General features: G+C 35.3%; 8 protein-coding genes and 2 long non-coding RNA genes across 13 annotated transcripts; 5 read left to right on the top strand and 5 right to left on the bottom strand.

The window, feature by feature from the left end:
• Positions 1-2,378: 2,378 nt before the first annotated feature.
• LOC104096598 (uncharacterized) lies at positions 2,379-7,084 on the top strand. Its single transcript, XM_009602983.4, has 7 exons — positions 2,379-2,865; positions 3,552-3,698; positions 3,835-3,969; positions 5,193-5,312; positions 5,437-5,523; positions 5,933-6,381; positions 6,721-7,084. Coding segments are annotated over exons 1-7 (1,323 nt in total). The 5' UTR covers positions 2,379-2,481; the 3' UTR covers positions 6,722-7,084.
• A 2,211-nt stretch (positions 7,085-9,295) lies between these two features.
• Positions 9,296-14,936, top strand: LOC104096599 (uncharacterized). Its single transcript, XM_070188600.1, has 5 exons — positions 9,296-10,032; positions 10,115-10,235; positions 12,816-13,099; positions 13,646-13,873; positions 14,247-14,936. Exons 1-5 carry the CDS (start codon positions 9,715-9,717, stop codon positions 14,760-14,762), a joined length of 1,467 nt encoding a protein of 488 aa, XP_070044701.1. The 5' UTR covers positions 9,296-9,714; the 3' UTR covers positions 14,763-14,936.
• A 251-nt stretch (positions 14,937-15,187) lies between these two features.
• Positions 15,188-19,401, bottom strand: LOC104096603 (protein NLP7-like). Its single transcript, XM_070188601.1, has 6 exons — positions 18,567-19,401; positions 18,145-18,457; positions 17,428-17,568; positions 17,194-17,319; positions 16,980-17,092; positions 15,188-15,563 (listed from the first exon to the last, which is right to left on the bottom strand). Exons 1-2 carry the CDS (start codon positions 19,261-19,263, stop codon positions 18,219-18,221), a joined length of 936 nt encoding a protein of 311 aa, XP_070044702.1. The 5' UTR covers positions 19,264-19,401; the 3' UTR covers positions 15,188-15,563; positions 16,980-17,092; positions 17,194-17,319; positions 17,428-17,568; positions 18,145-18,218.
• On the bottom strand, positions 19,325-22,896 carry LOC138891423 (protein NLP7-like). Its single transcript, XM_070188602.1, has 4 exons — positions 22,615-22,896; positions 20,812-21,314; positions 19,566-19,613; positions 19,325-19,460 (listed from the first exon to the last, which is right to left on the bottom strand). The coding sequence occupies exons 1-4, from the start codon at positions 22,772-22,774 to the stop codon at positions 19,377-19,379; spliced, it is 795 nt and encodes a 264-aa protein (XP_070044703.1). The 5' UTR covers positions 22,775-22,896; the 3' UTR covers positions 19,325-19,376.
• Positions 22,897-23,151: 255 nt separating this feature from the next.
• LOC104096600 (protein NLP6-like) lies at positions 23,152-27,860 on the top strand. Of its 3 annotated transcripts, none has more exons than XM_033656233.2 (5): positions 23,152-23,561; positions 24,581-25,080; positions 25,292-25,339; positions 25,477-26,491; positions 27,342-27,860. In XM_033656233.2, exons 1-5 carry the CDS (start codon positions 23,453-23,455, stop codon positions 27,833-27,835), a joined length of 2,166 nt encoding a protein of 721 aa, XP_033512124.1. In that variant the 5' UTR covers positions 23,152-23,452; the 3' UTR covers positions 27,836-27,860. The 3 variants fall into 3 exon arrangements, with proteins under 3 accessions (XP_033512124.1, XP_033512123.1, XP_018626476.1); XM_033656232.2 differs by having other exon boundaries at positions 23,157-23,561; positions 24,575-25,080; XM_018770960.3 differs by lacking the exon at positions 25,292-25,339 and having other exon boundaries at positions 23,157-23,561; positions 24,575-25,080.
• Positions 24,803-26,130, bottom strand: LOC138900938 (uncharacterized). Its single transcript, XR_011412300.1, has 2 exons — positions 26,006-26,130; positions 24,803-25,911 (listed from the first exon to the last, which is right to left on the bottom strand). It is a non-coding gene; the product is annotated as an uncharacterized lncRNA (long non-coding RNA).
• Positions 27,861-29,056: 1,196 nt separating the features above from the next.
• LOC104098197 (protein NLP7-like) lies at positions 29,057-40,525 on the bottom strand. Of its 2 annotated transcripts, none has more exons than XM_070188599.1 (6): positions 40,192-40,525; positions 37,576-38,078; positions 37,216-37,263; positions 36,190-37,087; positions 35,767-36,080; positions 29,057-29,755 (listed from the first exon to the last, which is right to left on the bottom strand). In XM_070188599.1, the coding sequence occupies exons 1-6, from the start codon at positions 40,349-40,351 to the stop codon at positions 29,516-29,518; spliced, it is 2,163 nt and encodes a 720-aa protein (XP_070044700.1). In that variant the 5' UTR covers positions 40,352-40,525; the 3' UTR covers positions 29,057-29,515. The 2 variants fall into 2 exon arrangements, with proteins under 2 accessions (XP_070044700.1, XP_070044699.1); XM_070188598.1 differs by having other exon boundaries at positions 36,190-37,090.
• Positions 30,937-35,246, top strand: LOC138900939 (uncharacterized). Its single transcript, XR_011412301.1, has 2 exons — positions 30,937-31,129; positions 35,106-35,246. It is a non-coding gene; the product is annotated as an uncharacterized lncRNA (long non-coding RNA).
• On the top strand, positions 31,399-34,792 carry LOC104098196 (uncharacterized). The gene is made up of 3 exons (XM_033656627.2): positions 31,399-34,024; positions 34,114-34,232; positions 34,331-34,792. The coding sequence occupies exons 1-3, from the start codon at positions 32,302-32,304 to the stop codon at positions 34,790-34,792; spliced, it is 2,304 nt and encodes a 767-aa protein (XP_033512518.2). The 5' UTR covers positions 31,399-32,301.
• A 3,593-nt stretch (positions 40,526-44,118) lies between the features above and the next one.
• Positions 44,119-47,828, bottom strand: LOC104098198 (LOB domain-containing protein 4-like). The gene is made up of 2 exons (XM_009604870.4): positions 47,459-47,828; positions 44,119-44,872 (listed from the first exon to the last, which is right to left on the bottom strand). The coding sequence occupies exons 1-2, from the start codon at positions 47,633-47,635 to the stop codon at positions 44,531-44,533; spliced, it is 519 nt and encodes a 172-aa protein (XP_009603165.1). The 5' UTR covers positions 47,636-47,828; the 3' UTR covers positions 44,119-44,530.
• Positions 47,829-70,254: the final 22,426 nt, after the last annotated feature.

Raw genomic sequence — 70,254 nt, forward strand, 5'->3', positions numbered from 1 at the left:
TTTTTGAGTTCTTACAAGTTGTATTTTATAGTTTCATTTTATGTAACTTTTGAATATGTATGTACTCTCATAATATCATTTATTTGTTATTATATTTTTTGTCAATCAAATTTTATTTGGGGAAGAGAGGAGCTTTATATTTTACTTACATCGCAAGATGTATTACAAGATAGTTCTAAAAATAAAACATAGAATATCAGATAAAAATGGTAGAGAAAACTAAGGCTAATAATAGTTTTAAAAATCTTAATAATGCAATAATTTACAATGCTAAATGTAAAGTAAAAGTTCTATATTTTACTAAATATATAATGAAGTTTGTAAGCAAATTTTTGTTTTAATATTTTTTGAAGTGTGTAACTATTTTTTCTTTTAATTTCTTATTTGATTTAGAAATAGGAAAAAAGAGAATATTAACTATTATAACCAAGTCACTAAAAATATTCTACACCATAAATTAATTACATAAAGCTAATCCTTAAATGTTACTTAGAGTATCCTCATCAAGTACCAACATGTATTACTGGATTCTATGGTCCTACAAGCAAGGATATGAGATTACAACAATAACATATTCAGTTTAATCTCACAAGTGAAATCTACGAAGGATAATGTATACGCGGATTGAAAATGATAAATTCGCTGAATTTTTGCATAACTAGAGGAAGTTAGGTCCCTTCGGGGAAGAACTAGGGACATATTTTACATCAACAACAAGAGATAATAAAGTGATGGGATTTCATGGGAGGAGTGGAATGTATTTGGCTGCAATTGAAGTGCATCTAAAATAATGGCTAGGTAATCAGAAAACCTACAAGCATTCTCTTATGAAGATGTTCCATTAGACACTAAATGCAAGTTAGTGCAATAAAAGTTGGTAACTTTAATTTTAAAAACTCTTTATATGAATATCATACCATATTCTTTTTAATAAAAGCCACTATGTGTTGGCGGGGTATTGAATATTGTACCATATGTTTAGTAAAATTCTTATATAATATTTTGTGAAATAGTTAATATAAGTGACTGTTTTCTTTTATAAAAGTAAATTTAACATCTCACGAACAACAGGGAAAAATACAATACATGCAATATAGTGCTTGGTCCAGTTTTCATATGTTCTATCGACAGTGGCGGAATTAGGATTCTGTATAATTTTTTGACGAAGGGGGTTTAATTGCACCCTTGGTTCTGCCCCAGTCTATCAGTGTCTTATCCAGGTAAATTTTGCACACTATTTATATTTTTTCGAATCCACTTTACTCAAAGCGAATTCCCCATTTAGCTTGTTTGACATGCTGTGGAATATGTCGTGATATTGTTGCATATCCTGTACTTGACAAAAGCAATGAAATAAATTTTTACACTATGATGCACTCTACATTTAGCTTTGTTCACCTTGGGCCCAGACGAAGCCCGGGCTATCTCTACTAGTTCCTTTTAGATATCAACTAGGGGTGGACATTCGGTACTTTGATTCGGTATGTAAGAATTTCGGTTCGGTATTTCGGTATTCGATTTATCAATTGTGTATACCAAATACCGTACTAAAGTATTTCGGTACGGTTCGATATTTCTTATTTTTGTTTCGGTACGATTTCGATTTAAACCATTTTCTGCTTCATGGACCACAACAAAGGTATAGGTTTTGTCTGGTGTAGCTACAGTAGTGTTCAGTAAGTAGAACGTTTAGTTTGTGTTGTAATGCTTTTGGTAACTGTTAGAACCTTTGCTGATATGGTTGATCCACTTTTTGCTTGATCTTTTGCCTTTAAACTAGTGAAAATGAAAGTTTAAGCATGTATTTTTATTTTTTAAATTTTTCAAGGACGATTTTTTCCTACTTGTATTTCGCAATTAATATATTAGTTTTACTGCTCTTATTATTACTCAATCAATACATTATTTAAATTTTGGTACTTGTTAAAAGATGAGTAATATTGTGTACTAGTCCTATTAAGGAAGACCAAACAAAATGAGTACAAAGAAAAGATCATAATATTTTCAAATAAACATAACTGTAGCAAGCATCAATTACTGTTTCAATTTATAAACTATTTCGATATTTCGGTATACCGAAATATCAAAAACCCAATACCGTATACCGTATCGAATTACCGAATTATCGAAATTTCTGTACCGAAATACTAAATTAATTCGATTCAATTCGGAATTCAATTTTTCGAATTTTATGCCCACCCCTAATATCAACCCACAAAAGGACTTTAACAAAATGCCAAAATATTCAAAATTCAAAAAAGAAAATTCAAAATCCCCAACGGCTATCCAGCTTGGCAATCAAAGTGCCACGTGTACCACTCTCCAAACATTAAAACAACACTTTCTTACTATTCCCTCCCAAATATATATATATATATATATTCAAATAAACAAAAAAATATAGATTTTAAAAAAAATTACACTATCAGCTTCAATCTCGCCCCCTTCTTCTTCCTTTTTTCCCCTGTATCTTCGCCTCCAATGGAATCATCACCCACAGAAGAAGATTTTATACCAGCATCGGCTTTTTTTACTCAACCGCCGAATTTAGTGTCGTTATCACCATTCACGCCGTCAGTTCCGCCGTCACCTCGGCGGCTTTCGAGCTGTTATTCTCAGCCAAACCAACCCATAAAAGTGAAGAGACAACTAGCGTGGGTGTCTTTACAAGGAAGGCTTGTCGGCGCTGAAGAAGCTAGCTCAGCGAAAAAAATCGGCGGCGGGTTAAATCCTAAAGAAGCTGTTGTATGGGAACTGTTTAGTCCCATTCATAGGATTCTTATTGTTGCTGTTGTTTCTGTTGCTGCGGCGAATTCGAAGAAGAATAAGGAGATTTTGAGGCTGAAGAAATCTGTTGAACTTAGGGTAAAGTTTTGTTATTTTTGGTAAATGGGTTTTGTTTGTGTACTTCTTTTATTGCGTAAAGTATAAGTTTAGTTTAGTTCAATTTATTGTTGATAGTGTTAACTTTTTAATGCTGCAGTTACGTTACGTTACGACTTGGAGTACTTAATTAATAGTAATTTGATTTGATTTGTGGGATTTTTATTCTGATTAGGTATTTAGTAGGGATTTTGGGTTTTATTTAAGCATTTTTTTTTCGAATTTTATTTAAGCATTTCTACTGTGAAAAATCCTGCTTTTCCCCATTTCCTTTTGAGTTAGGCTTTTATTTGTACCAATTTTATTGTTTTTGTTTTGCTTCCTAAAATTAGTTTAAAAAATGTAAGTTGTTTAGTGAAACAAAATGCTCCTTTTGTCGAAGATTAGATCATATTGTGTTAATTGGATATGGAGTTTAAGGTGTTGATTGACTTATATTATGTAGTAGTTGGTAATTTTGTTTCATAAGAGTAAATATCATATCCTATTTTACATTTAAATATTTAAAATTTGCATTTTTTGAAAGTTTGTTTTAAATGAAGTATTATTAATTGAGAAACATATTTGTGATACAAGTACATGTTTTTTGTTTTCCTTTATGTCAGTAACTGTATTTGCATGAGTTTAGTCTTTTTGAGGTTATTAATTTCTTCTTCTATTATGTCCAGGATCAAGTGCTCTTAGGCATGCAACAAAAGCTAGACACTTTATGTGAACAAGTTAACTATTTCAAGGATCAGCCAGAAATTGCAGCTGATACAAATGGCTGTTTTCTTTGTGACCAACACATGAATCAGTCTAACAATTTTTATGAGGTATCCTATCCTGACATTCTCAGTTAGGTCCTTGTGTTATGCCACTGCAAGTCAATTCTCTCTTTTTAGCTAATTTAGTCGTTGGTACTCCTATGGAACATGAATCCCGGGCTTACCAATTTATTATCTTACTCAGAGGAATATGATGAAGGGTGTGGAGGTGTTTAAGTATGAAACGCCTCCAGCAGCAAATCAGGCTGAACAAGAAGAACGTCGTATGTCTGATTTGTCCGATTGGGCTGGTAGTGTCACTTCCTCTGTAGACATTCAGGTAAACACAACGTCTAAATTCAACTTTCAAAACTTTGACTAATATTAGAGTTCTCCTTTTATTTTCCAACAGTGACCCCAAGTCCACATTTTTTCTCTATGCATTCTCATGTCTAAGAAATTAGAGGAGCATGCTTTCCAAGGGGAAAAGAAAATTTGGTTGTAAAGGGATAAGTATGCACTTCATGGGATTGTAGGGATGTATTGACATTTCAGTAGTTTATGTACACAAAACTTAGAGACACAGCTTCTTTGTGCAGATGGATTTCAGATTTGGCAGCTTGTAGTTTAGTTGATGTAGCGGACAAAATTTGCAAGCTGTAGTTCCAAAATTAATTCGTTAGTTAGTTTGTTCCTTGTTCCCACTTCCCTCCTAGAAGTCAAAGTTAAATAGCTAATCACTGATGTAACCACCATTTAGATGCCATGATAACTCTTTCTTTTAGATCTTTACTGATATGAGACATAGAAGTTATATAACTGTTTCTTGAGGAACATGATATGGACATGTATTTGTTGCTCTTGTTTAATCATTCAATAGTGAGCATGAAAACTCAAGAGTAAGGTCTTGGTACCCTCCATCAAATATTATTTATGTTTTTTTTTGCTTTTATGTTTTGATGGTATTTGCTTCTACCACATTGAAAAGGCCTAAATTGCTTTTATGATTTGGCAGCTTGTAGTTTAGTTGATGTAGCGGACAAAATTTGCAAGCTGTAGTTCCAAAATTAATTCGTTAGTTAGTTTGGTCCTTGTTCCCACTTCCCTCCTAGAAGTCAAAGTTAAATAGCTAATCACTGATGTAACCACCATTTAGATGCCATGATAACTCTTTCTTTTAGATCTTTACTGATATGAGACATAGAAGTTATATAACTGTTTCTTGAGGAACATGATATGGACATGTATTTGTTGCTCTTGTTTAATCATTCAATAGTGAGCATGAAAACTCAAGAGTAAGGTCTTGGTACCCTCCATCAAATATTATTTATGTTGTTTTTTGCTTTTATGTTTTGATGGTATTTGCTTCTACCACATTGAAGAGGCCTAAATTGCTATAATGCATTATTAATCGATTGCCTTATGCACGAATTGTGGTGTTTCAACAAATAGATTCTGAGAGATTTTACCTAAAAAAGTTAACGCATTGAACTTATTTAGAGAAACACGAAATATTTCCCTGAGCATTGTGGTCTAATTTGCAACATATGTTATTCCTTTCAGCTGAATACTTTAGCAGTTGAACAAGATTTTCATAATCTCCGAAAGGAATGTGAAGAGAAAGATGCCGCAATCAAGGAGTTATCCACTTTTCTTCAGTCATCAGAAGCTTTTGGTGCAAAGGTACTGTATTGTTCTTTGTACATTATTAAAGAAGAGAAACTTGTGGTGTTCTTTGTAAACAAAAATTGGTAAAAACCATCCTTATTATTACTTATAATTTTGTTCCATCTGTTTGGTCTAACAGAGGATTGGTGAGCTGGAAGATATCATCCGCAGAAAGAATACGATTATAACTAAGCTCAAGAAAGATATTTTGATCTTAGAACAGAAGGTAATGATGCCTCGTAACAGATGCTAGCATTTGTGTGATGTTCCGTATATGTCATTGGAATTGTTGCAGCAAGATGTTGTCAAGCTAATATACAAAATAGTAGTAACTGTTTGTTCCCAAGATTTAAAGAACTATTTTTTGTAAATCTACATTGATACTAATTACCTTTTGATTACTGAAAAAATGTCTTCCTGTAAACTGGATTATGGAAGCAAATGCCTAACAGTATATTTGCTTGAGCACAGTTGAATTTCTTGAAACAGAATGTCCAAACCTTATGTTTCCACTACACGTTATTTCTACTTAGTCTAGTAACATGATTTATTAGGTCAAAGCAAAGGTTGGCCTATATATGGCGTCAGCTTAGTATCAAATTTCATGCATTGTGATGGAAATTGGCTTTTAACAGGTCGTGAATCTAACAAGACTTAGAAGACCATCTTTCTCTTCAACAAGCTCAAAGGTGGTGCAGCTTCCTCCATTGACAGATAACATTCTTTATGGCATGGACAGTACTACGAGCCCTTCGTCTTCAGATTCAGATAGCTCCCCGAGGAGAATGGCTCAAGCTATTACTGCCAAAAGTCAAGACATCCTCATTGAGCAGTGTGAGAGTGCTTTAAGGGAAAACCAGAAAGAGCAGCAGGTAGAAAGCATACCTGTATTGGTGAAACCAACAGATAGACATCCAAAGTCACGACCAGTAAGCCCATTGAAGGAGAAATCCTTGAATCAGACTCATGATTCAGTCTCCAAATTGAAACCAAAGCAGGTATCATCTGTTAGCGCAGAATCTAGGAGGAGGCGACCCCCTGTTGCTAAGTCGAAGTATGCTGTTACAGAAAAACGTTGGCTTTAGTAAGTATTTCTCTTTCTAACTCAAGAGAATACAGTTACTAGATTTACTTTCAAACCCTTGGTTTACATTCTAGTGGATATAGCATTACCAAAAGCTTTACCGAATCATGACAGAAGAAAACCTTGTATCGTTGTCTGTTTGTTCCGTTACATTGAATCTCTCTTCACCATAAGTTCATATAAATCTTGAACGAGTGAGGACAGAAACCTATGTAGCTAGAAATATGAGTTAGTATGTAAAGAACATAGACGCACAACAACACAGTTTAAACACAGAACACCTAACATTAGCCTTTTATTGTTTTTCTTATTGTGGTTAACTTTTGTTCCATTCTTCAGGCTATCGAACGAGCATTTGACAAGTAGTATAGGTATTCTGAAGTAAAAGAAGTTCCTGGCCTGGTGTGGACCTGAAAGCGCTTCAATGCTGCTTCATCCAACTCTATCGCTGCTTCTGCCACCTCCATTGTTTCCTTCAACGAAGATGTCAACTTGACAGCATTATATGTAGGTAGTAATAGTAAGAGTACATGAATTTGGACATAAAAAGTGATGTAACTAGTCTTACATTTAGTTAAACTTGTTACTATATATTGTAGAAAGAAGAACTGTTTCATGAATTGGCTATTATGCTATCTATGTACTGTCCCAGTGGTTGTTTCAGGACAATCTCACAAGTCTGTTATGAGATGCATTTTGCTTCTTCCCAAGTCTTTATATGGCAATTTTTTACAACACAATGTTGATTTGGTTTCTTAGAACATTGCTTGTACTTATACATGGACATCAACATACATCATTTGGTTTTCAATACAAAACTCTGCATTACCAATTTAATTTTTGCATAACTAATACATGTTTAATTTCTGCTATTAAATTCTGCATAATTAATTCAATATTTAGTTTCCGGTATTAAACTGAGTAAATTACCTATTATTTACACGGAACATAATAAGGAATAAAAATACGTGAATTAGTAGTATTCACGCGTGTCAAATACTATTATTCAGTGTATAAAATTTTTTACATTATTATTTATGGCATGCTATTAATCGCGCACGTCAATTAGAAAATCTTTACCATATTCCAAAAAGAAATTGTTTGTTGTAAGTAGGACACTTGGATACATCTTGTTGGCTATATTGATTAAATAAAAAAAACTTTGTCATTTGATGGGAACACCTATACCTATGACACATTATATTGTCTAGTACTCCACTAAGTGCCAATTAAATTACTTAGGTATTTCCTGTTTTCGTAAATTTTATTATCCACTAGTTTTCTATATAGTGTAGCAGACTATACATATTGATAGGAATTGTTCCTCCTTGTGTTATGGAAATTTAGACTGAAATTAGCTTAGAGTATTTGTTTTTTGTTCATACGATATTGTCAGCTCGTTGTATCGGAGCAATAAGTTAAAAATGTCATATCGACCATCAATAAATTTGACACTAATGAAATTGAATCTTTTTAAAAGAGGACTAGATATCCGCGCTCTATCCTAAAAAATTTCTTTATAATATGTAGGTATAAATTGAATTTTCATGGTTTCACCAACATATTATATCAATATATACAATTAGTATTCCTTACTGCATGCTAATTATGGTAGAGACCGCTTCCACTTTATAGGTCTTACCCAATTGAATTCGAATTAATCAATGCTCCAATGTGGATAACGGACATCAATGAAAAACCAAAAAACAAAAGATAAAGTTCAGGGCCGTTGAGTTTTTTCTTAATTTCCATGTATTCTTAAGCTTCACCTCAAAACCAAAAAGATGTGCAGACCTAATCACTATTCAAGAATAGTTAAAAGAAAATCACTATTCAAGATTCAAGAATTTTTTTGAATAAGACACTTGAATTCTTCAATTAAGTATATTCTTCCCTCGTCGTAGGTTATTAATTCCTCCCGTCCACAATAAGTGACCATTTTACTTTTTTATTTTGGTCTAAAATTAGTGTCCATTTACATAATCAAGAAGAAATTAATTTTATTTTTTCAAAATTTGCCCTTATTTACATATTCCAATGTGTCAAAGTAATAATTAATTAATGTTAATTTAGTAAATACATCTTTTTTTTTTCTCTAAGAATTCGTATTTCCTTAATGAGTGTGCCAAAGATAAAATGATCACTTATTGTCGACCGGAGAGAGTATATTATATTCTTCCGTCATCGTAGGCATTTTTGTAAACCAATGGCAACCAACTTGCACCTAATTAATAGAATTATTGTTCTTGAAATTTGAAACTTCCACAACAATGATAAAATACGACTGTTCTAAGCTTCTCGAAAACCTTTCTTAGAAAAAATAAGTTTATTATTCTGCAAGATCTTAAAAATATTAAAAAAACTTTTCAAAAGTGAAAGTTCTACATTTTTTAAATTTTATTAAAATAAATTTCCAGAGAAATGATTTAAATGACTAAGATAATAGTATAGATTATAATTTTTAAGCCTAATGTTCTTTTTTTCAGCATTTGTAACCTTAATGTCTGCTATTGACTTATAGAAATTATGAAGTCTTTGCTAGCATCAGAACGACAAAGATGAAGTCAAGGGCTATTTAATAATCTAGTGAATTGAAGTATTAAAACCAGCAAAATTAATGAGTTCTCACTTCAAATAATTCAATGTAATGATGTAAAAACAAAATACAACTTCCATGAAATGAGGGAGTACTTCCCGCCCGGTGACTGGTACTTACATTGGGGTTCGACAAAATCTGAATTCGCCATGGGAAGTCCCATATTAGGGGTAAAACGCTTCATAACAAAGACAATTTCATACTCAGGGCTCAAACCCGTAACCTTTAGTTAAAGATGAAGTAGTACTTACCACTCTTTTATTGGTATTAGATATCTTTGCGTATTTAAATTTCCCAACTCCTCCATATTTGACTTCCATTCTTCATCTTCCTATTTTTTCTTCTCTCTTTTTCCCATTAATATTCTCTTCTCTTTCTGTTTTCCCCCTAAACATCTCCAAGAAACCCTCAACACAACATCCTCTTTTTCTTTAAAATACCCCGTTTAAAAAAAGCCACTTTGATCTATTAAGTTTTCACAAGAAAAACACCCCCTTTTTAATGTGTTTTTTCAAGAAATGAAGTGATTTAGGTTTCCAATAAAAAACCCAACTTCGATCTTCATAACCTTATTCTCCCCTCTCCTTTCTTTATTATTTTTCCCCCTAAACTTCTCCAAGAAAACCTCAACATAACCAACCCCTATATGTCTTTTTACTCAAAACCCCATTTTTGATCTATAAAGTTTTCACAACAAAAAACACAACTATATATATATTGTCCAATTTACAAAAGAAATGCCCATGGAACGTTCAAACTCATCAAGAAGCACAAACTCTTCTTTCTCAACAACATCAAGAGTAAGTTCTTCCTCTTCAGTTTTATCTATACAATGCTTAAAAGGAAGCTCAAAATCCGATGAATGGACTGAAAACATGCTACAAACGGGCGATATTGTGGAGTCGCTTCGGTTAGGCAACATGTTCCTCAAATCACCATTCAAGAATGGCAAAAATGGGATTCAAAAGATCATGCATACTTCTTATAAAGCTAAGGAGACTTCAATATGTGTTCGAGTTAGACGTGGATCTGATGAGTCATTCACCGAGTTACAGGTACTGAAAATTCGCAGTATTTCTGTCTGCTTTGATACCATATTAGAGAAAATACAATTTTATTTATATTATGTCTCGACAGGCATGTATCGTTCCGAACGAGTTTGCCGGAAGGAAACAATATATGCTTAGAGCTATTGATGATCCAAACTATGCCGTTGGTTTTGTTGATCGGACGGAAATGGAGTGTTTGGAATTACAAGGTATGTTTTTGTGGTTGACTTTTCTTTGTCTTTGACTTTCTGGTTCTTTCTACAGTAGTAGTTTGCTTACTATTCCTTTGTTTGCTGGTACAAGTTGCTTGGTTTCACACGTTTTAGTGGACTTTGTCTCCCTATTTTGCATTTATTTTGAAATGTTTCTAATCTTTTTTTAAAGAAAAGCTTAAAATAGCATTAGATTAGTGACCATTATCTTTGTATTCAAGATTCGATTTAACTCGTATTTTTCTAGTTGTGTTGTGTAATAAGACACATTTTCTTATCATTTTTCTAAGTTTTGGTTCCAGAGCCGAGTTAATCTCTCTGTCCTCACAAGGTAGGAGTAAGGTCTGCGTACACACTACTCTCCCCAGATCCAACTATGTAGGATAATACTGAGTATGTTGGTGTTGTTTTTTAAGTTTTTGTGAATAGAGTTATTCGATATTTCTCGATATTTACTTGATAGATTAGTCGTGATGATCATATATATAATATTTGAGATGAGAACTAAGCAAATTAAGTTGATTCTTGAGAAATTCGGAATTATCGAATTTTAACAAAATCATAGGAGTAACAACTTAGCATAAAACATCGTATTATTGAACTGAATTATTACATACTATTACGTGTTCCTAAGATATAGGAGTTGTTGATTTTAATTTGACGAACTATCAGAAGTTGAGAAATTTTATTTCAGCAAAAGAAAGAACTTATTTGTCCTTATTATGTTCTTTTATTGAACAATATACCATTTCTCAAGAAACTTAATTTCGTCTTACTTAGGTCAAATGTTCATATTATGCCGAAACTTGGAATTCAAATAGAAAGACAATGTAAAACACATTACTTAATGATTCAATTTAGTTATATTCATCGATAGTGTAAAGAAATTTTTAGACTATTAATGAAATTAAGCTGTTGTAAATAGTCAATCGTGTAATTTTTCTGATTACTAATAATTCCACTTGTTATGTGTAGTTGTAATTGCTTTTTAAAAACTATCCGTATATAAAAGTTAAACTCTCCATTTAATTGCTGAATATATTTGAAGCATTTATCTTTCTGAACAAATATCCAAGAATATGAAGTATGCAATGATATATCTTGCACTTAATTATCTTATCTTCTAATACATGCTTTATATCTTCAATCTTAGAAATAGTCATTGAATGGTTTCCTATAATACAAGCTACTAATATCTTGTCTACCATTTCGAAAATTGCAAATGAACAAACTTGTTAGAATACACAAAGTTTTCAAATGTTTGACAAAATAATTTAAAAATCCAAGTTGGAATTATTTAATCCTATATCACTTTCGAGGCCTTTTTCTTTTTATTGGTAAGTTATATTTTTCAGAAAATATTATTAAGGTTGTTGTCATGCATGCCTTTTGACTAGGTATTTTCTAACCTCTCAATGATATATTTTTTAATTGGTAATTGGTACCTTGTCACACTGACAAAGGTTTATGCATTAAACTAACTTAATTTGTCTACATGGCCTGACCTAGTTTCTTTGTCCAAATTTGATAGCTAACTAATAGCTTCAAAATCAGATTAAATAATGGAAAATAAAGGATCTCAGGGTTTAAAAAATCAATAAGTGATCATTACAACGAATTATATTAACTTATCGCGATTAAATAATACAATGAGATGAGAATATATCGAGTTTGACCATGTCTACATGATAAAAATATATGTATATATACATATCATATGCATTTATAATTAAATACAAGTGCGAGTAAATTTCTCCTATCAAAAAGTTTCCTTTGAGTTAAGGTTAATGGGACGTGGGAGAGGAGGGGCTATGATGTGTCCATAGAACTCAATACACCAATTTATATGATACGATTCGCAAATAGTTCGTAGAAAATTACAAGTCTATTCTAGTGCCATTATTAAATGAACAGCTTAAGGGGGCCAGATTAATAATTTTAAAGGGTTATTTTACAAACTTTAATCGAATATTTCTAAGATTAGGATATTAAAATTCTCAAATGGATTCATCAGTGAGAATTTATATTTTTTATTTGGAAGCAAAAGTTGTTGCTAAAGTCATAATCAAGTACAAGTTAATCAAAGGAAAAAAATGGAGAAAAGGTTATAATCCAAAACAATTATTTGTGAATATCGCACACATTATTATTCACATCTAAAAAAAGGGGCAGCTCGATGTACACAATATTCTGCATTCATACAGGGTTCGAGGAAGGGACGCACTTCAAGGGGTGTGATGTAGACAACTTACCCTAATGCAAGCATTAGTGGTTGTTTCCACAGCTCGAACCCGTGACCTGTAGGCCATACAGACTGAGACGTATGTAGTATATACGTAACGGATTGAACTGAATCCATAACTTTTGATGCAGAACATAAGTTTATGTGCAAAATCTATTATAATTGTAACAAATAATAGATATGAGCCCATAACTTTAACAATATAATAATTTCAATGCTAAAAATCTTAGAGGCTAAACCCTTATAGTTTAAATCCTAGATCCGCATCTGCATACGAAGACAACTTTATCGTTGCAACTCTAACTAATATAACAAATCTTATTGTATAAATGCAGCTTCAAGGAAATCAAGAATGGTGACAGCATTAACAAGGACTCCACTTCAAGAAGGATATGTTAGTTATCCATGGGAGAAGAGAATGAATGAATTGCTAGCAGTTCCAAATTCAAGTAGTTTTTACTCTTTGCTTCTCTTGCCAAAAGCCTCAGACAAAGTTTCTATTCATTATAATGATTTAGAAGACACCCTTTCTAGAGCTAATGCTTGGCTCAATGCTTCTCAAGCCTCTGGTGTTCCCATTGTGTTCATGAATATCCAGACTGAGTCTCTACTTACCAAGGTAAATATGATGTGTTTTTGTTTTACTATCATTTTTTATAAAATTTTTAACACTCTGTCAGGTCATCTAAATGATAATTATAGATAACTGTCTATAAAAAGCGAGATTAGTAACTTTTAAAGTAAGTCAAGTTTCCTGAACGACAGGTCAAAATTAATTTTTTTTAAACGTAGTCGATGTATTCTTGAACTTACATGCACTGATAGCGTAAAACTCTTTTACACTATCAGTGCATTGTAACTTGTCATAGTAGGCAATCCACCTTATATGCACCGATAATATAGAATTATTTTTTGTACTATCGGTATATTTTAACCTATCGAAGCAAGAACCCGTCTTATTTTTCACGTTACTGATCTCATTATTTGTGCATAATTTATATGTAGTTATCTTTTAAATGCACAACCCTACTGAATACATACTGGTAGTGGAGTCCAGTTCTCATAACTTGATGTTTAATACTTTGCTAAAAATGTGAAATACAATGATTTTCTATGTAAAATCAACTAATGACAATTAACTTTCTTCTTCTCTGTTTTCTCTTAGATATCTGGGGAAACAGCTTCTTGCACAGTAAATGCAGGATCACTGTCTGATTTAACAAACCTTGCAAATGCAAGTTTGTATGGCTTTGAAGATTACCATGGAGTTGATATTGGTGTTGTCCGAGCCGTTCGTCTTTGGTTTTCCCCTCTTGGTGGAGAGATTCCTATTGAGATCAAAATCAAAGAAACTGATGTCAAACTTGGCTTTGCCATCAGCAGAACTGAAGAGGTAAATTTACTTATTTTTTCCATCACTTATACAAGCTTCTTAGTTTTGAGTCGTTGCGTTAGGGCAATACAACTACGAGAACTGGTCGTCCTAATGCTACAGTCAAACCTACTGTAGTTGTCCTTATTACCACTCGTCGCGTGGTTGTTTCGTAACATCACTAGTCATTATAGCACTAGTCTGTAATTCTCAAAAAACGGAGTCTTGACAGTTCAAGTGAAAGTCTTTTAATTCTGATATAAATAATAGAACATATGCATAGATTCACATGACATTTACTTTGTGTGAAAACTTCACTGAACCATATTAAGTTTCTACTTTTTGCTCTTCATATTATTCTACCTCTTATCTATTGACTAATTTTTTTCTATAGGGGTTCATTCACATATCATCAGTCATTGAAGGTGATGAGGATGCACCATCCTCAAGATCAGGCCTTAGCAATCTATACAAAGAAGCAACCAAAGAGTGCAAACTTTTAGTTGTATCAAGAATTTCCAACCAAAAGGTCCTTCCATGGATTGTTTCTCCAACCGGGGCGGTCCGATGCTTCGACACTGTCTCTCTCAGCCAAAAACTCTCGTTGCATCGCCACGCAAAGGTTCCCATTCTCATGCACGTCTTTCTTTGGGACCGATCAGTCCCTGTGCCAAACGGTGGCAGCATTATTCGGTCGAGGACTATTTCCCCGACCATGCTGCCACCATTGCCACCTGAAGTTCGGTTGGCACGCCAACCGAACGAGAATCAGGTGATGCCATTGCCTCCGGAAGTTGAGGATGAGAGAGGAAACAATAGTGATGGATCGGAACTTAGGCTTGATAGGGACACTGCAGGGGAATCTTCTTTTCGTTTCCATGATTTCTCTCTACCAAATAATTGGGTGTAGTAATATTCTATTAATGTTATTTGATGTACATAGGGAAGTTCTGTAAGTTTTGATGTAACAGTGAGATGGCAATGCTTGAGTCAAGGATGTTGTACTTAATTGAAAGCTAACATTTTACACAAAACAAATAGATGTAAATGTTTTATGAGTTATTGAGGCTTTGTTGGTATAGTAGACCAGTTATTGCAAGTCCAAAACAATCATGTTTTCCTTTGATATTATTACTCAAAAAGCGTCTCGACAGTTGAATTCCTGATCCCGTCTTATATGAACTTTCCCTTCCATTATAATCACCCCCTTAAGGACTTGACATCCTCGCTGAAATTTTTCCCACCACCTTATTAGGAAAGTTACGATTCTGATACTGATATGGAACGATTTTCTAGTGCTTTCTGGTGATTTATCACTACCTTCATGTATAAATAGGAGCACACAATAAAGTGTCTTGAGAAATATTAGAGTTAGTACTAAGATAGTAAAGTCACATACCCGTCATGTTAGGACTTAATTAAAAGCTAACACATCTGAGAGAAAGCAGATAAATGTAAATGTTCTTTGAGTTACTGCACATAATTTTGGGGCTAACTTTTTAGTCAAAGTCATCGAAATTTCTTCTGATTATGATCTTGATTTTTTTGAGCCAAACTGCTGGAGTATTGAAGAATGTTGAGCCATTGCAAAACTCACCAAATTAGCAACAGACTATGGGCATAATTGAGATGAATACTGCAAAGGGGAGTGTTGTTTTCGGGGTACAACAGAGCAAAAACTGCTGGAATGTCACCTAGCTAAGAAACCTCACTGAACAAAGAAGGAAAAAAGCAGCTGAATTAATCACTTAAACAGGCCAAACTCGATGCAATCACTATACATTTGTGCCGAATCATTGTCTCTGATATCAGTTGTTGAGTTAAGCTAAGCCAACCCAAAGATATGCCAAACATAGTGCGATATTGTCTGATTTGGACTAATCCCGCATGATTTTTTGTAAACGTCTTACACCATTAAAACTATCCTTACATCTTATATATAACTTCTTTTTCTTATCAATTTCTAATTTGATCGCACACCAAATAACACAAACACATGAAAGTAAAGTTTCAACTACCTTACAACTTGAGCATAGTTCCAAAAGGTATTATTTTGCAAGTTCAAATCTGATTGTACATTGAGAGAGTGGAAATAAATAATCTTGAAAAATCTAATTTTGCCACCCCCTATTAGATTTGTTTCTCTAGCTTTTGTCTCCATAAGGTTACCATATGAAAGATGCAAATAAAATAGCTTTAGAGACATGGTCTCTCTCAGCCAAAAACTCTCGTTGCATCGCCACACAAAGGTTCCCATTCTCATGCACGTCTTTCTTTGGGACCGTTCTGTCCCTGTGCCAAGCGGTGACAGCATTAATCGGTCGAGGCCTATTTCCCCGACCATGCTGTCACCGTTGCCACCTGAAGTTCGGTTGGCACGCCAACCGAACGAGAATCAGGTGATACGACTGCCTCCGGAAGTTGAAGATGAGAGAGGAAACCATAGTGCTGAATCGGCGCTAAGGCTTGATAGGGACACTGCTGGAGAAAGAAAATTTTCTCTCAGGTTCCATGATTTTTCTCTGCCAAATAACTGGGTATATTAATTTTCCTCTAATGTTGTTTTATGTACATAAAGATAGAAAGTTTTGTAATTAATGGTGATGATCGACTTAAAGGGCATTCTGCTATCAAGTTTCAACCATTCTCTGTATATATAGTAACAAAAGAATACAAAAAACATAAAGAACAGGCAAGAATTAGAAGTTTTAATTATTTGTTGATCATATACAAACTACTCCATACGCTATTACAAATACATATCAATTCATGCTTATTTTCACTACTATTTAATACAGAATTACTTTGCTTTAAACAAAAGAGGGAGCCGCTGTTTATACTATAAATAACTTATTTCTTAGGGATTGAAGTTATAGTATCACTCGCAATTTCACCCGCCCCTTAAGTGAAAGGTTCCAAGAAAAAGAGTGAGGTGAAGAAGACATATCAAGCAATGAAAACTTTACTATTCTAACAGTTTAAGCTTTTAGATAAGATATTTTCACAATAATTAAAATGTTAACGAATTGACTAATGAAGCAACTCTAAGAGTATAAAAGAAAACATGACAATAGTAGATAAATAAGACATTCTGCCCACGCGAAGCTGCTAGGTGAAAGGAATGTACCATCATTATGTCATACTTAATGACATTTGCAGATTCTCCTCCACCTTTGCTATATGCTCCAAGAGGCGAACAAGTGAGTACAATATCTCTATCCTTGTCACATCTCTGTTTGCCTGATTTTAAACATACAAATTTTAGGTAGTGTTGAAGATGACAAAAGTACAAGCAATATTGTTGTACTGCAATAAGCATCCGATTCTTGATAAGTAGATACCTCTACAACGAACGTCGCCCATGTTTTGTCATTCCTCGTTTCCATAACCCATTGTAAGATGGTCAAGCCAATTCCTATTATTATGTTTGCTATTTCCGCAAACAGAACTGGTTCTTCACAAAGCATCTGCATAAAACAGACATATTACAATAATGAGGTCTTGTGTCTGCTATGCTAGAACCATAAACGAGTTCACAAAAGCGTCAGAACTTGGTAATCTATACATATTCCAACCTCCACACGCATTTGACGAGGCCAATTCAGATCCTCAACTATTATAGGGCAGACCATAGACTTTGAACCAACTTCAAATGCCCATGTTGCTCCTCCTTCAAAGTTATCTTTTAGAAGGGAACCACCTTCCTTGCTTATAATCTGCAGGTTGACAACAGGGGGAAAGGTAGTTAGTAATTCTCAAGTAGATTCAGGCTTCTTGTATCACTTGGTAACACATCATTCTACCATTTTTGTAGAGACCACTAAAAATGCAAAATGCGAAGTAGGAAACTTATGCTATTCCATAGGACAACATATGTTTAACTCTGTCCAACTCTATTCTTGGTGCATGAATACTCCTCTGCCCCACAACATCATCCTTGTCCTCAAGGTGATAATATTTATGTCCATTTAATGATTCCTATGAACTACTGAAAATACCCATTCGTAGTCCTTTCAAATGCATTTGAATGTACATGTCTGAGTAAATGGAATAGCATCCATCATTGACATTACGCTTTTATCCCATTGATATTATAACACAAAATTAGAAGCTTCTATTTAAAGTCTTTTTGGCCGCTTATTAAGGGTCATTAGGAATTTATACTAGTTACATGTCTTACAATATGGCAAGTCATAGACTCTATGGAATCAATACAAATCATGAGTATCAATCAACAATTTTGGCTTAATGATTCTGTAAGAAAACAATGATTGTTTAGAAAGAGCTCAAACCTGTTGCTCCTCATATTCAGATAACTTAGGCACCTTGGCTGACCTTTCTAGCTCGTCAGCTGGAAAACAAGAGTTTACAAAATCTGAACGCTTTCTTGGAATGGTGCTTTCTTTGTGCACTCCGCAGCTTGTGTGTTAGGCCTTGCGGCATGAGTCAAGGAAGTTGTGGCGACATGACAGAACTGGTCACCTCCACTGGTTTCTTTAAAATATATATCAGCACCTTTAGCGTATTCAAGCTGATCACTGGAGCAACTCATGTCATTAACTTCAAGATGCTCCGTGCCAAGATTATTTCGAGCAGATTGGCTTGCTGCAAGTATACTAAAATTTAATTAGAATAACATAATCATACATGAAAAATATTACTGCATTCCATCAGAGATGTGATTGATCTGTTAGAAAGAATTTAGTTTTATTACCAAGAGTGGTTTCAGAGCCATAAACTTTTGCACCGACTGATTGCTGAAGCACTGTACTGTTAATTCTGTATTGCCTTTCGGATATCTTCATCATGCTTTCTTCCTCAACAGCTCTATTTGTTTGGAGCCTCACATTATTAGTTAGATTTGTTGTGGTGTTAGTAGTTCTTGATGATGTAGTTAGATCAACATTTTCTGGACAGAGATTTACTGTATTTCCACTTTTCAGCAATCTATTCAATGGGTTAAACCACAATATTTTTTCCGGGCGTGCTACCGCTTCAATATCAGATATAGGTTTCCCACTATGGCACATCTCAAAAGACTCGAGTCCATCATCTGAAGGAACAGGTATAACTTCAACCGATAATTCCTCTCCTAATTTTTGTCCAGAAGCAAGCTTGAAACTTCGAAATTGTCTCCTCATCGAGATCAATAGCATATTCAACATGGTTTGTGGACTTCGACAATCTGACTTGTTATCTTGGGGTAAAAAGAACTCCAATATGTATACACAGTCCCCGGTATAGGAACTCTGCAAACATATAGCAAAAGAGCTACGTAATCCAACTCTGTGTGCCACATGTGCCAATGGGTACTCACTCATCCGTAACTCTGTGATGTCACTGCAGAAGCATGAACTACGGGATAAAAAGGCCCTACCAACAACCCCCTGACTCTTCCCTAAGTGAACCATATCACAAGCAGCTCTGAACTCATAGCCTGCTGAAGTACATATGCAAAATTGTTCCTCTGCGGTCGTGAATCTTTCAACATTGCTTCTGTCAAGGATAGGTAGCCATGTCTGAGCTAGAGGTAATTGATGTGTTCTGCATATAAATTCAACTGCTCCTCGATCTCTTTTAGGGCGCGTTCTAGCCCTCTAAGGCCCTGCTAAAAACAGAAAGTTGATGAAGAACTTTAGTTTATTTCCTTTAAAAGAGATACATTTTAGTCCCAGATGTTTTGTTTCCCGGTTTTGGATTGTCCTGAACATACCTTCTTGTCTGGTTGGTCATACATGTTTGATGATCTCAAGCCCGTCTTCTGTTAAGAACAAGATGCCATGCTCAGAGAAATTGAAGAGGTTATAAGGATTTAAAGAACATAAGCCAAACAAAGTCCTAAAGACCGAAGAAAGGGAGAAAAGAACAGAAATTCTTTTTAATTTTCTTTTCACTCCCCTAAGTCTCCTTAGAGGTTAAATTCTCATTTCCACTTCCTACGGTAGAGTGAGAAAAACTAACAGTTGTGCTACAGGATGGATGTCAACGGATCATTTGAAAGAAACACCAAACTGCTTTTGACTTTGTCTTATACCTTGAAACAAATGGAGCCTACTTCTTACGGATTCTCTTCTGCTTCTTATTTAGAGCGATGTCACATGCCTGATTGAAGGATAAGGTTTCAATCACATGTTTCCCGTAGCTAGAAATCATGAATACATGTTAAATCACCTCAAGAGAAAAGAAAACCGATACACAGTGGTATAGTTGAGGTGCGTATATAAACTGGCAAAGACACCACTGCTATAAGAAACAAGGAAAAGGAAAGGTATCTGCATATGCAGTCATGCACATGAGGTGTTATGGACCTAATTAAATAAATAAATGTATTTCCTCTCTAACAAGTTAATCTTTTTGGTAAGGCAGTCGCACAATTCAACATGGTAATAGCCTCATCTCCTAGTCTCATTGCCATCCTTAAACCAAAAGAAAAACCCAGCTGTGTGGCTTAACAAAAAAGAATTAAACCCGCACGTGAAGGAGAATATTACATCCTGATTTTAAAAGTAAATAAAAGCGTCTCTGTCTAACAAATAAAAGTGTCTCTGTCTAACAGTTTGAACTTTTAGATGATGTGGTTCACACAATTCAACAAGAGGCGCCACAGCAAGTAGGCTTGAATGTCTACTAGAGGACAATTTACAAGAAAAGCACGTGAAATGAATGAATAAGAATAATTTACTAGCTGTAGTTTCCTATGAAGAGAAAAGTTGTTTCAACTAATCACTAGAAAATTGTAGGCATGACTGTAACATTTTAAACACACCAATTTCATCACCAGAATTCATGCTCTTAAAAATATTTCCACACTAAAATCAAGCAAAGTTTCTTTCTCCAGTAGTACAACCTTGCCTTCCTCTACTGCAAAACTAACTCAAACAAACTGAGAGAGAGAGAGAGAGAGAGAGAGAGAGAGAGAGAGAGAGAAATGGCAAGAAAAGTAGAGAGGAAAGCCATACATTGAGCATCTCATAGACCATTTGAACAAGGTCTTGAGAGAAGCTTCCCTTCTTATCCCCTATGATCTCGAGTACTCCAGCGCATTCATTACTAAGAGGCTCAAAAACCGGTACAGCCAAATAGTTCCCTAAACCAGCAGTTAAAGCCGAGCCATGCTGAGGAAAATCAGCAACAGAATAGCGCGAAACATCCGGACTCATTTCAGGCAAACCATGTTTGAACACGCGTCCAGTAGGGCCAAGTCGATACTCATTCTCAGAACTATCAGTTACAATAGGAATTCTAACTTTCAGACACTCTGATCTATAAAAACAAAGTCCTTCATGGAGTTTCGTAAGACCAAAAGGTAGGTCACAAGTTGTTAGAAAAATATGACCTTTAGAAGTTACAGGTGCCCAAAATTGAACCAACCAGCATCCGAAGTTGTCAGAAATGTAGGCATTCTTAAGAGCAGATGCGATTTTCTCCTTAATGGTATCATGATAGATAGTAGTAGCAGCAGCTGTAAAAAGGTTGTTTATGATATTAGTCGCTTGACTCGTTCATAAAGATAGATATATAGCAATCATATTGAAAAACTGGTTAAGTTTCTCAATTGAAACTCCTTGGATGTTCAACTTAAAAGCGGAAGCGGTTACATAAGTTCAAAGACATCGCGGCCCTTTTCTCATTCCGAATCGTTTAAAAAGTCATTCATCTTATCTGAGTAACCAAATATTATCATTATCGAATCCTGCGGAAAATAAATTAAGAGATAATAGATGAAATAAATAGGCAGCTCGACCAATTCTGCACTTGTTGTATACATAAAAGAACAACAGTAGAACTTCAACAAGATTGCATTAGTTATAGGACTAATAAACACAAGTTCAAGTTTACAATTAAGAATACTCATGGAGTGCTCTAAAAACAACATGAATAAGAATGGCAAGTTTGTTACTACTATTTAAACATAAATGTCTAAAGTTTTGTAGTTTCACTGCTCTAATCATATATTCTTACATTCTAAGACTTGGCAGCAGTTAAAGTTCCAACAAGTCGATGAAGAAAAAGTCCTAAAAAAGAAGCTCTGAGCTAGAGCTTTAATTGATTATTAGTCTAATTTCTTATTTTGATAACATTAAAGTCCAAAAAGTAATGAGATTTTAGAGAGTACAATAACATATACATGAATTACTAGTTTTGTACTCAACATACTAAACCCTATGTCCCAAAAGGTTTGTCACTTTTCTGCCCTCGTGATTTAAACTAAGTGAACTTTGATTAGGACTGTCAAATTTAACCCAAGCCCAAATGAACCCCCAACCCGTCCAAGGTTGGGCTGGTTATTGATCCGCTCATTTATTGATCTCAGCTCATCTTGACTCAACCCATCTCAATTTAAAGTTGGGCTGATTCTAGCCCAAATTGATCTGGCAAATTTGCCAAAATATCTTAGAAATAATTTGTTTTTTATTTGATATGTTATATATGACCATAACAAATTAAAAAAAAATCGTATTTAGTAATTATACAATTCATAAAAAAAAAACATTAAGTAAAACTTGACAAACGGGTTGGGCGACCCAAATTTTAGTCCATCTTGACACAACCCATCTTAGCCCAAGTAACATTTGGGCATTTTGACCCGGCCAAATTAGCCCAAATCCGCTCATTTGACACCCCCTAACTTTGATTAACGTTTAAAAGTTTAACCTTCCACCATCTGATTTCAGGTAATTTCTGAGTATCATATAATCTGGATACTATTAAATAGTGTAAATACCAATCCAATTGGAGCATAAAGGAAAAAAGGCACTTACTGATGGGAAATACAGTAGGGAACTCGTTATTGTATTGGCTCCAGAATATCCACAGCTCATTTTGAGTGTTAGGCTCAGTGTATTGCAGGGGACATGGCATGTAACTCAATGCTTCAGTTACATTACTACATATTCTGAATGTTTCATTTTCACATGCCATTCCTAGACTAACTGTAGTTACTCCTACACTAACTGTAGTTACTCCTTTACTTTTGTGAGAGATGAAATCCAAAATCAAAATACTGATCACAGTAATCTTTTAAGATTAACACCAACACAAGAATGGAGCAATTGTGCAAAACAAAAGAAAGAAAGAAGGTGAATGGAAGGAAGGAACAGAGAATATTCTGAGAGTTATTAATTACATTAGATTAAATTATACAAAGAACAAAAAAATGAGTTAGTGGAATTGTGGGCCCAACTGGCAAGGTTAAATAAACAAAAAAAGAAAGAAAATTGGAGCAAACCTTTTGGTTCTTTTCACCTAAAACAACTCCTTCAACACTTTTGGTGTAAACAACCTTTTGGTCTTTTTGGCCTAAAACAACCGTTTGAACACTCCTTATATCAAAATTTTAACACTTGTTTATTTTTTATTTTTTGAGGAATCGGAGGGCACAGAAGGCTGAATCTCAGCACCAAAGCTAGTCTACCAGCCGCTCGATGAAAATTGTAATTCAAGGCAAACACTTTTTTGAAAATAACTTTGCCACAAAATATAGAAAGTCAATGTGAACATTTGGAAAGAACCCAGGCTATAAGAGAGACCGGTTTGGCCTGCAACCAACAACAACAGTAACCTCAAAAAGAAAGAAAAAGAAGTCATTTGATTTCAAGAATGGAGAGTGTGTTCAGTGAACAAGCCTGGTCCCGCCAACCCAATGGTATATGGGTTTTTTGGAGTGAACGTGATGATGTAGAGCAGCTTCAGAATCACTTCTCCTTCAGTAAGAACTTACTATATTTGATTTTCTCATAAATTTTTGGACTTTTTTCTCATAAATTTTTGGACTTTCTATTTGCTCATGAATGAGGGAAGAAGAATTTTTGGTTTTTGGTGGGGTTGAAATTATTTTGATCTTTATACATGGGATGGGATGAGAGTCAGCCAAGTATTTTCTGAGATACACTGCCAAATTCAGCTTCATTACTTCAAAAATTTCTTCTTTTTTTATACTTTTGGGATATTCTAGCAATTTGTATCCGTTTTGAGAAGGATTCTTAGCCTAAATGGTAAAGTTATTGCCATGTGACCAATATGTCATATGTTCGAGCCATGGAAACAGCCTCTTGCACAAATGCAGGATAAGGCTGCGTATAGACCCTTATGGTCCGACCTTTGCCCGGACCCGCGCATAGCGGTAGTTTAGTGCACCGGCTGCCCTTTTTTGTATCCATTTTGACAATCATTTCCTTAAGAACTGTTGGACTTCCTATTTGCCCATGAATGAGGAGAAATTTTTTGCTTTGGTGGGTTAAATTATCTTGTTCTATCAGAAGCAAAAACATCAGATGATTTCTTCATATCTGTCCAACCCTTGGCGGACAACGTTACCCAATACCTGTGCAGGTGGGAGATAGCAGGTACCACGTGTAATTAGTCGAGATGCATTTAAGCTCGCTAGGGCACCACAACTATCAAATATTAAAAAAAATGTTGATCTTTATAGATGAGATGGGAATCAGCTAAGAATTTTCTAAAATACATTGCAAGTTTCACTCCCATTGCTTCAAAATTAGTTTCTTTTTGTTTCTTCTTTGGGATTATCATTAGTAGTACTGTATCACGGATTTGAATTCAAGGAAATTCCTTAAATTAGAAAAAGGTAACTTAATTGCTTTGGCCATCAGTAAAATTATTGCTACAAGCCTTTTACAAAACCTGGGAGTAATATTCTTTGTACTACCTAAATGTTGCTTTAGGCTACAAGTACTAATACAATATTTGTGTATGCCACAGCTGCAGATGTTGTTACTAAACGCATGGCAATCAAGGAAAGAGTTAAGATTGCACTACAACATGTAGAGAAATTATCCTGCAATTATCTTATTCAATACTGGGCTAGTATTGTAATTGATGGCCAAACTTTCCTAACAACTTCAGATCAGCCTTTTGGTCTTACCAGACTTGAATACGGACTATGTTCGTACAGGAAGAAGTGCCTGAGCCATGCAATTCCTGTTGAGCTGAAGAACGGTACCCAATGTGAAAATGACTTTGGTCCCCCCGGGCGTGTGTTCAAACATAGGTTGCCTGAACTGTGTACAGACGTGAAGAATTACAGCCAACAAGAGTTCCCTTTACGGGATGATGCTGTAGCCTGGGGCATACAATGGTGCTATACTGTCCCTGTCTTTGATTCATCTCGAGACACCTTTGTCGGGGTCCTTGAGTTGGTCACCAGTCACCAAACAAACAAATGGATATTTCAAAACTCTGTCTTGCCCATTTTCAAGACGCTCCAGGTTTTTACACATATCTTCAACTTTTTCCAACCTTAAATGTTGAACCTAGAGCTCATCTTGTTTGGCATCCATGATCCCTTTTAATGCACTGTTTTCCTTTCACCATTTCTGAATAGAATAAGAAGAGGTGCCAAGAAAAGAGGAAATGAGACTGTACACTGTATTATTCAACCGCTGTTTATTCTTTTCCACTTTTGACTTCTTTTTTTAGGTGGTGGATTTGAAATCTCCGGATTCATATTGTCCGCTTAATTTGAAAGTAAGTTGTCCAGTAGATCAAGCTTTTGTCAGTAATGTCTCCCTTCGGACCATATTTATTTCCTTTGGCTCTTTTTGTTTAAGCTTCAGCGATATCTCTATCTTGAATTCATATTAACAAAGACAGACTCAAGACAGGTTTTGGATGACCGGCAATGTGCTCTTGGTGGATTATACAAGGCAATCGAAGTGGTATGTCAAAAACATCAATTTCTCTTTGCTCAGATTTGGGTCAGTGTTGCTGATTCATGGTGCACGGGAAAAGCTATCACTGTTAGACAACGACACATTGCAATCAATGATAACCAAAACTTAAGTTTATTCAAATATGCAAGTGGTCTTCAGTACATATTAGAAGGATACGGTGTTGTAGGCAGGGCTTTCTCATCAAAATCTTCATGCTTTTGCCGAGATGTAACACAGTTGAGCATAATAGAATACCCCTTGGTAACTTGTGCTCGCGAAGCTGGTTTAACTGGTTGTTTTGCAATCTGTTTAAGTGCTCCGGGTAATGATGATAATATTTACATACTAGAGTTCTTCTTGCCCCCAAATGAGCTTCTGCATTGGAATCTACAAGACTTCGTGAAGTTGGTTTTGGACACGGTGAAACAACAGTTGCACCGCTTTAAGGTTGCAGTTGGACATGATTTTGGAGAGAAGTTACCTGTTGAAGTCATCAAGATTTCTTCTGACGATGAACTTGATTCTTTTGATATCTGTCAAACTACTAAAGAACTGCATAATGTTGAGCCATTGCCAAATGGAGGAGAGTTGATGTTGCTTGACACACCAAATCAGCAGTCTTTTTCTTCCGAAACAAATCAGCAACTGAGTTTGGATATTGATGAGATAAATGCTGCAAGGGATAGCATAGCTGTAAGTGAAGAACTGTGCAATTCCGCTGGATCTTCAACTAGCGCTGAAACCTCACAAAACAAAGAAAGAAAACTGCAGCTGGAATTATCAACACGACAGGCAAAGCAGGGAGCAAATGCTGTGAACAAAAGAAAAAACGGTATACGGACATTAACCTCTGAGTCAGAGATTCAGAAAGAAAGAGAGAGGATAGAACGAGATCATAACATCAACCTCAAAAAAATTGAAGACCGCTCGTCAATGACTCAAGATGCTGCTGCCGATGATTTGGGAGGTATCATAAACTCTTTCCAAAACTCTTCTGCTTGTATCTTTCTTCTTTCTTTAAGAATAGTACACATGAAGCAAATGTTCCATATAAATGATACTAACTAATTGGACTAAGGTTTAGTTATTGTTGTTATATTTATATAAGATCCAGTGTATCACAACCCAAACTCTAAGCGTGAGTCACCTTGCCCGCCCACAATATATCCACATCCATTAATCTGTCTCATAACGCTAGTATGGACCAAGGATTAACATAAGCAAATTAAGACATAACAATTGAGGATCCAACACTTAATGTAGTTCCAAGTCCATCATATTCTAGAGTCATTACAACTGTCTAGCTTAGTTCTTGCTGAGGACAAAAAAGGAAAGCATATCTAAGCATAGAACAATAAGTGGGGCTCACCAATGAAACACTCCGTCTCTACTTCAGCACCTATACAACTCATTACAATATCAAGTTCACAACATGTTCCAAGTCATTTCTAAGATATGCTCGAGGGGTCCGAGTATTACACCATGTTTGCGAAGAGTCCTTTTAACCTTTTAATCTAGTTAGAAGCTCCTATGTCATTTTAAGGTAATGTGTAAGATCTAAAGAAATTCTAGATTAGATTATCCCAAATTTGTCTTAAAAGGTAAATTGTTTACCAGTAATTGGAATGAAATGGACCCAAATTAAGTGAATGGATGCAGAGGATTCACCTAGCGGTCTCTAACTAGCTAGTATTGGGACGTAGTTGATCAATTGAATGATTTCTTTATCTTCTCCTTTCCTTTAGTCCAAATCATGTGTGTATTGTAGTTTAAGATTCACTGAAGACATTTTTGTACCTGGGATTATTCTAATGCAGTTGGCAAATCAACACTGAAGCGTATATGTAGATTATACGGTATAACTAGATGGCCACCCAAGAATAAGGAGAAGAAAAGAAAATGCTCCCACTCTCGTAAAATGAAATCAATCCTCCCTGCTGAGGAAGATGTCAATGCTAGTACAAAATTCCAGCAATCTTCTGATTCTCCTAACAAGGAAGACACAATTAATGGAGCTAAAGTTGGAGCACATGTTACAGAAATCCGAGATGGTACAGCTGTGATTACAAAGGTGAAATATGGAGATAGGATGCTAAAATTGCAGCTAACTCTTTCTTCTATGATGAAGGATTTAGAAGAGGAAGTGGCAAAGAGGGTCGAGTCATCGATTGAAAGTTTTGATTTCACGTATGTAGATAAAGAGGGTGATACGATATTGATAAAATGTGATGAGGATTTGACGGAATGTTTTCTACATTGTAGATCTTCAGAAAACGCGACTGTTAAGATGTTCATCACCCCAAAGTCTTAAATTATGCAAGTCTTTCTTTCTAGTATATGTAGTTGGTTAGCCTTTGAATCCTTTTCTCTCCAAATGAGGTTGGTAGTTCTTTTGTTGATGATATATGTCAGTTCACATACAGATGAACACAAACCTTATTTTACAGCTGGAAGAGGTATACTTCAGTCCTAGTGGAAGTATAATGTCAAAGTAATCTTCCAAATTTCTACAGAGCAAGATAGTCTTACAATGTTTCCACTTGACCAGATTCTTTCTATTTTCAAGTTCCTATTTTCCTTTGGCTGTTTAAACTTGATGAAATCTGAGAGAAATACAATTGCACTTCAAATAATTGGAGAAGCTGCATTGGTTGCTACTTTTTTAATAACCACATATATTAATTGAACTAAGGTCAAAAATTGACAAAATTTAGGGTAAAAAGCCTACATGGTGGAAAGAACAAATCCGTAAGTTGAGGCACGGATATTTCGCACTCTTTAAGGATTTAATCTCTCTATGCTCTCTACCTTTTGAAGGAGAATGACCACCTCCTTGTGCAATGAGACTTGAAATTTTAATTCAAAAAAATTTCAAGGGGTTATTGTCTTTTCTTTTTTCTTTTTTTATTAAGGGGTTCTTCTAATCTTTTTCAACGGCAAAGAGCAACTTAGGGCCTTGAAAAAGTTTGCAATTTTGAACCATATCTCATCAGTGTATTGAGATAGCTTTGAACTCTTTTTTCAAGAAATATGTTTTCATATGTATAAAAGGCATCGAAAGCATTTTATAAACTAGTGAAAATTAGTTTAAGTTGGATTAAAAAAAGTTTGTTATCCAAAACTGTCTATATCCATAAGTAAAAACACCAAGCGAAGTAAAAGCACCAACCAAACATAAACAATAGCAGGTAGCCTAAACGACTCAAGCAAGTGTAGTGCCGTGAGTAAGGGAGAAGGAAGCCTAAAGGACTCAAGCTCCCGTTATGTGCGGAGTCTAGGAAAGAACCAGACCAGAGGCAAGGAAGGAAGAGTTTAGTGAAGGAAAGTTTTGTGCTTCTAAAATATAAGGTAATAATTCAACAAATGATAGCTTGCAGATGAGATTTAGGATAAAGTACTTCTGATGTAATTGGGGAAGAAAGTCAGTTTGATAAGTCTAAACTCCCCCCACCCCACAATTACATTTGTTTCTCCAGCATGGAGGCCAAAATAAACAGGAGAGAAAAGAACAAAAAATAGAAAGAAAAACATATTAATCAATCATGGTGGAGTAGTTTCCATAAAAGAAAGGTACAAACATCAATGCACTAAATAGAGAGTTCATAAAACACATTTAATCAAGTCACTACCCCATACATAACTGCATGTCATAATAGCTCATAACTATATGTTCAGACAATTACAATCTGGTTAACAATGGTTCACATCATCTCTTAGGGGGCAGGTAGAGATGTGATATAAAGATGTATAGTACGGATAAGGACGAAAAACAAAGCAGAGATGGAGCTAGGATCTGAAGTTTGTGGGTTCTGAACTTGACATCGAACCCATAGCATATTTTAGTTACAGGGTCTACACAAAAGCCAGTGGATTCGGCCGAACCAGTAAAGAATACCCTACCTCCGCCCCTGAAAAAAAGAGGAAAAATAGAGAAAGACCTTGATAGCAAACAATACTGGGAAGGCATCCTAGACAAGCAACAAAATTACTATCATGACCACAAGGGCTCCTGCAGTTTTAGTGGATCTTCCATGTCCATAGTCACCTGCATGCACACCACTTCAGCTTGAGCAACTGCCAGTTGCATTTGGAGAAAGCTAATTTGGTTCTGCAAAGACGATATAGCTCCAACACAACCATAAACTGGATCCCTAACTCTAGCATTAGCTTCATACACCATTGAACTCACGGCATCGCTCCGTTGATTCTCTGGTAACTTCTGCAAAAGTTCCTGCAAAAACAATGAAATCCGAACCTAAAATTGTAGAAATCTACTCGAACAAACAAACAAAATGCAAATAATACTATAAGATGTCATGTGACCAGGAGATCACGGGTTCGAGCCTAGAAACAGCCTCTTGCAGAGATGCAGGGTAAGGTTGCTTACAATAGATCCTAGTGGTCTGGCCCTTCCCCGGACCCCGCGCGTAGCGGGAGATTAGTGCAACGGGCTGCCCTAGTAGTTATGGTATTCTTATGTAAAACAACAATGAACTATAGAGATGTCATGATTAAAGCCCTAAGCCTTGACAAAAAATACTATAGAGATGTCATTATTATACCAACACAAAGCTGGTTTAACTATCAAGAAAGAGTAAAGTACTTAACCTTAAAATTTCTGTTGTTTGTGTGTAAACTCACCTAGACAACACAAATGATCGGAACATTTCTCTAGAATTACTCTGGAACAAATTTTTGAATAAATTCTTATGCACCACACCATGAAAAAGACAGATGATATGACTTTCTTCCCAAAAAACTTGACTCTTGGCATAATTCTCTTTACACTTCTTCCAACTTCCATTCTCTGCTTAGAATCCTAACGAATTATTTGCGAAAATGGTCTTTGCCTTTTCCATTTTTTTTAAATAATAGAAATGTACAATAATAACAACAACAACCCAGTGTAATCTCACAAGTGGGGTCTGGGAAGGGTAGAGCATACGCAGACCTTACCCCTGCCTTTAAGAAGGCAGAGAGTCTGTTTCCGAAAGATCATCGGGAGGTGAAAAAGGGAGGGGCAATAACAAACAAACCGATCTGACAACCGAAGTGAAGATACAAAAATAGCAATAGGTAATGCAATCAGAAAACCGAAACAAAGACAACAGCAAGTAGCAACAAAAGTCTAGGGATATGAAAAAAGCACCCACTGGTGAATCAAAGCTACTGTTACAAGCAAGGACGACACTCGGCTACCTAATAGAAATGTAATTTTAATTATAAGGCACCAAGAAAATGTATGGCAACTATTAACTAAGCATCACAAACACCATAAAATCTAGCCAAAATCTTATTCGACTACTAGTTCCAATCAAAGACCCCATGAACTTTGAGAAGTTCACTCTTTCTTTTACACGACCTTTTTGTAGACCCGTCCCACACAATAATTTGACATCTTTAGAAAACTAGCCATATTGACTGCATCTGTACTTTGTGCTAATTGCCTACATCAATAAAATCTCTTCTTTGTATCTGAATCTCGATAACCATTTTTAATGCGGAAATGTATATTAAAATGACTAGTCCTTGAATATATAGCTTGATACCTTCTCCTACCGGACAAAGTGGCATCTCTTTTCCCATTTTTTCCATCCCACGAGAAGTCTCTCATTTTTTTTTTTTTTTTATTCCCTCTCCAAGAGCTCCCCACCAGTGTTTAGAAAAGCGATCGCTTCGTCGCTTTAAGCGCGAAGCGACGCGACTCAGTGTCGCTTCTAGCTGCCTGAGGCGACTCGACCGAGGGAAGCGCACGCTTCAACGGAGGAAGCGACGAAGCGATCGCTTTTGTTAAAAAAGCGCAGAGGGCCCTTTTTTTAAAAAAAAAAACTTTGGGTCTGTTTTTCTATTATACAAAACAGACCCTAAATTGACAAAAATTGGCCATTTCTTCTTCTCTCTTCTTCGATCGAGGTCGACCAAAGCCTAGGGTTCAACTTCATTGACATTGCTGACCAGTCCAGGTAATTTTCTTCTTCTCTTTTTTTTCTTTCTTCTTTCTTTCTTCTTCTTGGTCCCGTCAGATTCTGCTTTTTTTTCTTTCTTTTTCCTTCTTTCTTCCTTCTTCTTCTTCGTTTATCTCTGAGACTCTGACAGTCCAGTTTGCACTGTTCAGACTTCAGCGTCTTCTTCTTCCTTTTATCTCTAACCCATTTTGTTTTTTCCCCCCTTTTATTCTTCTTATTTATTACTTTTAATATGTATTTTAGTTTATAAAATTAATTATTATTTATATATGTTATATTTTTCAGTTTATTTGATTTTTTAATGTATATTTCAGCATATAAAATTAATTATTATTTATATATGTTATATTTTTCAGTTTATTTGATTTTTTAATGTATATTTCAGTATATAATATTAATTATTATTTATATATGTTATATTTTCAGTTTATTTGATTAATTTTATATGGATTTCATTTTAGAAAATTAATTATTATATATATATGTTATATTTTAGTTTATTTGATTTTTTAATGTATATTTCAGTATATAAAGTTAATTATTATTTATATATGTTATATTTTTCAGTTTATTTGATTTTCTTAATGTATTTTTCAGTATATAAAATTAATTATTATATATATGTTATGTTTTCAGTTTATTTGATTAATTTTATATGTATTTCATTTTAGAAAATTATATATGTTATATTTTAGTTTATTTGATTTTTTTAATGTGTATTTCGGTTTATAAAATTAATTATTATATATATTATATGTATTTTCAGTTTATTTGATTATGTATTTTCTTATATCTTAATAGGGATTTCAAAATGTCTCAAAGATCGAAAGATAAAGACCCGGCTTGGCGATATGGCGATAGAGTTAATGAGAAGAATACAAATATTGTATGCAAGTTTTGTAACAAGATTACAACGGGTGGAATTTATCGCTTTAAATTCCATCTTATTGGTGGCGATAGAAACGTCACAAGTTGTCCGAAATGTCCACCGGAGGTGAGGGATGAAATAAAGAATTTTGTTGAGAAGAAGAAGGAGCAAAAAAATCAAATGAGTCATCAACCATTGGTGACCAATCTTGATGATGATGGTGATGATGATATTGAAGAATTGTCACTTCCAACAAAACGGGGAAGAGATGCAATCTCTTCAAGCCATGGATCGACGGGTACGAGTAGGACTAAAGGTCCTATAGATTGCTATTTCCCAAAGAAGCCGGAAGGAAAGAGCGGTGGAAAAGATGTACAAAAAATTGCTAAGGACATTTTGAGGGATCGTGCAGTTAGAGCTTTTGCACGATGGGTCTATGATGTTGGGCTCCCCTTCAATTGTGTCAACTATACTGACACTTTTGGAGACTTTATTGAGGCCGTTGGTCAATACGGACCTGGAATGAAGCCTCCCACTTATCATGAAATCAGAGGTCCTTATCTAAATAAGGAAGTGGAGGAGACTAATAAAATTGTGGAGGAACATAAAGTTGCGTGGAACAAGTATGGCTGCTCCATTATGATGGATAAGTGGACGGCAAGAACTGGGAAAATGATTATTAACGTGTTGGTGAATTCTCCCAAGGGAAGTTTGTTTCTTGAGTCCATTGATGCTAGCGACTCATCCACTGACCACATCAAAATGTTCACCTTGTTTCAGAACACCATTGAAAAGATTGGCCCAAGCAAAGTTGTTCAAGTGGTCACTGATAATGCGAGTGAAAATGTGAAAGCGGGTGGCATGGTGGAAGGAGCGTACAAGAATGTCTATTGGACTCCATGTGCGGCTCATTGTATCAACTTAATCTTCGGGGACATTTTCAAGGAAAAACCCTTCTCTACAGTTTTTGGCCAGGGCGTTAGGGTACATTCTTATATTTCTCAGCGGCCCTTGTTATTGAATATGATGAGAAGATTCACCGGACAAAAAAATTTGGTGAAACCGGGCAAGACAAGGTTCGCCACTGCTTTCTTGACTTTACATAGTATCCACTTGCAAAAATCCAATTTGAGAAAGTTGTTCACTTCAGAGGAATGGAGCAAGAGTAAATTTGCAAAGGAAAGTGCAGGGAAAGATGTTGCACGCATTATTCTTTCTTATTCTTTTTGGAATAATGTCCTTCATGCTCTTAAAATTGGTGGCCCTTTGGTTAAAGTACTCCGTTTGGTGGATGGGGAGCAAAAACCACCAATGGGCTACCTCTATGAAGCTATGGATAGGGCCAAGGAGGCTATTCAAGCATCATTCACTGATGAGCAGAAATATGCAAAGGTCTTTCAGATCATTGATGCAAGATGGAGTGAGCAACTTCATAGACCTTTGCATGCAGCTGGACTTATTCTGAACCCGTCACTCTTTTATGATCAGCATGAGAATAATTCATTGGCTAGAGAAGTGTGGACAGGATTCCATGAGGTTGTTATCAAGTTGACCCCAGATGAAGACATGCAAGAAAAGATAGTAGATCAGCTTGCTATTTACAAGGCAGCTGAGGGACTTTTTAAGCTCCGACTTGCTATTAAACAAAGAAAGACGAAATCGCCAGGTGACCAAGTGCTTCTATATTTTATAGCTCTAACTTTAATGTATTTTTTATACTTATTAACTCTTGAATTTTTTTTTTCACTTCTATAGTTGATTGGTGGGACCAATATGGTGTAGAGACTCCGGATTTACAGACTTTCGCCATCAGAGTTCTAAGTTTAACTTGTAGTTCATCCGGATGTGAAAGGAACTGGAGCGTTTTTGAACACGTGAGAAATAAAAAGAATTATTTCGTGTTTTGAGATAAAGTAAATTATATCTCAATTGTCCCAACTCCTACTAATTAGTTGACACATCTTGTTTGCAGATTCATACAAAGAAGAGGAATCGACTAACCTTGAAGTGCCTCCATAATCTAGTGTTCATAAAATACAATAGAGCATTGAGGCGTCGCTACAACCACCGCAATCTAATTGATCCAATTCTTTTGGACAATATTGATGAGGCTAATGAGTGGCTAACCGGAGTCCCCGAAAATTGTGAAGATGAAGAAGTATTTGAAGGCGATTCTAATTTCACTTGGGGTGATGTTGCGGTTGCTAGTGGAGTTGGGGAGAATCCTTATGGTTTAAGGGGGAATACTTTAAGTTCAAGCTCGATTAGGAAGGGAAAAAGTGTGGCTACTACAAGTCGATCCCTATCCCTAATTGATGAAGATGAAAGTGATCATGAAGAGGAAGAGGAGGGGGAGGAGGAAGATGACGAGCAATATGAAGATAATAGAGGAATTCAAGATTTTGACAATCTTGAAGAAGAACAAGAAGAGTAGAAAAATAAGAGGTTGATTCTAGTAATTTAGTAGCTTTGATTTTGACAATTTGAACTTTTTGATTATTTATAATTTTATATTGTGTCTTTGCAAGGTTTACATTATGTTTTTAAGAATTGCGCTTCACTTTAATAAAGCGTGCGCTTCGCTTTGCGCTTCGCTTTTGAAGCGCGGCGAGCCCTTGTCGATTTTTTGCGCTTCTCGCTCTTAAAAACACTGCTCCCCACCTTGCTCTTGGGGTGACTCGAACTCACAACCTATTGGTTGGAAGTGGAGGGTGCTCACCACTTGAGCAACCCACTCTTGTCAGAAGTCTCTCATTAGCTTTCAAACTTACCCACTGAAAATGGAATTGCAATTTTATAGCATGATTTTTTTTTTGATAAGGTAATGTAAGAACTTATAGCATGATTCTTCCCCTTTTTGACAAGTATCGTCATCCATCCCTCCAATCATCTCTCAAATCTATAAACCACTGGTTGCCAAAGTTCACCATATTTGAACTTTTCACCTAGGATATCAATATCTCCAAATCTATGTCTGACTTAGAGTACAACAACAACAACAACAACAACAACAACAACCCAGTATAATCCTACAAGTGGGGTCTAGGGAGGGTAGAGTGTATGCAACCCTTACCCCTACCCTGGGGGTAGAGAGGTTCTTTTCGATAGATCCTAGGCAGAAGAAGATGAAATGAGACGATATAACAGTAAAAACAACATATACCAAAAAGATAGTACCAGCGAGCTAAGAATCAGAAAAAATAAATGGAAAAAGCAATATCAATAATCAGTACAGTGGCAGGTACTAGGAAACCGGAACGGAAAAATAGTACGAACACAACCTGTCCACTAACAAATGGCTGACTTAGAGTAATCAAATCAAATCAACGTAAATCATGTGCATCAATCAACAATTTTGACTTAATGATACTGTTAGAAAATCAGTAATTGTTTGGAAAGAGCTCAAACCTGGAGCTCCTCACGATCATAAAGCTTAGACACCTTGGCTAACCTTTCTAGATCATCAGCACGAACCCCAGAGAGTAGAAAATTTGGACATTTTCTTGGAATGATGCTTTCGTTCTGCACTCCTGCAGCTTGTGTGGTAGGCTTTGCAGCATGAGTCAAGGAAGTTGTGGTGTCGCGACATGACTGGTCACCTCCACTGGATTCTTCACAATGTCTATCAGCAACCTTGGCAGATTCAAGATGATCACTGGAGCAATTCATGCCGTTAATTTCAAGATGCTTTGTGCCAAGACTATTTGGAGCAGATTGGCTGGCTGCAAATATAGTAAGAAATTACTTGGAATAACATCAACATACGTGAAAATATTACTGCATACAATCAGAGATGCAATAGATCTGTTTAAAAGAATTTATTTTTATTACCAAGAGTGGTTTCAGTGCCAACTTTTGCGCCAACTGATTGTTGAAGCACTACACTGTTAATTCTGTGGTGTCCTTCGGATATTTTCATCATGCTTTCTTCCTCAGAGCTATTGGAAACAGCTCTATTAGTTAGCACCCTCACATTTGTTAGTTTTGTTGTAGTGTTAGCAGTTCTTGATGATGTTGTTAGATCAATATTTTTAGGACAGATATTTACTGTATTTCCACATTTCAGTAATCTGTTTAATGGGTCAAACCACTCTATTTTTCCCGGATGTGCTACTGCTTCAATATCAGATAAAGGTTTCACGCTATGGCATATCTCAAAAGAGTTGAGTCCATCATCTGAAGGAACAGGTATAATTTCAACAGATAATTTCTCTCCCAGTTTTTGTCCAGAAGCAAGCTTGAAACTTCGAAATTGTCGCTTCATCGAGGCCAATAGCATATTCAATATGGTTTGTGGACTCCTGCAATCTGACTTGTTATCTTGGGGTAAAAAGAACTCCAATAGGTATACATAGTCCCCTGTGTAGGAACTTTGCAAACATATAGCAAACGAGCTATGTAATCCAACTCTGTGTGCCACATGTGCCAAGGGGTACTCAGTCATGCTTAACTGTGTGATGTCACTGCAGAAGCATGAACTACGGGTTAAAAAGGCCTTACTAACAACCCCCTGACTCTTCCCTAAGTGAAACATATCACAAGCAGCTCTGAACTCGTAGCCAGCTGACGTGCATATGCAGAACTGTTCCTCTGTGGTCGTGAATCTTTCAACATTGCTTCCGTCAAGGATAGGTAGCCATGTCTGAGCTAGAGGTAATTGATGTGTTCTGCATATAAAACTCAACTGCTCCTCGATCTCTTTTAGGGCGCGTTCTAGCCCTCTAAGGCCCTGCTAAAAACAGACAGTTGATACAGGTGCTTTAGTTTATTTCATTTAAAGAGGTACACTGTAGTTTAGTAAATATATTCTTTTCCTGGCTTGGGGGATTCAGGCATAGAGCATCTTCATGAACATACCTTCTTGTCGGGGTGGCCATACATGTTTGATGATCTCAAGTCCACCTTCTGTTAAGAACAAGATGCCATGCTCAGAGAAATATATAGAGGTTATGAGAAACTAGTAGGCTACTAGGCATATCTCCTGAAGAGAAAACGTCTTTTAATCTATCTCTAGAAAATTGAAGTGGTAATTGTGACATTTAAAAATGACCAAACTCTTCACTAAATTCATGTTTTTTTATACTTTAGCTACCACACTAAAATCAAGCAAAGTTTCGAACAACCTTTCCTTTCTCTACAGTAAAACTAACTCAAACAAACTGAAAGAGAGAGCGAGCGAGAGAGAAATGGCAAGAAAAGTAGAGAGGAAAGCCATACATTGAGCATCTCATAGACCATTTGAACAAAATCTTGAGAGAAGCTTCCCTTCTTATCCCCTATGATCTCAAGTACTCCAATGCACTGATTACTAAGAGGCTCAAAAATCGGTACAGCCAAGTAGTTCCCTAAACCAGCAGCTGCAGCCAAGTCATGCTGAGGATAATCATTGGCAGAATGACGAGAAACATCTGGACTCATTTCAGGCAAACCATGTTGGAACACGCGTCCAGCAGGACCAAGTCGATACTCATTCTCAGAACAATCAGTTATAATAGGAATTCTAAATTTCAGACACTCTGACCTATAAAAACAAAGTCCTTCATGGAGTTTCGTAAGACCAAAAGGTAGGTCACAAGTTGTTAGAAAAATCTGATCGTTAGTGGTTATAGGTGCCCAAAATTGAACCAACCAGCATCCGAAGTTGTCAGAAATGTAGGCATTCTTGAGAGCGGATGTGATTTTCTCCTTGATGGTATCATGATAGATAGTAGTGTAAGCAGCTGTAAGAAGTTATTTATGATATTAGTCACTTGACTCATTCAGAAAGATGGATACGTAACAATCATATTGAAAAACTGGTTAAATATACAATTCAAACTCCTCAATATTCAAGACTTAATCCATAAGCTCAAAGACTTCATATTCCCCAATCTAAACCCAACTCATTTAAAAGTCGCTCATTTATCGAGTAACAAAAGTTATCATAATCAAATCCTTGGGAATTTAGATTAACAGATAACAGATGAAACAAATAAGCAGCTCCACCAATGGTGCACTCCTAAAAAGAACAATATTAGAACTTCAACATGATTGCATTAGTTATAGGAGTGAATAACAAGCCCAAGTTTACACTTAAGAATACTTATGCAGCAGGAGCGGACCCAGGATTCGGTGGTGGCGGGGGCACTATGGCGTTCAATATAAATTTATTAATGCTCATGTAGATTGGTACAGGGGCTTATGCTAATATCTGACTATATTTTGAAAGAGATTTGCAAGTATATATGGAGTTTTTGCCGAATATTCCGGTTGCCGGTGACCCCTCAACCTATAGAGTAGGTCCGCCTCTGTTATGCAGTGCTCCGCAGAGTAACATGAATGAGAGTTGCAAGTTAGCTACTACCTCCCCTTGTTCGCTTTACTGGCTTCACTTTGCTCTGGTATTTTCCTTTCTCTGATTCAGAGAGCTTTTGCACCATGATTTGAAACTATTATTTAGTGTTCTAAACATACAAGCCTGAATTTTTACTTTAACTGCTCTAACTATTATATCACTAAAACTTGATTAAAATCTAACAATGACATGAACCAATCTTCATAAATTGTGCAAACTGACTGTTTTGAAGTATTAGGATGGTTGGAGTATATCAAGTCCTAGGCATCCCTTAAAGTTCCATAAGTCAGATCAAGAGAAGTACCAGAAAATAATCTCTAAGCTAGATGCATTGATTGACTACTACTTTAATCACTTACTTTGATAAGATTGAAGTCCAACATTATTAAGATTTTAGAGAGTACTACAACCTATGTGGCAAAAGGTTTGTCACTTTTCTGCTCCTCTGATTCAACTAAGTGAACATTGAGTAAGAGGAAAATTCAACGTTTTGCCATCTGATATGAAGAAATTTGTCTTCATGGAACTTTTTTTTATGACATTGGTGTTCGGGTTAGCCTGCATACACCTCAACTATTCCATCCGCTACATGATATCTCCCAGGTAACTCTACCAACCAAAGCTTAGACAAATGGGAAGAAATCGTCTAGCACATATTTTGTCACTGCTAGGATTTGAACCCTGAGATTGATTTGCACCCACTTTATTGACTACTAGGCCACACCGTTGGGTACATATATTTATGGTACGTTTCACGTGTTAGATTCCCAAATTGGTAGTGGATGGGGGACTTGGTCTTCTTATATGGTCTTGCACAATCGTTATCTTGTGAACTAGCTTTTGAGATTTAATTAGGCTTAAGTTCCATATCATAACATAATTTCCAAATTTTAGTCCAAAATAAATTAATATAGTCCAATTTAGTATCAAAATCTGTCAAATTGACCTCCGTAAGCAAAAAAGGTACCCAATAAACACAATGAGTGTCACTACTCCTATTCATTAACCAAACACAAGAATCTAGCCAGGGGTAAAACTAAAAGAAGGGACAAAGTGAGAACCCATAGGCCATAGGCATCATTCTCCAAATAAGTGAGTTGAGTATAGTGGTGGCAAAATGGATTAAAAATATAGTTATCCATCTGGGTTGGATAATGTACTTTTTAAAAATATGTCAAATATGGATAATAAGCATATTATTCAGATAACTAATCTTCAAATTGGGGTTCCTCAAGTTTGTGAGATTAGAAATTCTCCCAAAAGTGATCATATTCAAGAAATCACCACATGATCGATCTCATCCACCGGTTAACCTGTTTCTTATCCGTATTAAATATGGGTCAAATAATTTATCCGTTTTTTGCATTATACGTTTTTTTTTACCCGCCCATATCTGGCCCGACCCGCCAGTTTGCAACCCTAGTATCATATAATCTGGATGTTATATAGTGTAAATACCAATCCATAGACCATAGACATAAAGGGGAAAAGACACTTACTGCTGGGGAAGACAGTAGGAAACTCGTTATTGTGTTGGCTCCAAAATACCCAGAGGTCATTCTTAGTGTTAGGCTCAGTGTATTGCAGCGAAAATGGCATGTAACTCAGTGCTTCAGATACACTACTACATATTTTGAAAGCTTTATTTGCACCTGCCATTTTCACTGTAGCCCAAGTATTTAATTCAGCTTTAATTTTGCTTCTAATATGAAATCCAAAATCAGTGAGGAGTAGAAGATGGAGCAGTTGTGAGGAAGGTGTAAGGAAGGAGAAGAGATCAAGAGAATATTCATGATTTTGACTGATTCTTTTCCCGCAAGAGAAAAAGAGAGAGAAAACAGTAGTAGACTGAAATAAATATTTTCTTTATTATAAATTAAATTTCTTTTTTACTATTCGCTCCAAATTTGAATATGATAGAAATATATTTTATCTATTATTATTATTTAATTTTTTGTACACTGAAAGACTTACAATCTCTTGTGGCTTCTTCTCCGGATCGTTACCTATTGCATTGTATTATATTATACTTTAAATATAATTATTATTTCGATTGTTAATTTTATGATATCGTATCGTTAAATTCATTATTACGTAAAGACGAAAAATGTCACTTTATGGAACGATAGATTTGATGTAGTGTCATCGTTATCTTACTTTTTTCTCTATCTTGCTTTTTCTTATTTTTAAATAATCATATTTTATACTTTACCTTACTTTTTTATATAAATAATTCTACTATGTATCCTATTTTTTCTTAGTAGTGTTACAAGTTTATTTTTCATATTATTGGCGTGTGACATCATAAAATGACGATAAACGATATAATATATTCAAACATTGTATCATCAAACATTACAGTACTGTGCATTATAATACAGTACGATTCATTATGAAACGATACGTAACAACAATCCAAAAAAGCTGTTAGTATCAATAGACTTAGAATATAAAATGATCCAATATAAGGAAAACATATGTGTGTGTGGTGATATCTTAATTAGTTAGGATTGAATTTTAGTTATCTTAGTGCCTTTATTTAGGTCTATTGTTTGTTAATAAAAAAATTTAACTTATTAGAGATTTATATGTTATCAGCAAATATAGAGAATTTTTAGTGTTAAATAAATTAGCTTAATTGGCTTTTTATGCTGTGCTAACCATTTAATAACTATATTTGTAGCACACAATGTATGCTTCTACCAATTTTCTGGTATACCAATAAAGATGTAAGGTCTTTATAGGACAAACAAAAGTAGATTAGCATCTGGCTATAATCTGCCTATGGCTATTGAAATTTGCAGAAAGTAATAACTTACATGCAAATTAAGGAGAAGCCAAAGATTTGTTACAATGAAAGATGCTATATGAACTCATATCACCATTTCATATTTACCAAAGGAAATTGCCGATATCAAAGTTGACTCGTACGAAGGGGAGCTTTGGCGTAACTGGTAAAGTTGTTGTCATGTGACCAGGAGATCGCGGGTTCGAGCCGTGGAAACAACCTCTTGCAAAAATGCAAGGTAAAACTGCGTACAATACACCTTTGTGGTTCGACTCTTCCCCTTCCCCGCGCATAGCGGGAGCTTAATGCACCGGACTGCCCTTTTTTAAGTTGACCTCTATAATAGAGCCAACACCAATTATACCAAAAAAAAAGACCTGATTCCAGCTATTTCATATGGAATATAGAATATTTGACAGCAAGATTAATGTGAAAAAAGAACTAAAAATTAAAGCATGATAATAATAATGATAGGGCAATGTTTGAATCAAGCATGTTGTACTTAATTAACTGACAGGTAACCTTTAACACAAAGGCATATAGATGTAAATATTTTCAATTTGAGCTATTGATGCTGTGTTAGTATAGTAGACCTGTTGTTATCAAATATTGCAACTCCACAACAATCATGTTTTTGAAAATTACTTCTGATTATGATCTTTATTTACTTGAGCCATTACAAAACTCACCCTTCTCACCTTTTCTTTTCCTTTCTTGTTCCTCCTCTTTCCTTAAATCCAAAATGCATGTGTAGATTGTGGTTTAAGTTGCACTGGACTACTAAAGAATCTATGATGTGATTCTTCGAGTTAACAAAGAACCAACCGACCAGGATCAAGATCTTGAAACGAAAACGTGGTTTGTGGGTCGATTTCAATAAACAAAGTATCTCAAATTTTAGGACTCGGAATTTAATTATTCAAAAATAAGGTGAAAGATGACAATCTAAACTATAAGAAAAACCATTTAATCATTCAAAACAAGTAAATATTGATAATGCGTCAGTTCAATGAAAGTTATGATTCCATGATATCAAAAGAATGAATTTAGATCAAGAAACGTGTTCTTAAAAGATCAAGAACTAAACAAGTTTATAAAGTCACCACTTGAAATCAATTAACGTGATAAAGAAATACCACACGCAATTGAAAACAAGATAAAGACTATCACCGCCTTGCTTGGAACCAAAAACAAGGATAAAGAAGACAAAATAGAGGAAAATACTCTATTATAAAACTAAGACAAGCCTAAAAACGTGGATTCTTTCTACAAGGCAAGGGAACCCTTTATATAAGCCTAAAGTCTCTTCTTTCACGACTAAAATTCCTATTCTAATAAGGAAATAAAATAACTAAAGACGACGAAAGCAAAATCCCTATTCTACAGTAAAAAGAAACTAGAACACTACTAAAAGGAAAATCCTTATTCTAAAAGGAATTAAATAAATCCTATTTTAAGAAGGAAAGAATCTTGAATTCTTGAACTTCTTGCCCTTCTTGAAAATAAGTCCATATGTTTGAACTTGAGCTCTAAAATATGATCTTGGCCAAAATTAATAAAATTTAACATAGATTCTTCTTTTACATTCTTGAAATCAATCTTGAGCTTCTTGAACTTCTTGCGCTTCTTGAAAATAAGTCCATATGTTTGAACTTGAGCTCTAAAACATGATCTTGGCCAAAATTAATAAAATTTAATATAGAATCTTCTTTTACATCAGTTTACAACAACAATAATATACCCCGTATATTCTCACAAATGAAATATGAAGAGGGTAATGTGTATGCAGATACTAGTCATAATTTGTGAAGGTTGAGAAATTATTTCTGATAGATCCTCGAAAACTATTGGAAAGTCCCCTTATACAATTCTGTCTTTCTATGAAAGTCTTAGAACACATACCTACACAACCACACACTTGAGCATAGACACATGAAAAGCAAGTCTCAACTACCTTACAACTTGAGCATAGTTCCAAAAGGTATTAAATTTGCAATTTCAATTCACATTGTTCATGAAAGAGTGTGGAATGAAGTAATCTTGAAAAATCAAATTTTGCCACCCCCTATAATTAGATCTGTTTCTCTGGCTTTTGTCTCTAAGGATACCATTTGGGTTGATGGAAATAAAATAGCTTCAGAGACATGACATCTTTTCATGATGTAGAGGATATTGAGAATGTCATTTAAAGTGTTATGGCCTATAATTATACAACAACAATAACAACAAATTCGATATAATCCAATAAGTGAGTTTTGAGGAGGGTAGTGCGAATACAGATCTTACTCCGACCTTATAAAGATAGAGATGTTATTTCCGATAGATTATCGGCTCAAGAAAAGCATAATCATAATAGTAATGAAAAGAAATATAATAGTGGAGAACCCATTTAAAAAAAAAGGAACTTGGTATTTTAAAAAGCCATGGCCTATAATTATAGTCACTTCATATTTGATACTTTGCCTTAATGATAACACCATATTCCAACATGGGAGCCAAAAGGAAACAAGAAAAATGAAAGAAAAAAAAAAAGGACAAGCATTATGTTAAAAATGTTCTTGCAGTTTCCTCAAAAGTAAGGTACAAACATTAAAAGCATTAGATACAAAAATCTTGAACTGATTCTCCACGCCACAACAAAGGCAAAAGAGGAAACTAATTATAAAGTAGTCAACTCAGCATACATAACTACATATCATAATTATAGCTCATAATAATTATATGTTTAGACATTTACAATATGGTTAATAATGGTCATCATCATCTCTTGAGGGGTCAGGTAGAGATGTGCTAAATAAAGATGTATAGTAAGAAAAAAGAGAAGAAAAAAAAGAAGCAGACAATAAAGTAAGATCTTGATAGCAAATATTAGAAAAGACTAGGCAAGCATGCTAGTCAAGCAACTCGCTAAATAGTTACCAGATATGTTGTCGTACTCTTCAAAAATATTGTCACGCTTGTATCGGATTCTTTAAAAATGCACTACTTTAAAGAATCGCATGACACGTATCCAGTGACATATGAAAAGTCCGAACAATATAGGTTACTAGCTAGCAAGACCATAAGGACTCTCCCATATTAGCTTGATCAACCACCATGTCCATGGTAAAAAGGGACATGGTTGGTTGAGTTTGAGTGTGTCGGGACGACGGCGACACATTTTCCGGTGAGTTTCCGGCCGTTCCGCCACCGCTAGACATCGACGAAAATTGTCGCATCCTCATGTGTACAACCTCAGCTTGTGCAATTGCCAATTGTGTTTGGAGATGATCAATTTGTTGTTGCAAAGATGATATAGCTCCAACACAACCATAAACTGGATCCCTAACTCTAGCATTAGCTTCATACACCATTGAACTTACGGCATCGCCCCGCTGATGCTCCGGTAATTCCTGCAAAAACATTAAAAACAATTAGTCGTAATATTTATATCAATTCAAGCAATTTGACTCTTTATTGCAAATTAAACTGACCATACATATCACTTAACCATTTATTTAATGTAAGGATTCAATGTTTTCGGCAATATACCATAGTTTGTCCATATAATGTTGTACAATCAACATCCATGGTAGAAACTTAATTAATTATTTTATTTTGTATTCTCTTTTCTATTAATATGCCTCCCCAATCAAAAAGGGTAAGCTTAAGGAATTTTATAACATGTATGTTTTTCTCACAAGTTTGTGTTTGGATAATTAATTTGAAAAACACTTTTGAACTAACAATTAGTGTTTGACCAAGATTTTAAAAATTATTTCTAAGTATATTTTTCTCAAAAATTCTCTTCAAAAAAGTAATTTGGGAAGAAGTTACTTTTTCTTTGCTTCTCAAATAATGCCTCTGCTTCTACTTTTACTCAAAAGAATTTTTTTTTTTTCTGAAAGCTTGGTCAAATACCTTAATTTTGAAAGAAAAAATACTTTTTACCCAAAAAAGTACTTCTGGCCGACAAAAAAACTTGGCCAAACTGGCTATTAGTCAGAAATAACATGGATGGAACTTATTTTTTGCTTGGCATATATTTAATTTCTAGTTGCACCAAGTATTGTCATCACACTAGGGCCCCAAAACTTGATAAATAATATACGCAATAGCGATGTCATAATTACACCAAAAGAAATTTTGTTTAACCCCTCAAAGAAAAGAGTAAAGTAAAAACCTGAACTTTTAACATAGAATTTCTGTCTTTTAAGTGTGAACTCACCCTATTAAAGCGATGAAAAAACGCAAAGTGATCTAAGTACTTTTCTAAAATTACTTTGGAATAACAAATCTTTCTTTGACTATATTCTTATGCTTATGTACCACAAGAGAAAAATAAGACAAATGTTAAAAGACTGTTTACAAAGACTCACTTTTCTTTATTCTTCTTCCAATTTCTATCTCTTCTGTTCCTAATTAATTATTTGGAACACGTTCTTGACTTATTTTAACAAATTAATTAAGTTAAAATAATATAATGTATTAGACTCAAAGATGTGTCAAGACAGAGACAACGTCAAAAATTTCAGTAAATTTTTAGATTTAATATATCTGTATATAATAAATAAAATTAAAGGCATGATGTTACCTAAATGTAATAAAAGTGGGGTCTTTGGATCCGGTGGCGAAGCTAGAAAATTCAATTAGGATATTCAAAGTCTATAAGATCAATAACAAGTAATAGTTTACCCTATATACAGTATAAGTTTTCGACGGTGGATGTTCAGTTGACCAATTTTAGCCACACATAGCTTGTCTTTGTTTGGACCGTTTTCAGCCGTTATAGAGCCAATAATGGAGAATATTAAAATTTAAAAAAATACTGTTCCCGCAAATAAGAGAAAAGAAAAATATTTACAGTCATCTTATCGGTGTATTTTACTTTTATCACGTTAAAGTTTTTTGGGTCAAAATTTTCATACTAGCAGTCATACTTGGGGTGTGATATAACGTTAAATTGGGTTCTCAAATGCAAAACAAACAAATCTTTGTGGGTCAGAAATCCATTTTTTCATAAATATAAAGGGGATACTCAACGTGTTAATAAAGAATGGCCCACTTAAAATAAGGAAGATACAAAATTAGAGGTAAATCATGCCAAAAATCATGATATTAAAAGCGAAATGACGAGAGTTAGCATTTGAAATAGTGTTCTATGATAAAATGCCAAAAAGTTATGCAATTAACGTGCTGTGTAAAATTAGACTAGCCAATTCATATAATCATAAGTTTTATAATAAACTTTAGGTGAGTCTCTATTACTAGAAAACTGAAAAACAAAATAAATAATATGCTATCACAGATAAAACTTCATAAATATTTTAAACATATTTTTATACTGGTGCACATAAATACAAATCTATAAAAAATGGCCTTCTTTTAGCAGTTGACACTTTGTCCTAAAATCTAAGTTATATTTCGTACTTAGATTTTTTATAAATACATTTTTCCGTACAACACTAACAATAACTATATCTCACTTCCAATAACGACATTCTTTAATAAGCAAGGTAAAATGCATGACTAGGCTTTTAGACATTATTAAAAATAAATAAAAAAAGAGCATCCCCGTTTACTTAAGGTCTCGAGAAAATGTCACATTTCAAGATGGTGTAATATAGGCAGTATACTCTAATAAATTAGCTAGTTTCATGGTACGAACCCGTAACCAATATATAGGTCAAAAGAAACAATGTAACTTTATCGTTGTTCCAAGGTTCCCATCCTTAATTAGCCATGATGCAGGAAGGAAATTAAATTAAAATTATTCGCATATAGTTTCGGGGAAGGACAGCATTCCAAGGAGGTGTAATGTAGACAGTCTATCCTGATACAATCACTAGCTAGTTTCATGACACGAACCTGTAACCTATATATAAGTCAAACGAAACAATGTCAACTTTATCGTTGTTCCAACGCTCCCCTTCGTTTAATTAGACATAATGCAGGAAGGAATAAAATAAAATTAAAATTGCTAGAATTGGCTCTCTTACCTGAAGCATCTTGTTGACATTGCTAGCACCAAAAACTTTATGCACACTAGCAAATTTCTGTGGCTCATCAGCTGGAAAATAAGGTGCAAAAACACAATCTTGTGCACATCTCCTCCTTAGCAATTTACAAGCTGCACAAGGAGAAGCTGCACTTTGTTTTCTACCACTCTCCTTCATTTTCCAAAACTCTTTTAACTTTACTCAAACTACTTCAGATATTTGACTAGTTATATATAATTGAGTATTTTCTTTCTTAGCTTCATTCACACAAAAGTTTAACTACCTTAAAATGTTTTATACTAACTGCCACTGTCAGTTTTTGCAGGTTTTGTATCTGAAAAGTGTAGTGAGAAATGGAAGCAAATTACTTAAAATAAAGAAGAGTAAAGGGAAAGAAGGTTTAAAAAAGGGAAAATTGGTTGAAGGGAGTGATGGAGGTTAGAGTTTGGATGTTATATAGAAAAGTTTAGGTTGCAGAAAATCTTTTGTAGGACCTACTAAGAAAAGCTTTTAGATTTGTGGTATTAAAAATCATCTTATATGTCATTTGGATTTTTTTTTCCACATACCTTTGTTTTATAGTACTACTAAAGATGAAGGTGAGTTTCTTATTATTAAGAATATACTTAGGGGTTGTTTGATATGGTGAAAGAGGAAAAATAATATATTTATTAGGTTTGGTATTATTAGTCTTTTGTTTGGTAGTATTTTTCAACCTATGTATAATTAATACTTGTATTAGTTATACATCATATTCAATAGTATTCTTATACATAGCAAATACATGGATAGGCATATATAAAGACAGAACTGCCCTTTTAAAATCTTTAATACATCAAACCAAACAGCCGATAAGAAATAATCCCAGCATTACTAATACACTATATATATTCAGTATTATTTTTATACGTCCTACCAAACGACCTCTTAACGACTTGGAATGAACCTTGATTATTTTCCATTTTTATTTTCTTAAGATTTTGAGTAAAAACATTGAGTAATAAATAATTATGCTCATATGGCGGGTAGAAAAAAAACACATAGTTTGGGGAAGAAATTATTTATCAGGTCACAAAAAGTTATCTACAAGTAGCCGATCTTCCTAGAAGCTGGATTTGTAATCTTGAAGATAAAGTAATCATTTTGATATAAAAAATAAATACGTTTTAATCAGGAAAGAAAAATTCACCGTCTGTATGTAATTTGAATTATTTAGAAAATCTTATGATGGCGACAAAATTCCATGCCTCATGCCCTCGCCATACTTTTCCACCTAGGGTGTGTTTGGTATAACGGAAAATGTTTTCCAAGAAAATGTTTTCTTGGAAAACAAGTAGTAATCTTATTCATCATTTTTCGATGTTTGATACGTAAATTAAGGAAAATAATTTCTCAAAAGTATTCATAAATTATAATTTAGATACAATAAACATGAAGCCATAAACTTTCGAACCAACAACCTTCTGAACCTACAAATTTCATAAACTTCTGAACCGTTAAACTTTAGAACCTGTAAACTATATAATTTCTGAACCCGCAAACTTCCAAACACATAAACCTCTGAACTCATAACTTTGGAACTCGTAAAATTTCGAACCTGTAAACTGAAAAAAAAAAAAAAAACAGAACTGAAAATAAAAAATAAAAAATAAAAAAATTGCGGGGGGGGGGGGGGGGTTGAGGTTGTGGGGGGGATGGCGTAGAAAAATGAAAAAAAAATTGAAGTTGGAGGGGGTTGGGGTTAGATGTGAGGGCAGGTGGAGTTTTTGAAAAATATTTTCCTAACTTTTTCTAGAGAAGTCATTTTCCTCCAATTTCAGGAAAATGTGATATCTAGGAAAATATTTTCCAAACTATTTTATGCAACTAAACAGTGGATAATGAAAAAATATTTTTCGACATACCAAACACACCCCTAATTTTCTTCTATTAGTAATTTATCATATTTACATATTATTAAAGGTGTTATCTTGTTTATATAAGTGCTAAGGGTTTGAATTAAGGTGTAAATTAAATTAAAGATGAACGTCTTATTAGTAGCTTGCATAAATAATCAAATGATGTTCACAAGCTATAGCTAGAAAAACTTAGATGCTCATATCTGTATTAGTCAAGGAATGAACAATATTAGTTCAGTGAATCGATCTGGATTAGTAAAGAAACAAAATTTGATTATTCTTCTCTTGTCCTTGTTGCTTTCACAATTACGAAATGAGAATTCTAGAATCGATAAATATAAATAAATAGAGTAGTGAAGAGGGAAATGAATACTGCGAAAGATAGTGACATATTCCAAATTATAATTCATTTAAGATGGTTGGTATGGGAAATATGTGTGTATTAATATTTGGTTATTGTAAAAATTGTTGGGTACGTGTGCGAAGAGAAAAAATTCACATTAAAAGTTGAAAAAAACAAGCAGCTAAATATAAGGTATAATAATATTCTTAATAGTGTAAGATCTTCTGAAAAAAATGTTGAGTGGGGACAATATCACATCATGTTAATAGTGTATTTCTGCTAAACTAGCCTAACAATTGGTATGATACCTAATGTTTAGTGAAATGAGAATGAAAAGGACAGAGTGATGGCATGAGGCTCGTCTTACTGCCTTGGCCTGTCTATGGACTGGTTTACTATCTATCAGGGGCGGTCTAACCTCATCGGAGACCTAAAGCAAAATTCGTTTTTAAAAAAGTTAGACAAGTGAGGATGTGGAATTAAAAAAATGAGAACTTAGTTTTATAAAATACAGAAAATGAAATGAATTTAACGTTGATTGCATCACAGGTGAAATAGGAGAACCCGAAAAACATAAGTGACTCCTTTTTTTTAGTAAGTCCCTTTTTATATTTGGTAACAATTCAACTTTAGATTTTTCTTTTTACCATTAATGAGATGATTTCTAGCCCAAAAACTTCTATGATTTATTTAAGATTACAAGTTTCAAAAGCCTTCCTTTATTTCATAAAATTCATATCCAGGCAAACACTTTCATATAAATTGGGACGGAGAGAGTATAATTTATGTAAGAAAAATAAATAATAAGTTAGATTATTAGATATAGTTATGTAACCAACTAATGAATAGAGAAATATAATTAAGTAAAAAAGTAAAATAAGATTGACAGAAAATTATTTTAGTTATATTAATTAGAGGAAGAAATCGAGTTATTAAAAATTAATATGACAATAAAGAAATAAATTTATCAATAATAAAAGATAATTATATAAATAATATACTACTATATATAGAGAAATACTAGTAATTTTGGGGCCGTTAAATATTTGGGGCCTAAAACACACACCCCCAAAAAAATGTAGGCTTCAGTGGCCATAAGTACTCGGTGATATGATGACTGACATGCAACCGGTGAATCTCCATAAAAGCACAAGAATTAATCGTGGTGTTATTTGAGATATAAAACTTAGTTCGAGAAAGATTATTGGGTGTGCGAGTAAAATCTCGTAATGAAAGCATATGAAAAAAAAACTATATATACAGTGTATAGTAATACTCTTAATATAGTGTGGCCTTTTGAGAAAATTGTATAATTTGGATCCAACAAAACAATATCACTCTATGTTCATAATATATCTTTTGGGTGATTTAGTCCATCAAAAATAAATTCAGAGGAAAAGTTGCAAGATTTCTTCCAATGGTCTAATAATGAATCCCATTACGTATATGATATTACTTGGTATTCAAGTAATGTTTTAATCATTTTATCGAATTCCTGAAAAGGAAACCCTAATAATATATGGGGCTTCTGTACCTCCCTCGTTCCCTACATAAATTGTAGCTTTAATTTGATACCTTTTCCTTTTCTACTAGTTGCTACCTTAAATTTGTACGTCTCCAATACTTTATTTATTTATTTATTTCGTTACAATTTTTAATTATGTTCATATAGATATAATACCTCTTTAGGGTGAGTGGGGGATAGAAATCTAAGGAACATATTTATGTTGTTTTGATACCTATTAGCTTAACACATAAGCTATATATAAGACGATTTTCTCATAGGCAGGGGCAGAGCTAAGTGTGCGAAAAGGTGATCAGCCGATTCATCTTTACCGAAATTATACTGTCTATATAAGGTTAATTTTTTTTTATGTGTATATATTAGATGTTGAATTTCCTTAACTTTTTCGCGTGTTTGCTTTTTTTATTTTTTGAATTTTCTTTGTGAAAATCCTACTTCCGATCGAGTTGTGCCACTGCTCATAGTCATAGGTTCTCAAAATAATTGTTTAAGGGTGATTTTCTTAATTAATTGTGGCTCTTGGTGTTAGATCTTGCCTAAAACTTTACATACAGTTACAGACAAGAATCGACGGGGTGAAATTGAAAGCGCAAAAACTTATACCATGCACCCAAAGGTATATGACAAAATAGAGATGACAACAAATGAAAAGGATTATTAAAAAATAATTATTTAGTTCTCTTTGATTAGTGGAAAATCACCCTAAAAGATTTCATGTTTGCAGATCTACATTAATATATTTAAAACATTATAAAAGATAAATTGATTTATTTGTGTAGACGGTTATTTGAAATTATCTTTTAGATGACAGGTATAAAAATTTATTTACATTATCGATGTATAATTAAAAGTTAAACTCATCTACTAATACTTTACTTTAGTAAGCAAGTGACTTCAAATAGAATGATGATATACGAATTAGGGGTATTAATGGTTCGATTCGGCTGGTTATTTTATAAAATTTGTATCATATTAATTTTTCGGTTATTCTACTATATATAACCAAAATTAGACTTTTCGAAACCATCCCAATCATGTCGGTTTCTCTTCGGTATTGGTACGGTTCGGTTAATTTTAGGTATTTTTTTAAATGTCATATAAAAGTGACTAGTAAAAGTAGAATGCAATAATATACATACTTTTATAGGACTTATCAAAACTCTATAGACAGTTTTACTATTTAAATAGTGATGAATTAAGAAACATGAAAGATGGCTAGAGTATCCGTCAACTATATTCTACAACAGCGTAAAAAAAAAACTAAGCAAAGACAAAAAAATAAAAAAATAAATAAATAAATAAATCACACGAATAGAAAGATATTAACCAAGTTGTGACTCAATAATGAAGTCTATAGAAGATTAAATATTCAAAAAGATAAATCTAAATCATACGAAAGGAAACATATTCAATACATTGTAATTTGCTACTCATAATTGCTCGAATACTTTGTGTATTGCCGGTGAATATACTGTAAATAATTTAGTCTCCGTATGAGTAGCATAATATATTTGGGAATTAGGATTTTGATTTTAATTACTTGTTGGCTTGTAACCATTTTTATAATTCCAAGGCCCAACAAAAAATTTAATATTTTATTATTTTTAAACTTAATATATAAATATACTTTTCACATATAAATTTATTCGGTACGGTTAAGTATTTTTTCGGTTTATTTTCATAAAATAAAAAATCTACACTAATTATCGGTACGATTGTAGATTTAAATAAGAACCTACGGTTTTATTAAAAGAACCCTAAAAACGGTTCGGTACGTTATGGTTCGATCGGTTTAGTCAGTTTTAAAATATTCATTGACAACCCCTACTACGAAGGAAATAACATCATTAAGAATAATGAATGTTTTCGATTACATGGTGAAGCACTAATTTATTATTTTGTTTCGGTCAAAATCATATTATGTTTTTCATGCGTAAATTTGATTTAAAAATCTTTACATTATATAGACAAATTATAATCAACAAGGGATGAAGTTATAAGAACCAATTCATTCTTAACCAACGGTTTCGGTTTAGAGTTCTAGGTATTGAGTCGCCTTTGTTAGAGAATGTTTTATCCCAATGAAGAAATTTTCGGCGCGAATCCGGATTTTAGTTGGCCCCAATGCGGGTACCGTACACTGAGTGAGAATAAAAACAATTATATGGAGAAATTGTAGAATAATATTATGGTGGTCTTAACATGCTTAAGAACAACATTAACGTCCTTAATCTTGTGATTGGCTGCTGTCCCTTTCATGTCAAGTGCTTAACACTGTTTAAGTACATGTTCAGAAATAATTAGTAGTTTAAATCAAAAGATAATCCATCAATGGAGCGTGTGGACGTTTACATATGGGTACATAATATGTGGCATTGATCTTGACATCTTGTCTTCTTATAATTGCCTTTGCTATTACAATAATATTAAAAAATAAAAAATGAAAACCCTAAAACCAAATGAAACAGGAGAAAGAGTTAAAGGTGAAAATAATAAAACTTCAACAATTTCCATGGGTAGGCACAAATATTTAAGCATTATATATATATATATATATATATATATATATATATATATATATATATGAGAGAAATTTTTTATTTTTAGGCGCTCCAAAAAAATAATAACAGATAAAATATTTGTTTTTGTATATATGGGCATTATATACAAAAACAAATATACATATTCTATTAGCTTCAGTCAATTACTCATATATTCAAGTTACCTTTCTTTATAATTATTTTCGATCTGTTTTTTAGTTGGTTATGGTGGAAAAATAACCCATCAAGATTAATTTCTTTTAATTTTAATTTTTTTAGAATAGTCAAAAATCAGATCTTCTTAATTACAACCATCATATAGTTACACCTTTTTCTCTCACGGTAGTTGTAACAGTTAAGTATTGTTGGAAATTAATGGGTTTGACTTAATTATTTTGCATGGGTCGGTGTACTAATTACATCAAAGTCGTCTGGTGGTTTAAACTTTAATAGTAACAGCATATCAGTTTAAGTTTTGACATTTGTACATTGAAAGTGTTTGATTATAAGCAATTGGGTTAAGTTACTCGTAACAATAATTGGAAATTTTCAATTATTTTTATTTTGTGACACCCCAAGCGAATCCAACATCGACAAAACACGAAAGAGATATTGAATATATAAGTAAAAAAGCCTTAAACCCCTAGTGATATGTTTTAAAGATGTGCGGGTCTTGGCCTTGGCCTAAAGCGAACAATATCACTAATAAATTGAGTTGTTACATATGATATTAGAGCCACGTCAAACGAATTAAATTTCATTAGTAATGTAATCCTTGTTATTTGGCACCTTCAAATTGAATGTCCTGCCTCACTCTTTGTTTCTTATTCTTTTTCCTATTTAATTCTCTTTGGCTATGTCTCAAGAAGAAAAAGAAAGAAAAAATAACTTAGGGGGGCAAAGGTGAATACAAAAGCATATATGGAGGACTAACTTAAAAACTCATTATTTATGCCCCACTATTGTTTTCTTCCTTTATTTAATTTTAAATTTTAAAAGCAAAATTCCACCAACTTGTCTAAATTTTGGTAATAACAATGTTACCACTTTCTCCATGTAATCACCTTTAACTAAACACTATAATTACTTTAACTAACTTAGTAAACAACCTGAATAAAGTAACTGACTGCTTTATGCTTAGTGCCAATTAAGTTTTCTTTTGGAGTTAAATACATGGATTTAGCTTAGAATTTTCTTAAACTTTTTACTCTTTCCGACATTCCTGAATAAATATATAGAATAAATTAGCAACATTATCCTTGTTAATTTTTTTTTTATGTTATTTAATAAAGAACTTTGTAGCCCCAAATCTTCTACAAATATTTTACTTTTATGAATACCTTTATGATCTACCAGCTTTGAAAATGTTTCATTTTTCATCCGGTGTTTGATATTTTTTTGTTAGGGTTACGACAAGTTTGCATACAGTTCATAAAGAGGGAAGCACTCTCTATCATGATTTTTTTATTCGCAGGGCTCGAACCTTAAAACTTTTAATTAATGACAGAAGAATTCTATATATCCCACGCTAACCCTCGATTGTTGCCTTTTTAAATATGTTCTTAATGTAATAGACACATGCAGGTGATGTTTGAAATGAACTAAGTGCTCCCATTTCCATTATTAAATGCTTTTGACTATGAGTCTCTCGAATACTGATGGTAAGCTAGAAATTCGTATTTTAGTCATAGTTTGCACTCTAATTACTGTATTTTACTTGTGTTTGAGTTTAAATAAATGTGAATTGCACTTATTGTGTGTTTAATGCCTTGCAGGAAGTGATTTCGAGTTAAAAAATGGAGCTAAATCGAACAATTTGGAGCTTTGAAGTCTGAGTAAAGCACAAGGAATTACACCGGGATCGCGTTCGGGGGTCGAGAGCCAAGTCTGGATATCAAAAGGTGAAGAAAATAAATTACTCTGGAAAACTAATACTGCAGCGCCGCATGGGGCAGCGCGGCTATGTAAATTGCTGCTGCTTGTCAGAAAATGTTCTATGAACTTCCCCAATACCACACCGCATGGGGCGGCGCGCATGTACAAAATTCTCAGAGTATTTTTCTGTTTCAGCTTGGAAAGGGTAGATTCATCCGGGTCCACTCCTACGTGGTATAAATACACCAAAAAAATATTTTTGAAGGGACTTTTTAGTTCACCTCGTATAGTTAAGATTTAATCGAGAGAGGAGTCTTGGCTAAACGTTGATCTAATCATCGAGTGAATTTGTGAGAATCATTAGAACATTAGAGTGAATTGAACTAGTGTTGTATCCCAAGTAGCTATCTTGCACCTATCCTGTCACGGCCCTTATTTCTCCAATTGCTACTTCGGTGTTGCTCAACTCTTGTTTTCCTGTGATCAATTAGTTGTTGTTTTAGTTTCATAGTTTATTTTAGTTATTAATCATCCCAACCAACGTATTAATCATCCCGAAAAGCGTTAAGCTAGAAATTACTTGAACATTATTTAAATCCACTCTTGTGGAGATGATAATCATAACTATACTATCTTTAACTAGCGAGCAATAACTTTGTGTTGTGTTTTGCACTCGTCAAATTTTGGCGTTGTTACCAAGGATTGGTAATTATAGTGTTTAAAATAATTTTTGGTGGTAATTCGAGAATTAATTCTTTTTCTTTTATGATTTTTAGATAACTTGTCTTCAAGATTTCTTTTGTAGTACCTGACAAGTACTAGGGATAAAGTTTGAAGAATTATTCTTGAAATTGAACTCTAATTGTTGTTGAAGATGGAGTACAACCAGCCTAAGAAAACGGTTGAAGAGATAGCAGCTGAACATTATCACAAGTCGGCTATTTGTTTTAAATATAGTACAAATCATCTATGGATTGACTGTCAAGCAGGTAAGTATTCTTCCTATGGCTCGTCTTTTGAACAGTCTCACTCTATTTCTAGTCGGTACAGGTATGAGGTATCGTATGGGCATAATCTTAACTCTAGTTGGGATGAATACCCTTATTACGACTGGAATGAGAGTGAAGTGAGACAACCACCTCAAGAGCATAATGGTATTTTAGAAGAGCTTATGTATAAGTTCATGAATAGTGTGGAAGAGAGACTTGCACAAGATGATGAAGCCATTAACAACCTAACAATGCAAGTGAGTCAAATAGTAAGTATACTTTCAGAAAGCTCATTGCATTGTGATGATGAATATATGGAGGAGATACCCGGTGAGTATGAGCCTACCCAAGAGGATGCGCATTTACAGAGAGAACTTTTCACTCTACAAGAGGACTCTGATTTAATTGAGATGATTGAAGATGAGGCTTTAGTTGATTGTAAAGCAATAAAAAAAGAGTTCAAACCCCCATCCACCTTTCCACATTCACAATCTTTATTAGAAGAAAATGAAAAACAAATGGTCTTAGACATACAAGAGGAATATTCACATGACTTTTTTTTTGTTTTCTTATTCTAACCTTGATCATGTGGATTTTTGTCACGACCCCAATTCTCTCTATAGGAAGTCGTGACGGCACCTAGTCTCTAAAACTAGGTAAGCCTATCAACATGCGGAATAATTGAAATAACAACTTAAAATCTCAAATTTATATCATCGTGGGAGCCTTTACATTTAGTATTGAAAATTATTTTTTTCGAAATAGCACCCCGCGTTTTAGCCCACCTTATCACACCGCATGACTTCTAGTAGTTCCCTTACTAGCCACATATATCAAGCCCACCTTATCTCACCGCATGTGTTTCAACACTCAGACCTTATACCACCTCATGCGTATCAATATCACAACGTATCACAATTCGCACCTCAAGTGCCCAACATCAGAACTTGCCAGAAAAGCCAAACAATAACAGAATTTCACAACAAGGAGCCCACGGCTCAACTACAATACACACAAAGTCTCAACAATAACAACTGCATAGTAACTCAATAAAATAATATTTCACAACTTACACTTTGCTTCAATAGGAACTACGGCCTTTGCAACTCGATACCAAATTCAACGATAAGATATTCCAAGAATAGCAATTTCAAGTAAGGATTCAACAGTTAAATAATGAATACGGAATAAAAGAAAGCAAGTAATTCAACTAAATATGTAGGACAATTTGCAAATAAGAGATAAAATAAGTAGACATATGAAATTAGACTAAATATGATGACTACAACATGTTAAAGTAACTCAATTAAAGCATGAAAGGAAACTACGTAACTAAAAATAAAAAAATTCATATTTAGCCCGTGTACGCACTCGTCACTTTGCATACATGGCTTTCACATATCACAATTATCACAATAATACCGAATCCTAAGGGAAATTTTCCCCACACAAGATAAGACAAGTAACTTACCTCAAACCACGCTAAATCAATCAACTAGAAGGTCTTTCCCTCGATTATCCAACTCTGAACGGCTCGAATCTAGCCAAAATAAATTTCATACTATAAATATAACTATAGGAAACTAATTTAAAAAGTGAAATTACGACCTTTGCAAAGAACTGAAAAATCGACCCAAAAAGTCACCCCCGGGCCCGCGTTTCAAAATTCGACCAAAATTATAAAATCTAAACACTCATTCGATATCGAGTCCAACCATACAAGAATTATCCAAATCTGACCTCATTTTGCCTTTCTAAACCCAAAAACTTAGTCTAAGAAGTTCTAATACTTTTCCCCAATTTTTCCAACCCAATCCTTAATTACATGACAATAACAATGATATATTAGTGTAATTTAATCAAAATCGAGTTAAGAATTCTTACTCCAACAATTCCTATGAAAATTCCTTGAAATTTGCTTCAAACCAAGTTCTCAAAGTCCCAAAATGAATATGAAATCAAACCCTCGAATTTTCCTTTTTCTGCCCAGCGATCCTCGCATCTGCGGCCCTTGTGCCGCTTCTGCGATGCTGCACCTGCGGAAAAAACCATCGCAGGTGCGGATTCCACTTAAGTCAGGGGTTCCGCTTCTGTAGTCCATGGCTCGCACCTGCGAGCCCGCTTCTGCGAAGAAGGAGACCGCACCTGCAGTCCTGTTCTAGGCCCCCTCCTCAAATTCCGCTTAGGCGGAGAAAAGGGTCGCGCCTGCGGAAGCGCATCTACGCTCAGACGTCCGCACATACAAACCTAGGCCTGGGATGGCTCCTCCGCTTATGTGATGACCAAGGCACACCTGCGAAACCGCACCTGAGGCTAGACCCTCCGCAGGTACGAAAACACCAGAACAGCAGCACTTCAGCGAATCACTAAGTCCAAAAATGATTTGATTTCCATTCGATTCACACCCGGGGTCCCCGGGACCCCGTCCGAATATACCAACAGGCTCCAAAACACATAACGGACCTAGTGACCTACTCAAGGCCACAAATTACATCAAACAATACAAATTCTACGAATCGCAACCCAAATTCAAGCCTATGAACTATGAACTTCCGAATTCTGAAACCAACGTCGATTCATACCAAAATGACTCCGATTGACACCAAATTTTTCACACAAGTCATAAATGACATTACGGACCTATTTTAACTTCCGAAATCATGATCCGACCTCGATACCAATAAAGTCAACTCCCGGTCAAATTTCTAAAATCTTTCATTTTTCAACTTTCGCCAAATCATGTCGAAATGACCTACGAACCTCCAAATTAATATCCGGACACGCTCCTAAGACCAAAATTACCATACGGAGCTATTGGAACCATCAAAACTCCATTCTAGAGTCATCCTCACACAAGTCAAACTACGGTCAACCTTCCAACTTAGGGACTATGTGTCTCATTTCACTCCGAAACTCATCCGAAACCAAAACCAAGCACCCCGGCAAGTTACATAACTACAATATAATACAGAGGATGCAGTAAATAGGGTGTTGGAGCTAATACATTCAAAACAACCAACCGGGTCATTACCATATTATTTTTGGGGATTTAGAGGAAGATGTGTGGATTGATCATGTGAAAGAATGCATGAACAAGTTGAGGATCATCATGAATGAACAATTCACCGCTCAAAATGGGGCTAAGAAAGAAAGAAAAGAGCTGGTTTTATAGGTGTCGTCAGATGACTTTGTTTTAATGAGCTTCACAAATAATCTCAAGGAGCGAAAATGAGGAATGGATTCAGAATTGGCGATTAAGTTCATAAGGTCTCAAAAACGGAAAAAATTCAGGGGAGTTTCCTTTGCCTCTTATCTTTTATATGTGTGTCATGAGGACATGCCACAATTCAAAGTGTGGGATGGGGGATGTAAATATGTATATGTGTGTTTGTGTTTTTTTTTTTTACTTTTCCTAATGATGGATTTCCTCGACTGTCTTCTTGAGGGATTAAAGTCGAAGGCAAAAACAAATTATCTTTCATCTTTGTTTTACTTTCTTAGATAGTGTAATAATTCCCCCTTGGTTTTTCTTTGTTGAGCGAGACATATGTTTTTACCCACCTAACTATGACGTATCTTAGTTAGCTCCTTTGAGCATGTAATCCTACTTCTTGGACAACCACACTACAAGCCTGACCCCTTTATTTGAATTGAACATCTGATTGAATCTTTTACCTCTCGTGAGCACTTAAAATTGTTATGAGCTTGTTACGAGCTGTGTGGAGGTATGGTAGGCTTTTGAGTGGAACTAAGAATAATGGAGAAAGGTGCACTAGTTAAAAATTTATGAGAGTCACACGTAAGGAATTGGAAAAAAAAATCAATCAGAACTTTGAAAAAGAAAAAAGAAGATAGAGTTTTGTGTGTGTATTAGAAAAAAAAATTAATTCCTTGCTAGCTGTAGTTCTCATCTTGTCTATGCTTAAAAAAATTGGGAGCTTGATATTATTATGTTATGAAGGTTGCGGAGTGGTTCAATACAAGTGTGGGGTTTGAATTGTTAATGTATATGTATTAAAGTGCTCAGGGAGGTGTAGTCACTATTATCCAAATTGTATCCTACCCATCCCGCAACTTACATTACAACCAATTATAAGTCCTACTTGATCCTTGACTGAATGAGCTCAAATTAGTAGAGTATTACACAGGCAAGCCTATGGTGTGTCTTCTATGGCACATGAATTTTAATTTTGATAGTGAGTGAATTTATTCTATCTTGAGTTCCTATTTATTCTTGAATTTTATTGTGTGTGGAACTACTCTCTATCTTTGATGTGAGGGCACATGATTTGCGAAGGAAAGGTAATGTCTTTGGCCTTTGTGTTAGAGTAAGTGAGCAGGTTTTTTGAAAATACGTGGTGCTTTTGAGTCGAGTCTTGAGGCTAGGATGTTATGATAGGGTGCTAAGGCTGCTTTAAATATTATTGGCATGATGCGTTAGGGAAGTTGTCTGATGAGAAGGTTGTCTCTATATGAAGTGCAATTTGATTGCTCAAAGACGAGCGATGATTTACGTGTGGGGTGTTGATGGTAGGCTAGAAACCCATGTCTTAGTCATATTTTGCAGTCTAATTACTGTATTTTACTTGTGTTTGAGCTTAAATAAATGTAAATTACACCTATTGTGTGTTTAATGCCTTGCAGGAAGTGATTCTGAGCTCACTACAAAAAAAATTAAAATTAGCTACGAACGTCGTCGCTAATCTGTCGATAAAACGCTCGTAGCTAGCATAATTTCTTGATAATTCGTTGCTAATCCATCACTAAATGAGATTAGTAATGGATTTTTCTGTTTAGCTAGATAATTTGGAGCTAAATCGAATAATTTGGAGCTTTGAAGTCTCAGTAAAAGCCCAAGAAATTAAACTGAGACGCGTTCAGGGGTTGGAAGCCAAGTCTGGATGTCAAAAAGTGAAGAAAACGAATTACTCTGGAAAACCAACATTGTCGCGCCGCATGGGGCGATGCGACTATGTAAATTGTTGTTGCATGTCACAAACTGCTCTCTGAACTTCCCCACTACCACACCGCATGATGCGGCACATGGGGCGGCGCGCGTGTATAAAATTCTCATAGTATTTTTCTGTTTCGGCTTGAAAAGGGTAGATTCATCCGAGCCCACTCCTACATGGTATAAATACACCAAAAAGACGTTTTTGAAGGGACTTTTGACCTTGGAAGCTTTTGGAGAGCATTGGAGGCTACAAGACACACGATTCCATCATCTTTCCATTAATTCAATACGGGAGTTTGGATTGTAACGTTAGATTGATATTTTCTTACTCTTTAATTCTAATTATGATGAATTTCTCTATGATTATGGAGTAGTTTCCCTTAGGGTTCGACGGATATAGTATTTTGATTGTTATTTGTAGATTTTAACTCTAGTTCTTTGGTTGAATTCGTTTATGGAGCTTTGAATTGTTTGCAATTTTATTCACCGCTTTATTCAATCGAAAAAGGAATATTTTGGTGATTATCTTTGCTTTATTTTGCTTGGTTTAACTCGAGGATTCTTTTAAGTAATCAGAAGAGTTTGTTGAATTGTTGTTTAAATCAAGTTAGGAGAATATTCGAGAGACGTTTCCCTGAAGATTAATCTATTAACGCATGCTTGCATATTTTCACAGTGCTTATATTAGTTCTCCTCGTAGAGTTAAGATTTAATTGAGAGAAGAGTCTTGGATAAACGTTTGATCTAACCATCGAGTAAATTCGTGATAATCATAGAACATTAGAGTGAATTGAACTAGAGTTGGATCCCAAATAGCTATCTTGTACCTATCATATCACGACCCTTATTTCTCCCATTGATATTTCGGTGTTGCTCAACTCTTGTGTTCCTGTGATCAATTGTTAATTGTTTTAGTTTCATAGTTAATTTTAGTTTAATCATCCCAACCAACGTATTAATCATCTTGAATAGCTTAAGCTAGAAATTACTTGAACATTATTTAAATCCAATCCCTATGGAGATGATAATCATAACTATACTATCTTTGACTAGCGAGCAATAACTTTGTGTTATGTTTTGCGCTCGTCAAATATCACTGATACTAGTACTACATTTTCTTCTTTTGTATTAATTTTTTATACAAGAAAAATGACATTTTATACTTGTGCATTTGTTGTTTAAGCTCTTGAATCCTTCAAAGGTTTAAACACAAATAGATTCAGGATCTAAATTTGACGAATTTAATTTTTAATAATTTTAGCACTTAAAAGACATTATATTTTATTGGAATTCTAGTAATTTTTCACAGATAAAAACTTACATATCGTGTATCCGAAATACTGAATTCAATTAAACTCATTGAATATAAAACGTGTCTACCTTTGAGTTTATATGGCATTTTGATAGTTTAATTGCATAGTAAATATTGGTTAATTTAACTCTTTAATTATATATAAGATGTCACTTTCAAGACTTAATTGTCATAAATAGATTTTGGTGGTGAAGATCTTAATTTTGATTAGTACTATTCATTTATTTATTCAATTAGTAAAGAAATGCTCCTACCTGATGGGACTTCTAGGAGATTCTACATATCATGGGCCCTCGTTGTCTTATAACTTCGATATTTTCGATTAAATTTTCTTATTATTAATCTCTTTTGTTATGTTAATAAGCAAACATGGCCAACAAAAGCAATAAGTTTTTTCTTGGCATGTGAAATGTTGTCTATGGAATTTCATATGGGAAATGAGGCATGGGGTCATATCTTCTTCTTGTTGGTATTATAATAACCTAATTTGGCATCATATGTTTGTTTGTTAGGGGAAATCTTTTACATTAACCTCATTAAACCATTTCTTAATTAAGAAGGTGGTGGCTTTGGTCCAAAGATAAAGTGATTATTTACGCGTTAGAGTAAATTAAATACTACTTAATTAAATGTAATGGAATGACAATGTGGAGATGATTAATCATCTTTTATAAGGATTATAGAAAGACTAGACAATGTCATCATAATATGAAGATTTTGTATGGAGTAAGTCACCTAGTAATTAATTTGCTTTGGTGGGCATGCTATTTGGTGAATTAATTATTAATTTCTTTTTAAACCTAATTGAAAATTTTCAAAAAATTAAAATATATATATGGAGGTCCACAAATATACCTTTATTACATTATTCCACTAGATAATTAACCAAATTACTTTAGTACATTATGGTTTGACATCACGTAGATTAGGATAAGATCTTGCTTATAGATGTTAACTATGATGACTGACGAGATTTTATCCTCAAATTAAAGTAAATGGTATGCATGTGAATTTGAATTTAACTTTGGAGCCAAATATATCGGAATATTGAAATAAAAGGAATCATATATACTCAAAACTGAACCGGATTTATATTCTTATTATCATATCATATCAAAAAGATGTTGTTATTGTTATTATCACGGCTATTATTGTTGTTATAAAGATGGCCTTAATCATATAGCGATGCGACAGAATAATTTATAATCTTATTCATAGTATAGAAATTTAGAAATGAACTCTAAGATTGGGAAATATTTCGTGCCTAAGAAGGACAATGACATTCTATATAAATTAATATTCTTTCGTCAACAAGATTGAAATGCACAATAATGAGATTTTTGTATCGATATTTATCAATTTTCTTGTTTACGGTCAAAACCGATTCTCAGTCATAAAGACCGGTCGAGACAATAACGTTTCAATCGAAGGGTATCCGCATGGCGAGCTCGGACGAATTCCGAAGTAGAGACGTCGAGCTTCGAGCCATAAGACCAATCAACCGCAAAACTCGATACCATTATTGAACCCGCGTCCGGATCGCACTACGGGGTAACGACGACCGATACAGGCCCCGAATATCGACGCTCCAAGGCAAAACCGATCTCGAACTAAGACTGGGGATTCGACCTAGCACCAAGCTCGAGTCAGTGCCAAGCTCGCAAGACAAGAGCCGTTACAACCGCACCAAGGGAGAGAATCTTGGCGAGAATCAAGGGAGAGACAAACCATCATGGGTTCTCCACTATATGTATTATCTTATGTTGTTACAAATAAAGTAGTGACCCTCTACTATAAAAGGGGAGATAGACTGCAATAGGGAGGGCAGATCAAGATTTCATTGTGCTTGTTCTTCTAATACTTTTCAGTCTTCCCTTCTATCATTTTTTATTTTCACAGCAAAAATACTTGTATTGTCATTTTATATCAAAGAAATTTGCATACCCTTAGAACCATATCTAAATTTAACGTTATCCGATTTTTCGGATAAACAGTTTGGCGCCCACCGTGGGGCTAAGGGTAACGGTGATTGTCTGATATAAATCTACAGTACGCTCCAGCTTACAACTTCGAATCAGCCATGGCTCTACCTATCGACCTCGAAGCCGGCCTTCAAGATGAAACCAACAACTTGGTGCCCGGGGCCGGAAGGCTACCTAACAACGGTAACGAGGCTCGAATCGAAAACCCGAAATTCGAGCCGAAGTACCACTGGATATCAATTCGCAAATAGCTCTAGAAGCGAATCAGCGTTCTAAACCAGAGAGGAGCGTTCAGGGCGGTGCTCGATCTATAGCCCGAGATACCTACAGCACGGGGGAAATCGGGGTCAGTTTGCGTATGATTTTTGAAATGTTGCAAGACCAACAAGCAGCAATAGCTCAGTTGCAGAGCCGAACCCAGACGCAAAGCAGGCCGAACTCCAATCTGCTTCTTCGAGAAGTCACACCCAGAACGGAACCCGCCGTAGTGAAATCAAACGAGCTGGAATTGGGGATTGCTCCTGAAATTGCTAAATTGCTCGAGGAACTCACGAAGCGAGTCGAAGCCAACGACAAAAAAAGTGGAAACGTATAATGCTAGGGTCGATCAAATTTCGGGGGTTCCGCCAATGATAAAAGGGCTCGATTCGAAAAAATTCATACAAAAGCCTTTTCCCTCGAGCGCGGCCCCAAAACCAATCCCCAAAAAATTCCGTATGCCCGAAATTTCCAAATATAACGGTACGACCGATCCTAACAAACACGTCACCTCCTACACATGCGCCATCAAAGGCAATGATTTGGAGGATGATGAAATTGAATCCGTGTTGTTGAAAAAGTTAGGAGAAACCCTCGCAAAAGGAGCGATGATCTGGTATCACAACTTAACGCCGAATTCCATTGATTCTTTCGCCATGTTAGCGGACTCGTTCGTAAAAGCACATGCTGGTGCCATAAAGGTTGCAACAAGAAAATCGGACCTCTTCAAAGTAAAGCAAAGGGGTAACGAGATGCTGAGGGAATTCGTATCCCGATTTCAAATAGAGCGTATGGACTTGCCACCGGTCACAGACGATTGGGCCGTACAAGCTTTCACCCAAGGACTGAACGGGCTAAGCTCGACAGCGTCACGTCGGCTGAAACAAAATTTGATCGAGTACCCTGCAATAACTTGGGCAGATGTACACAACCGGTACCAATCAAAAATCAGGGTCGAAGATGATCAATTGGGAGTTCCATATGGGCCCGTACGACAGAACCACTAAAAATCAAAGGGAAGCCAACAGAGAGCAAAGGTCCAACAGAGATCAATACCAACCGTACGACACAGATCGGATGAACAACAGTTCAGCATGTGACACGGTTCGGAACAACCGAAGGATTGATCGGGGGCAAATTTCTCGGGGACTTATGAGCAAGAGCGGCTTTGATAAATATACGGATCCTATAGAAATCCCTCGACTATCGGAGTATAATTTCAACATTGGTACATCCGCCATCGTATCGGCCATCGGATGCATCAAAGACACCAGATGGCCTCGACCCATGCAAATCGATCCTGCCCAAAGGAATCCCAATCAAATGTGCGAATATCATGGCACCCATGGTCACAAAATGGAAGATTGCAGGCAACTAAGAGAGGAAGTGGCCCGCTTATTTAATAAAGGGCACCTTTGGGAATTTCTGAGCGATAGAGCGAAGAACCATTTTAGAGACAAGGAATTCGGTAAACGAAACGAGCCAGAAGAACCGCAACACGTCATTCACATGATCGTCAGCGGCGTCGATACCCCCCTCAGGGACCGATGCTTAAACACGCTAAAACGTCGATTGTGAAGCGATCTCGAACCCAAGATCATGCACCCGCAGGGACTTTATCCTTTAGTGATGAAGATACAGAGGGAATCATCCAACCTCATAACGACGCGCTGGTAATATCCGTACTCATGAACAAAACTAAGATTAAGCATGTGTTAATTGATCCAGGTAGCTCGGCCAATATCATCAGATCGAGGGTCATAGAACAGCTCGGCCTGCAGAATCAGGTCGTACCCGCAACTCTGGTTCTAAACGGATTTAATATGGCATGTGAAACCACTAAAGGCGAGATCACCCTACCGATAAACGTAGCCGGAACCATCCAACAAACAAAGTTTCACGTAATCGAAGGTGATATGAGATATAACGCCCTCTTCGAAAGGCTGTGGATCCACAGCATGAGAGCCGTACCCTCGACCCTACCCCAGGTCCTCAAATTCCCAACATCGGAAGGTATCAAAATAGTGTACGGGGAACAACCGGCCGCAAAGGAAATGTTCTTCGTCGAAGAAGCAAAATCAATATCCTCACTTTCACCAATGAAAGAATGAGGTTCAAAGATGAGCGCCAAATAGTAATCACAGACATCGGCTTCGACCCGACCAGGTAAGGAAACCGTTAAAGAGGACGATGATAATCAATGGATCCCTCGATCCTTCATAACCCCCGATGATTTCGATGCCACCAAATCAACAATTGAGGAATTGGAGCAAATCGTACTGATCGAACACTGGCCCGAATAAAAGGTATACCTGGGAATGGGTTTGAGCCCCGAACTCAGGAAGAAACTCATTCAATTTCTTATCAATAACATCGATTGTTTTGCCTGGTCCCATCTAGATATAACAGGGATCCCGCCGGATATAACGGCGCACCAGCTAAGCTTGAACCCTATGTTCAGACCGGTGAAGCAAAAAAGAAGGCCCCAGTCCGAAGAAAAGCACGCATTCATAAAGGACGAGGTAACCAAACTTCTCAATATAGGGTCCATTCGGGAAGTAAAATACCCCGAATGGTTAGCCAATGTGGTTGTTGTACCTAAAAAGGGAAACAAACTTAGAATGTGTGTGGACTATAAGGATTTGAACAAAGCATGCCCCAAAGATTCCTTCCCACTGCCCAATATCGATCGTATGATCGATGCCACGGCCGGCCACGAGATTCTCACCTTTCTCGAAGCCTATTCCGGGTATAATCAAATTCAGATGAATCCGGACGATCGGGAAAAAACTTCATTTGTGACCCGATATGGAACATATTGTTATAACGTAATGCCCTTCGGGCTAAAAAATGCAGGAGCTACTTATCAATGCCTAGTAAATAGAATATTTGAAGAACAAATAGGTAAAACGATGGAAGTTTATATTGATGACATGCTAGTTAAGTCCCTACGCACAGAGGACCATGTGGCCCATTTGCAGGAAACGTTCAAGATCCTGAGGAAATTCAACATGAAGCTCAACCCCGAAAAATGTGCTTTCGGGGTCGGTTCGAGCAAGTTCCTCGGCTTCATGGTCTCAAATCGGGGAATTGAAATCAACCCCGAAAAAATCAAGGCCATCAAAGACATCACCATCGTGGACAACGTGAAAGATATACAAAGGTTAACGGGAAGAATTGCAACCTTAGGCCGGTTCATTTCAAGATCATCGGATCGAAGTCACAAATTTTTCTCCCTACTCAAAAAGAAGAACAACTTCGCCTGGATGCCGGAATGCCAACAAGCGTTACAGGAATTGAAACGATACCTCTCGAGTCTGTCACTGCTTCATACTCCGAAAGCGGACGAGCAGCTCTACCTGTACTTGGCGGTATCAGAAGTCGCTGTAAGCAGCGTCCTAGTTCGAGAAGAGCAAGGTACGTAATTTCCCTTTTATTACGTGAGTCGGACCTTAGGAGAAGCGGAAACTAGGTATCCGCACTTAGAAAAATTGGCACTTGCCCTGATAAGCGCATCTAGAAAGTTAAGGCCGTATTTTGAATGTCACCCCATAAGCGTATTAACCACCTACCCACTCCGAAATATCTTACATAGGCTCGAACTATCAGGCCGATTGGCCAAATGGGCCATCAAACTCAGTGGATACGATATCGAATATCAATCCCGCACGGCCATCAAGTCTCAAATTTTGGCAGACTTCGTGGCCGACTTCATGCCAACCCTTATACCCGAAGTCTAAAGGGAACTCCTTTTGAAATCAGATATATCGTCCGGGGTATGGATCCTTTTTACGGACGGTGCTTCGAATATAAAGGGGTCCGGGTTAGGCATAGTTTTAAAACCCCCCACGGGTAACATTATTAGGCAAGCTATTAAAACTATCAAGTTAACTAACAACGAGGCTGAGTATGAAGCCATGATTGCAGGTCTCGAACTAGCTAGAAACTTGGGAGCAGAAGTCATTGAGGCGCACTGTGACTCTTTGCTGGAGGTGAGTCAAGTAAACAAAACCTTCGAAGTCAGAGAAGGTAAGATGCAAAGGTATCTGGACAAACTGCTTATCACCTTACACCATTTCAAACAATGGACCCTACAGCATGTCCCCCGAGAACGGAATAATGAGGCCGATGCTCTAGCAAATTTGGGATCGTCAGTCGAGGTAGGTGATTTGAGCTCGGGGACTGTCGTCCAACTTTCAAGATCGGTAATCGAAGAAGGGCACGCCGAAATAAATTCTACTAGCTTAACCTAGGATTGGAGAAACAAGTATATTGAGTACTTAAAAAACGGAAAGCTCCCTTCAAACCCTAAAGATTCCAGGGCCCTACGGACTAAAGCTGCTCGATTTATGTTGGCTACGGACGGAAAACTATATCGAAGAACATTCGGTGGACCGATGGCGGTGTGTGTGGGTCCGGGAGATACCAATTATATCCTCCGGGAAGTACACAAGGGCACTTGCGGCAATCACTCCGATGTCGACATATTAGTCCAAAAAGTGATCAGAGCGGGGTATTATTGGATCGATATGGGCAAAGATGCAAAAGAATTTGTTCGTAAATGTGACAAATGTCAGAGGTTTGCGCCAATGATCCATCAAGTCGGGGAGCAACTTCATTCGGTCCTATCCCCGTGGCCATTCATGAAATGGGGGATGGACATCGTCGGCCCTCTGCCGTCGACCCTCGATAAAGCTAAATTTATTTTATTTATGACTGACTATTTTTCTAAGTGGGTTGAAGCGTAGACGTTCAAGAAAATAAGAGAGAAAGAAGTCATAGACTTTATTTGGGATCATATCATATGCCGATTCGGGATACCCGCCGAAATAGTATGCGACAATGGGAAGCAATTCGTTAGCAGCAAAATCACAAAATTCCTCGAAGATCACAAAATAAGAAGGATATTATCAACACCATACTACCCCAGTGGGAACGGTCAAGCCGAATCAACGAACAAGACTATTCTTCAAAACCTGAAGAAGAGATTGAACGTCGCAAAAGGAAAATGGAGAGAAATCCTGCCCGAAGTCCTTTGGGCATACCGAACAACGTCAAAATCCAGTACGGGGGTGACCCTGTTCTCCTTAGTATATGGTTCCGAAGTATTGATACCAGTC

This window comes from Nicotiana tomentosiformis, chromosome 11 (assembly GCF_000390325.3).
Source record: "Nicotiana tomentosiformis chromosome 11, ASM39032v3, whole genome shotgun sequence".
Lineage (NCBI taxonomy): Eukaryota > Viridiplantae > Streptophyta > Magnoliopsida > Solanales > Solanaceae > Nicotiana > Nicotiana tomentosiformis.

Excerpts from the sequence above, each read along its gene's own strand:
- LOC104096598 (XM_009602983.4), top strand. The coding sequence starts at position 2,482 with ATGGAATCATCACCCACAGAAGAAGATTTTATACCAGCATCGGCTTTT. Across the intron at positions 2,866-3,551 it reads AGAAATCTGTTGAACTTAGG|GATCAAGTGCTCTTAGGCAT; the intron begins GTAAAGTTTTGT and ends TATTATGTCCAG. Across the intron at positions 3,970-5,192 it reads CTTCCTCTGTAGACATTCAG|CTGAATACTTTAGCAGTTGA; the intron begins GTAAACACAACG and ends TATTCCTTTCAG.
- LOC104096599 (XM_070188600.1), top strand. The coding sequence starts at position 9,715 with ATGCCCATGGAACGTTCAAACTCATCAAGAAGCACAAACTCTTCTTTC. Across the intron at positions 10,236-12,815 it reads GGAGTGTTTGGAATTACAAG|CTTCAAGGAAATCAAGAATG; the intron begins GTATGTTTTTGT and ends GTATAAATGCAG. Across the intron at positions 13,874-14,246 it reads CCATCAGCAGAACTGAAGAG|GGGTTCATTCACATATCATC; the intron begins GTAAATTTACTT and ends TTTTTTCTATAG.
- LOC104096603 (XM_070188601.1), bottom strand. The coding sequence starts at position 19,263 with ATGGTTCACTTAGGGAAGAGTCAGGGGGTTGTTGGTAGGGCCTTTTTA. Across the intron at positions 18,458-18,566 it reads TGGCTCTGAAACCACTCTTG|CAAGCCAATCTGCTCGAAAT; the intron begins GTAATAAAACTA and ends GTATACTTGCAG.
- LOC138891423 (XM_070188602.1), bottom strand. The coding sequence starts at position 22,774 with ATGGCATGTGAAAATGAAACATTCAGAATATGTAGTAATGTAACTGAA. Across the intron at positions 21,315-22,614 it reads CCCTACTGTATTTCCCATCA|CTGCTGCTACTACTATCTAT; the intron begins GTAAGTGCCTTT and ends ACCTTTTTACAG. Across the intron at positions 19,461-19,565 it reads ATGACCAACCAGACAAGAAG|CAGGGCCTTAGAGGGCTAGA; the intron begins GTATGTTCAGGA and ends TTCTGTTTTTAG.
- LOC104096600 (XM_033656232.2), top strand. The coding sequence starts at position 23,453 with ATGGAGAGTGTGTTCAGTGAACAAGCCTGGTCCCGCCAACCCAATGGT. Across the intron at positions 23,562-24,574 it reads TCAGAATCACTTCTCCTTCA|CTGCAGATGTTGTTACTAAA; the intron begins GTAAGAACTTAC and ends TGTATGCCACAG. Across the intron at positions 26,492-27,341 it reads TGCTGCCGATGATTTGGGAG|TTGGCAAATCAACACTGAAG; the intron begins GTATCATAAACT and ends ATTCTAATGCAG.
- LOC104098196 (XM_033656627.2), top strand. The coding sequence starts at position 32,302 with ATGTCTCAAAGATCGAAAGATAAAGACCCGGCTTGGCGATATGGCGAT. Across the intron at positions 34,025-34,113 it reads AAGAAAGACGAAATCGCCAG|TTGATTGGTGGGACCAATAT; the intron begins GTGACCAAGTGC and ends TCACTTCTATAG. Across the intron at positions 34,233-34,330 it reads ACTGGAGCGTTTTTGAACAC|ATTCATACAAAGAAGAGGAA; the intron begins GTGAGAAATAAA and ends TCTTGTTTGCAG.
- LOC104098197 (XM_070188598.1), bottom strand. The coding sequence starts at position 40,351 with ATGGCAGGTGCAAATAAAGCTTTCAAAATATGTAGTAGTGTATCTGAA. Across the intron at positions 37,264-37,575 it reads TGGTCTATGAGATGCTCAAT|AAGGTGGACTTGAGATCATC; the intron begins GTATGGCTTTCC and ends TGTTCTTAACAG. Across the intron at positions 29,756-35,766 it reads ATGATCGTGAGGAGCTCCAG|GAACTTTTGCAGAAGTTACC; the intron begins GTTTGAGCTCTT and ends TTGTTTTTGCAG.
- LOC104098198 (XM_009604870.4), bottom strand. The coding sequence starts at position 47,635 with ATGAAGGAGAGTGGTAGAAAACAAAGTGCAGCTTCTCCTTGTGCAGCT. Across the intron at positions 44,873-47,458 it reads ATGTCAACAAGATGCTTCAG|GAATTACCGGAGCATCAGCG; the intron begins GTAAGAGAGCCA and ends ATGTTTTTGCAG.